This window comes from Erigeron canadensis, chromosome 8 (genome assembly GCF_010389155.1).
Source record: "Erigeron canadensis isolate Cc75 chromosome 8, C_canadensis_v1, whole genome shotgun sequence".
NCBI classification, from domain to species: Eukaryota; Viridiplantae; Streptophyta; class Magnoliopsida; order Asterales; family Asteraceae; genus Erigeron; species Erigeron canadensis.
In genome coordinates, this window is record NC_057768.1 from 6,429,776 (window position 1) to 6,489,692 (window position 59,917).

General features: G+C 32.8%; 3 protein-coding genes and 1 long non-coding RNA gene across 4 annotated transcripts in view; 1 reads left to right on the top strand and 3 right to left on the bottom strand.

Annotated features, from left to right (window-relative positions):
* Positions 1–3,125, bottom strand: part of LOC122580615 (uncharacterized protein DDB_G0275933) — a 3,916-nt gene extending 791 nt beyond the window's left edge. The window contains exons 1-2 of the mRNA XM_043752882.1: positions 2,908–3,125; positions 1,098–1,245 (exon numbers count right to left, since the gene is read on the bottom strand). Coding sequence (XP_043608817.1) covers positions 1,098–1,245; positions 2,908–2,962 — 203 coding nt within the window. The 5' untranslated portion in view covers positions 2,963–3,125. The remainder of the gene's footprint in view (positions 1–1,097; positions 1,246–2,907) is intronic.
* Positions 3,126–20,907: 17,782 nt separating this feature from the next.
* On the top strand, positions 20,908–22,820 carry LOC122609986 (2-alkenal reductase (NADP(+)-dependent)-like). Its single transcript, XM_043782951.1, has 5 exons — positions 20,908–21,327; positions 21,405–21,582; positions 21,660–21,826; positions 21,924–22,006; positions 22,305–22,820. Exons 1-5 carry the CDS (start codon positions 21,088–21,090, stop codon positions 22,681–22,683), a joined length of 1,047 nt encoding a protein of 348 aa, XP_043638886.1. The 5' UTR covers positions 20,908–21,087; the 3' UTR covers positions 22,684–22,820.
* Positions 22,821–28,694: 5,874 nt separating this feature from the next.
* Positions 28,695–32,529, bottom strand: LOC122609987. The gene is made up of 5 exons (XM_043782952.1): positions 32,262–32,529; positions 32,057–32,101; positions 31,697–31,960; positions 31,387–31,616; positions 28,695–28,943 (listed from the first exon to the last, which is right to left on the bottom strand). Exons 1-5 carry the CDS (start codon positions 32,476–32,478, stop codon positions 28,803–28,805), a joined length of 897 nt encoding a protein of 298 aa, XP_043638887.1. The 5' UTR covers positions 32,479–32,529; the 3' UTR covers positions 28,695–28,802.
* A 2,620-nt stretch (positions 32,530–35,149) lies between these two features.
* On the bottom strand, positions 35,150–35,843 carry LOC122609924. The gene is made up of 3 exons (XR_006325426.1): positions 35,626–35,843; positions 35,308–35,448; positions 35,150–35,182 (listed from the first exon to the last, which is right to left on the bottom strand). It is a non-coding gene; the product is annotated as an uncharacterized LOC122609924 (long non-coding RNA).
* Between the last annotated feature and the right edge of the window lie 24,074 nt (positions 35,844–59,917).

A 59,917-nucleotide genomic window follows, 5' to 3' on the forward strand; every position in this document is an offset into this window, starting at 1 on the left:
TAAAGAAAGAGTTTGGAAACAGCCATTGGGATACCCCGATTAGACCACGTACATCTGTGTCAAAGGCTTGTCCTTCCCAGGTAACCTGATAGGGAAAACCTCCTCCAATTACGCCTTTCTTTTACAACATCAGGCATAAAAGATGTCACAAGGTTGTACGTGCATAAAAGTTGAAAATGTTAAAGTATAGAAAATGAATTTATAATATATCAAAATTTATTCATACAAATTTATTCTCCTCATCTATATTTGTTCCTATGAGCACATGGGCGACGGGCCTGCAATTACTAATTTACTTTTAGTACAAAATAAATAGGAGTATAGGACGCATACATTTAAAGAAAAATAATAACTGCTTAAAACATGTGCCTAAGAATGTCCCTTCAACATTCAATGTTTTACACATGGATTCGTCATTTTCACTCTCTTCATCTTGAATTTGAACTAGTCATCTGTTTCAATCTCTTGTTAGGCACACTGTAGCGTTTTAGCCACAATTATCATTACAAGTACCGAAAATGTAAACTGAATTGCGCCTTGAAGTCACGATACTCAATATATGGAAGTTTAAATAAAAATCATCGTAGCTATAATTTTCTAATAGATTAGGGTCAGAACAATAAGAGTTGATGAAACATGTAACAATTTTCTGTAGGAAAACAAATTAATAAATTAACGTAAAACTTATGTACAAATTCCCTTGCTTAAATCAACTAGTCCTTCAACTAACTGATTCATCAGGTAGCAAAGTCGCGATAATCACTTTTTAAACACACATCTGGTCACCCCAATTTTTCAACCACAAAATTGGCATTTAAGCAAATTTTGAAGCTATAGTCTCTATTTGCTATTGTAGCCATTAATCGCTTATCACACTGATTTTAAATCACAAGGTTACACCTATTTTGGCGTTATATAATACTATTGCAAGGAATTCAGCCATGTCTAGATTCTTTCTATTCTTTATAATATAAAAAAAGGGTAAATAAAAAAAATATATATATATATACATACTCGATTAACCCTGAATATTTTTGGGGCAATACACATATAAGATAAAACAAAAGTCTGGTTAAAGATGTGAATATCGAACTTACTAGTCATGAAGACAAGTATTTAATTCCTTAGCTTGCTTACGGCACTTCCAAACAACTGAAAATGTTCTCCCCGTAGCGCACTCTGCATATTTAGAAGTATAATAATCGCATTCTTTTAGCGCCTTTGCCTTCATTTTGCTCCGTAAAGCTACAGTAAAAGAATGAAATAGCATAAGCTAAAGAGAAATAAGAGTAGAAAACAAGATTAATTTGACAAAAAATTATATTATCGGATTGGTATCTCGTTTCTGTATAATGTTGAAGAAACAAGATGATCAAGAAGAGGGAATAAATTTATCCATAGCTCTTGAACTTTCATTACAACTTTGTAATTTCTTTCGTAATTTATAACAACTACATATTTATCAAAATGAAAACAGAGTATGATTGCTCCATAATTCAAATAAGGAAGACAAAGTGGAAATGAAATCATTAGGACAATACCAAAGGTCTAGGAGAAATACTGGTTCATCAAGAAAAAACATCATCTAGGCAATTTTGACCTGTCCGGCAGATTTGACAATTGACACAATTCCTTTTTACCTAAATTTTTATAAATAAACCATTTAATCAAATAAAGATAAAACATCCCCCGCATCGTAACCGAATGGATCGAAATTAGTATAAACATAAGAGTGATTCAACTTTCTCAGTAGCATACTAATGTCTACAGAAGCTGTCGAGAACAGTTCTAAATCCGGTCCAAAAAGGTTACAACAGTGATTGAGGTGTTCACCTCTCAGGAAAAATGAGAAATACATAGACTAAACTAGCATTCGTCTTTAAAGCAAAACTCAACATAAACATGAGAGTAATCACGTTTTTCAATCATTTGTATATTTATACATGGCTTTTAGTTCCATGCTAATCACCATTCTTGTCAGTTACACTATAGTCTACAAAAGCAAGCAACTTTCAACAGAATATGTAGACGTAAAAAGATCCAGAAAAGAACACATTTATATAATCATACATTTATAGTTAGCTTTTGGTTCCAAACTAATAACCGTTCTTGTCAGATACTCAGATACACTATAGTCTTTATAGCAAAACTCAACATAAAAATGAGAGTAATCAAAATTTTCAATTATTATACTTGGCTTTTAGTTCCAAACTTATGACCCTTCTTGTAAAATACACTATAGTTTACAAAAGCAAACAACTTTCAACATAATATCTAAACGTATAAAAAATCCAGAGAAGTACACCGTAAGTATAAATCCTATCTACAAACACTCATCTCCTTGCATATAAAGGCATACATGAGTTGGGTTTTCACTAAAACCTTGATAAACTTCATTACAGGCTATAGCGGCATTTTCGTTATTAAGTCTCCCCCCATATAAAGCATCTATCTACTTTCTAAAGATCTATTTCAATTCTAACACAATGGTCTTAAAAACCAACCAACACAAAACAAATACTAAAAACACACCGACACATACACACATTGAGCTCTTTTGTGCTGCTGGATTACATGGGTACAAGGCTAGTCGGAAATTCGTAATATCGACAAAAGGGTGTTATCATTTCTAAATTACATTGATTCTAATACAACTCAATATATGTTTCTGATCCATATTCTTGTAGCACACACATATATATAATAAAATTGAAAATTGGGACATTCTTTTTAACATATATGTATTTCTAATATCAAATAAACAACCTTAGAAAAATCAACATTTCAATTGGGAACAAAATTTTAATTAATTTAATGTGCGAAATGAAAATATAGAAATAAATAAAAGGGATGGGAATGGGGGGTTTAGGGTTTATATATATCATATCATATAATATAAATATATACCTTCTTCAACCTTCTTCTTAACATGGTTTTCTCTAGCTTCTTGAACATAACCCATATTATTATTATTAACAAAAAACCTGTGTTTTTTTTATGATTATGTATTTGTTCAGGTTTCTTTACTGATGAATTTGTCGGGTCTAGAAAAACACATTAGTCGGACCCGGTAACCCAAATACCCAATAAATGAATGACTAAAATGGGGTGTTTGGGAAGGTTATGGTGGGCAATTGGGCATACCAATTGGAAATAATAAAATTTGGTCGTTAATTTAAATAAAAATCTTAATTAATAGTTCATTAATAGAAATAAACACCCGCGCGTTGCCGTGGGTTTTTTATAGTAACATCGCGGATAAGTGTTCATTAAGCTTAAACGTAGTAGTTGTGTATTCCACACGTTGTCGCAGATTATATCACACCTTGCAGCGGGACTCAAGTAGATTGTTTTTTTAGATGACAATGTTATTTGATAAAGTCCCTAACATACATTAATCTGACGCTCTAACAATATAGGCAAAGAATGATCAGAAATAACTTCACACCAAACACAGGTTAGGTATAAATGAAAGTTGTTTGATAGAAACATAAGAACTTATTATAGAAACGTAAAGAAGCAAAAGTTAAATATAGTTATTGACAGGCAAAAATGTAAAATATATAAAGTTTTAGGGGGTTAAAAGGTGTAGAGGTAAAAGTTTATAGCAAAAAATATAAAAGATTAAAAGTTTAGGAGTTAAAAGGTAAATAAGTGAAAATGGAAAAATTGTAAAAGATTAAAAGTTTAGAAAGTTAAAAGGGAAAGAGGTAAAAGTTATATGCATGTATGATTGTAACTTAGGCATAAAAGGTTATAAAAAGTAACTTGGTTTTTAGTATATATATAAATTTCTTAATTTGTTTATTTTATCCATTTTATTTTTCTTTCATGTTTAATGTTTAGTTTTGTAATTTGAATTTTGTATCTAATTAATCCCAGACAATAAAGATAAAGTCTTGTTAAGTATGACTTATTAGTATATGATGGTGGGCTTTATGAAAGCATTGAAACGAAGTCGTTTTTAAATGAAATACTGATTCAAGTAGTCAATTTTTTTGTGATGTCACTTTTTTTATCTTAATTTTGGATTAATTGGTGTAGTGAGAAAGATAAGTTAGGTTGGCCCCTATGCCATTTAGCCCAAAATATTTGATGTAATTCTACTTTCGGTGTCTTGTCGAAAGATTTATTAATGCAATTGTTGTTAGAAAACGTATGACATATGATACTTTAGCTTGTAAATTTTGTGAGGACTTTCAAAACTTTAGTTGTATGGTATGTAGACAAGTCAATTACAAATCGTTTTGAGAACCCAAAGCGTATCGAATCATGTTCATAAGCTAACTTATGACGTGCAAAATTTAGCTTAAAAAACTTTTATGGTATTATTGATATTCGAGTCAATTATTAAAAAAACAAGTATACAAATTTGTTAATTAATTTCACATATAAATTATAGTTAAGTTAAAAAACATACATATAAAGAGTTACATTGCTATTTTACATCACTACCCTAATTTAAATTAGGGTTTTATTAAACACAACTTTTTGTTAAAATGTATTAAAAGGTTATACAAATTCACACATAAAATATAGTTAGGTTAAAAATACACAAATAAAAAGTTATATTGCTATTTTACATCATTACCCTAATTTAAATTAGGGTTTTATTAAACATAACTCTTTGTTAAAATGCATTAAATAGTTATACAACTACAATAAAATTTAAAGTGTAAACTATTGATATAAAAGATATAACTATTTTATACACATTAAGTACAGTCTTATAGAATTTAATTTTTTTAAGTTTGTAAGGAGTGTTTCAAGAATGGGTAAGTGCATAGATAGGTTTTAGGTATGGTTTTAAATAAAAACTTAAGAAAACAAAAGATAATGAGATCCAAAGTATAACTTTCTATGCATTTTTAAGCGTAGCTTTGGGGGTCAAAATTTTTTTACATTTTCTTTTGATTAAATCAATAAGTATAACTGTTTTATTTTATTTATTTATTTATTTATATTATAATTGTGATTTGATGTTAAATATTACCTTAACAAGAATCAGGAAATATGACATATATGATATGATATGAATTTATCGTCGACAGTCGTAGTGAATGGTATGTCCATATATATGCCCAGTATAAAATTAATCTCCGTTGTAAGGCAACTCACAAAGAGTCGGAAATGAGTTCATTTTTTATTTTCTGTTAGTGTTACTGTGTTAGCAATGTAAATGTAATTGCAGGAAAAGTTTGAACCAGAAACGGTTTTTGGTTTTCTGTTATTGTTTGGGCCTTGGGACAAACAAATGAAACATTATTAAGTGGGTTTCCCCTTCACACAAAGATGGTGGTTTGGGCTACCCAACACTCACTTTGTTTCACAAATAATGGGTCTGTTTGGCAAGGGGATTTTAGGAGTTTTTAAGGGCTTAAAAGCCCTTAGCTTTTAAAAATAAGCTCCTTTAAAAATTATAGTCCTGTTTGGTAATACATAAGAAATCAAAAGCCCCAGCCCCCAAAAAACTCCTAAAAGCCCCAAAAGGTCTTTAAAATAAAAGCTCGTAGGAAGAGAGTTGAAAAAAAAGCCCCAGCCCTTAGCCCCAACCTCAAGCTCTAGCCCCAAGCCTTTAACTACAGCTCCAGCTCTAAGTTTTTGTACCAAACATACCCAATATAAAATGGTTTTTTGCAATTAGATTACCAAGATGGCTGGATTTCCTTTGAAAAAAAAAGTGTTGGGCATTGTCTTGTAATCTTTCAATTTACAGCACAATAATTGATAGCCATATGTCCTAATATGGTCCAAATTTTTCTTTCCAACCCACTTTTGAATTAGCATCATCTATCTACCAATAAATTAAAACAGGATTGACATATTCTTGAAACGACACGTGGTGTAATACTTGATCGACATGTGTCTTTTTAATCAATTTATTTTGTTAAATTAGCTTTTTTAGTTGTATAAAAATTCAATTTCCTTATTAGACTTAGACTTAAACTCCAACTCTTGACTTATTAATAAAAATGATATTATAACATCATTTGATTGATCGTTTTCTCATTAATAGATTGTCTATTTTCCTTTCTCAATTCTTCAAATACTATTATTTATATTAATTATAATAAGTTATTAATATAAAGACATCAAAAATTTGAGTTTACGATCCGAAATCACAAGGCTATTTGTCATCATCAGTTATGCTTACAAGTTCCGATTTTGATGTGGTTCTAAAAATTTAAGGTAAATCCAAAGTTCTAACTAAACATATATTATATTTATCAAAAGCTGTTCATTATAATATATCTTCAATCATCGATTTACTTTAACCACAAGTTATTTTATACTCACGAATCATGTATGAGGTATATTCGAATTTCTTTATGATACAATCTATATAGCTACCGTACATGATACGGGTATTAGGATTAGTATATAATAAACTAAAACAGGATCGAATATCTCTTAAAATTACATGTGTCATAACCTTTTAACGACACGTGTCATATTTGATCTAATTTAATAATTTGACTTAAATTAGTTAAGCTCTATATTTTATTTTAAATTAATAAAGATATAGATATATGGTAATCTTTCGGTATTAGGATATATTTATTTTAATTATTAAATTTAATATTAGGTACGTACTAAAGCTGTTTATGATGTTTATATTATAAACCCATATTTTTTTTTTATATTATTTTTGTTAATTAAAAGATGTTTCTTAATCTAATTTTGATATGAGGTAGATAAAAATTAGAGTTTGACATGCGTAACTTTTCATGGAATATTCAAATACCTACTTCTTAAAAGACTTCCATATAAGATTATTCGGAGTGGGGGATAAACACCCGTCGCCGCCCGTTTGCCGCCTGCTACACTGCCACGAGGGGCGGTAAATGCCAAAAACCATTTCACCCGATCAATATTCATCGCCCTCAAACTCACCTTTTTCAAAAAAAAATTTAGCCGTTAACGACTCTTTTGACCAAAAGTTTTTTTTTTTTTTTTAAACCTTCATATATAAATATACATACTCCTCCTTTATTTTACAAACAAAAACCAACTCTTCCTATAATTCTCTCTATATATTATACACACTTCTTGATATTTTCTACTCCAAATTCAATGGCATGAGTTTGGACCCGGTCTGAAGAAATAAGTTTGGCACGAGCTTGGGTTGAGGTGGTAAACGACCCGTTGTCCAACAATTATCAGAAGGAACGTACGTTCTGGTCGAAAGTTACCCAGCTTTTCCTCGCTTATGAAAACCAACCATCCACATATCGAGATTCATATGCGGTGGCCGCTAAATGGCACCGCATGAGCACAAACATTGCCGTATTCGATATGATGTTCATCCGTGTGAACCGTGGTCGTGACGATGAACACGATGCAATGGTTGCAAGGACTTTGGCCGAGTACAATACGGTATCTTGAAACGATTTGCATCACATGGAGGAGTGGGAATTGGTATATTAATCATTTAGTTGTGTTGTGTGTATTCTATGTTTTATTGTGTGATGTTTGTAATAATTTTTAGTTGTGTTGTTTGTTTTTTATTTGAAATAAAGTGTGTGATGTGTTTTTTATATTTTAGTATATGTTTTTTATAAATAAAACTTAAAAAAAATTAATAAAATAAGTGGAGGGTACCTTTTGACGGAAGCCCCACTCCAAGAAAAAAAAGGGCACCTTTTGAAAGGAGCCCCACGCCACGTGTCGAATGTCGCCCGCATGTAGGATGCCCCCCACTCCTAATAGTCTAAACACAAAATCACAATCCAAGGGTCCTTCCATTCGAAAGAAAAGTTATATCTTGTATTCACATGTGTTCTTTAAATAATTTTTTATTAACATATGAACCAACATTATAAAGATAAATTATCTTAAACCGTGCGGAACGCACGGATATTAAACCTAGTATAGTCATATATATATATATAGTACACTATTTATTTTTTTGTTTTCCTCATCCACATGTTCATCATCTTACAAGATTGAGTATCATCACCATCTTGTAGTTAATCTTCAACAAATAGGATGTGTTTAACGGGAGAACATACTTATTCTCATTATTTCCTCTCATAACTTAATGGACATTTGTGACTCCATTAAATCTCTCATGTGCACATGAGGGTATGTTTATCATTTTACATCTTAAAATCATCTTTACTTCTTAGCTTCTTGCTTTTCTTTTCCAGGTCTAACATCAGTCAAACAAACTCCATATCTATATATTTGTATCCATATATATATATATATATATATTCAATATCATATAATCTGATTAAATAAAAATCCACATAAATAAAAACCAAAATAATATTTCCTCCCATGTATTTTTTTTTTCATCTAAATTTCACACATCTATATTTAAATCTAAGAAAGGAGCAATAGATTTATTTTTATTTTTTATTATTATTATTTTTTAATATCCAAATAGTATACATTTCTTTCATTCAACTTAAGAATCATCATCATCAACTTGTATGTCACCATCACCAATCAAACATCATAACCATCAGGTCAGTTTTTTATAGATGATTCCGCCGAACGATTACCTCCGATTACCATGGCTAATTTTGGCGACTTTAATGATATCCTTCTCGACAGATTCATTTATAGATGAATCTGTGTTCGTCACCGGATCTAATTGAAAAGGCTAAAGAATGAGGTTCAGATCTGGTTTAGACTTGTGTTTTTTCTATTATTGTTTTCTTTTTCAAAATCCATTAAAAATGTGTATATACTTTGGATGTATACGAGTAGTAGTAATATATATTGTGGAAACTTAATTTTTGTGAATTATATATAAATATGTGTTTATTATTGGATGTTTATGGTGGTAGTGTTATGCCAATTAGGAAAACAAAACTTTTTTGTGATTGGATTTAAGGTGGTGAGAAGATTTTATTGGTGTTTTGGGTTATTAATTTGGTTTTCGGATTATGTTTTTCATTAAGTTTTTTTTGGATTTAATTGATATTGTTATATAGTATTTTGTTTGGATGTGGTGAAAAAAATGAGTTTGATCTAAGAGGAAGATGAAGATAAAAAGGATGGTGTTTTGAAAGTGAAAAAGACTAAAATGGCCTCGCACATGGGTGTTTAACGGAGCCAAGTTAACTCTATCAAGGTGAGGGGTGGCTAATGAAGCAGACCATAGGGTGATGTAATGACATAAAAGAAGCAGGGTAAAACTTGATAATCTGATATACCCTAAGGGCATGTAATGAAATTTACTTTATATGAGTAAAAGAGTAGTTAATAAAGCCTTTTCAAGTTATCTTCAAAACCATATTTATGTTCAAATATTGTCACGTAGGATTTTATTTTATATGTCATCTCTATACTTTTTTAAAATACTTTATCTTATATCTCTCTCTATATATATATAATTCTCTATCTCAAATCGATGTTGTAGCATATCTCTTTGCTCGTCACATCATTTTTTTCCTACATGGCGTCTTCATGTCACAAGCGATAGGAGCTCGACACCTCATCAACCATGTAGACATGGATGTGCCTTTACTTAAAAATATATAAAAAAAAAATACTCAAATAACTGTGAGTCCCAACTATTACCAGATGGTTACTGAATACACCTCTATGTCGATGGTGAGATTTCTTTGCAACACGTTCACAAACTGGACGTAACCAGTTGCAGTGAACAGCGTACCAAATTAACTGAAAGTTACTTATTTAGGTGACAACAATAAATAAGTAAACAAGAATGCAATGATGTAAATACAAACTCTCATAATTAAGAAAGGGAACTTAAATAGTGGGCTTTCTAGGTCTATAAGATAAAACGTACGGAAGATTAGTAAGCTAGCCCACCGTCTAAAAGTAGAGATAAAGCCCATACTTAATCTGGATTTGAAGAGGTACAAGTAGTGTATAACAAATCATATCATATTAGATTATGGTCAATTGCCAGTGTCATAAACATAAACCACTATATATTTATTCCCACAAATTCACATTATGGGTCATGATATGCTTTTGATATGCAACTGTAAACATATTTTTGGTTTTTTCATGTGGCAGACAAATGATTTGTAAGAGATTGACAAACCAAGGGAACGATTAGTGAAAATTATTTCAGGGAATAGGTGAAAAAACATCTATACGCACACCGGTGACGCACATGAGGGAGTTAACAGAAAATAAACTGCGGCACAAGTGCTGATAATAGGAAGAAACACAAGCATCATTTTTAGGAAACTAATGAAGACTGCATGAACGTTTGTGATAACAAACCTAAAGTTTAAACTCGAATAAACAAAGACATGAGGACATGTCACAAGTTGAATTTTATTAGTTTTCCATCATACATAAAGTTAATTATTTGCACTTGGCGCAGTGGGCGAAAAATACATAGTCAACATAATACGCTTTAATAAAAAAGATAATAATTATAGTTTTTAAACGATAAATAAGTTAAATTGTTGTTTAATAATCGTTTTTCACTTGGTGGGATGATGGATAAATAACTAAAACAAATTTGTTGTGGTTCAAGAAATCTGATAGTTATACATTAAAAAGTATCCATTTATAGATTGTATTTCTTCTAGTTGTTGTTGCCACTTTTGCAAGCATAAAAAAACGAGATTACTAATTTCCCCGAACATATATACCCTAGTTTTAATATCCGTACAATATACGTTATCTATATACATTATACTATAAAGAAATTCGAATATGCCCGATACATAATCGTGAGTATGAAACAAATTGCGGTTAAAGTAAACCGACGATTGAAGCTAAATTATAATAAACAATAATGATAAATATAATATATGAAAAAAAGGTAATGGAGAGAACCCTAGCCCAGGTACCACAACCCATCGAACTCATCTCGTATGAGCCATATGATGTCAGTACAATACCTCCATCTAGAGATGTGCACGGGTCGGAACACGGCCCGACCCGCGCCCCGCGAGAACATGAAAATGTATATTTTTCATAATTTTGAAGTTCTTAAGTTAGTTAACCTAAATGAATATACCACTTTTTGAAAGTATATTATAGTTTAGTGACAAATTTGAATGGTACACTAACCTAACTGATTTTAAAAAATAATAAATAATAAAAAGTGACATTTTTGAATAGTAAAGCATACTCTGCGTTTTATTAATTTGCGATTTTAATGATTTTACAAGTCATGTACCCAGTAAAATTTACAAGTAAACTAAATATAAAGATGTCAACTAGGTTGCTGTTTATGGGTTGCGATTTTACAAAAATATAGTCATAATGCACGATTTTGCAAAACTGCAAGTCATGGTGTGTGATATTCAGAAACGCAAGCCATAGCATATGAGATTATTGTGTTTGTGAAAACTCAAAAAAAGCTAGGTATTTTTCGAGTATTTTGTTTAGTTAATCCAAATATCGAGACCATTTGATAAAAGTATATTACAGTTTGGTGACAATTATTAATAGTACAATGACCTAAACGACTAAAAATAAAGTTGATTATATAAAGTGACCATTTTTTAAAATAAGTTATACTTTTTGATGAATTTTAAAATACAGTGAGCTAAATGATAAAAAAAAAAAAAATAAGTTACACATGTATATTATACTTTGGTGACTTTAACCCATTAAAGCAAAAGGTACAATTTTAAAATGCAAAAGTAAAAGACATAAATAATGCATAAGGTAAAATATTAAAATGCAAGCTATATACAATCATATGAAATTTGTAATAAAAAAGTTTTTTGTTGTGAAAATACAAGAGTAAAAGACAACAATTAAAGCATAAGGTACATATTTAAAATGCAAGAATATATACAATGATATCAAATTTGTAATAAAAAAATTTTTGCTGTGAAAATGCAAGAGTAAAAGACAGCAATTAAAGCATAAGGTACATATTTAAAAAGCAAGAATATATACAATTATATCAAATTTGTAATAAAAATTTTTTTGCTGTGAAAATGCAAGAGTAAAAGACAATAATTAAAGTATAAGGTCATATTGAAAATGCAAGAATATATACAATCATATGAAATTTGTAATAAAAAAGTTTTTTGCTGTAAAAATGCAAGAGTAAAAGACAACAATTAAAGCATAAGGTACATATTTAAAATGCAAGAATATATACAATCATATCAAATTAATAATAAAAAAGTTTTTGATTGTGATGGCTAGTTTTTACTACCCTTATCATAGACAATGGGTTTTATATTGGACGATCAATATATCAAAGGTGATATTTTGGTTCATATATGAAGGAAACATGGTCGAAGATTCGAATTACACACACGGACTACTAGCAGGATAAAGGCAACAATTTGGTTTCGTGAACAAAACGATTAGCAATTTGCCATATTTGAATAAACAATCCGTTCTATTAGATCATTTGAGGAAAAATGTCATCAATCTTAACCTATATAATTAGTTGAACGGTGGTTGAATTATGACATATTTGGCTAAACATGATCAAATATTTGTTGATTTCGTAGTAATCGTTTTTTCTGCAAAATTTTACAGCATCACACTCTGTCTCCACCTTTCTCATACCTCTATTATCATCATAATGGTAATGTCCATTTCCTTTTTCATCCTTACTATGTACCAACTTGGCCATTGACTCATATAAAAAACGATCAGAACAATAAATTAAAACATGACTGAATCATTAATTAACAACCTTGTGGACGACCTTTGTGTCACATGTGTCCCTTTTAATTTTTTAAATTAAATTTCTTAAATTTTAGTTATTTATTTATATACACTACTATAAATTTTAGACAATAGAGACCGGTCGAAAGACTAGTGACCGGTTACTCTCCAAAATAATGGTCTCTAAACATACACAAACGGTTTCACAATAATACTTAAAGTTTGTATCTAAGGCTGGTAGCTGGAATCAATAGATGATAGTTGGCTATGCAATAGATCTTGTAAACCCGTTTTTACTCCATGTTTTTACTTATTCATCAGCTCCTTGCTGGTATTTTTCTTTATGATTAATAAAATTGGAATAATGTTAAAAAAAAATAAAAATAGATGATAGTTGGAAGTTTTGTTTGTTTAAATATATATGTTTGATAAAATAGATGCATTTCAAGAATATTTACCGATAAGGCGACAATTATAAAGCTTAAAATCAAAATAGAATCGATCAGTGGGTAGATACTTTGTTTCAATAAGATTCATTACTTTCATAAAGTAGTAAAAGTTTTCTAAGTCCGACAAACCTTATAAGATTAAAATCAAGAAATCATAAACTCAAATTCTAATAAGCTTCCACGTTTGTTAATATTTTTTCTAAAGGGCAACAATTTTATTGATAATTAAAAAATATATATATAAAGGGGAGAGGAATGGTGGCTAGTTGGATGGCTGGCTGGCTAGATGAACCCGTTGGGGAACACCGTCGCTATCCCAACTGGTTTAGGGTGGGTTGGGGTTGGGCTGGTTCTTAAGCCGTCGAGGGTTGGGAGAGTTAACCCCATTTTTTGACCGTTAGAGCGTGTGTGGTGTACGTGACACCCCTCTTTTTTTTTACCGTTAACCCCACTAAAAAAAAAAATCCCCCGAATTTCTATCTATAAATACACTTTTATTTTAACCAAACAAATTACAAAACAAATCTATATCTCACACACTTTCAACAAAAAACATCACTTTTACCCCAAGAAATGGATTCCTCATCCTCATCTTTTTTATATTGTGTGCCGCCTGAGATATCCGACTCGTCTACGGGGAGTACTTTTGAGTTTTTTTCAAAAAGTGTTCGACGAGATTGAAGGCACTGACACCTTTTTCGACACTCGTAGGTATATAGATCGAGATTGAGAAGAAGCTCACGCGACACTAATGCATGACTACTTCGTCTTCAACTCAAATTTTGACAAACCCTTTTTCCGTCATCGTTTTCCCATGATCCAAATGTTGTTTTTGAAGATTGTTAGTGATATCGAAGCTAGATTCGAGTACTTCAAGAGGGGACACACAGGGGAAAAGTTGCACGGCTCTTCAAATGCACATTGGCTCTTCAAAAAAAAAGTTGCATGGCTCCGATATGATTTGACGACACATATATCGGGTCTAGACTTATCATACCTTGATGACTCAGTAATATTGCCACCATCAATTGGGAGTTTGATTTAGGTGTCTTTATTATCATGTAGAGTTTAAATTTCTAATATGTTGTTATGTATTTTTTAAATATGTTTATGTAATGTTTAATTTAATTTAATGAAATGTTTAAGTTTTTAATTTAATGAAATGTTTAATTAAATTAAATGAAAAAGTAAAATTTTTTTTGGGAGGGTTAAGAAAGTAATGAATGACAAAGAAAATGGTTGGGTGGGATGGTTAGGGTTCAAAAAGTAAAATGAATTTGAAGATGTGATTGGTGGGATTTGGAAGAATTGAAATTTTTGGCTAGATGACTCCTCCCCTCCTAATTTTGCCTCAAATATATGAGCATTTTATACCTAAATTTAGGTACCTAACAACTTTATGTAACCATCATCATATATAGATATCATGGGTATAAATCACCTCCTTATACGTCAAATTAATTAATCCTAAAAGAAACTAAAAAGTTGTGAAAGATCGATATGTCTGTCAAGAGAGATTAATTAATAATATCATAGTACCCACGCAATGTAAAGGTAATGATAGCGACGACGGTCTAATGGTGACAGCGATTGGTAGTGATAGTGGTGACGATGGTGGCGATGTCGAATGATGTAGACTGATTTAAATGTAATTTATGTAAAAGTGGTAGTGGAAATATTTTAGAAGATAAAAGATTGAATGCATAATATTAGTTCATTAAGGGCAATTAAGTAATTTGTTATTAGTAGTAAAGAAAGAGTCATTAAGGGTAAATTGATCATTTCTAAACTTTTCTTTTTATAACTTTCAACATGATGACATAATTTTTATAATGCAGTAAAGGTTAGGAGGCGGAAGGAAACCTTCTAGGTCGGGCAGCTTAACTACATACATATGATTAGAGAATAGTTGATTAAAGGGTGGACGTTATCATACTCTTTAGAAACTAACGTTGTACAAGAAAAATAGGCGTTGCTTGATAAATAAATGTTTTTTCTTGGTATATAAACGACTAGCTTCTAGGCAGATTGCAAAGGACATATATTAAAAAGAGGTTTTAGGTATGAAGTATCATATATGGAAGTGATAATCGAAATGAAGATTGATTGGAAATTAGTTCATTGACATAAGGAGAACACGTCTAGTATGTTGTAGAGTACTCACTTGAAATTGTGTACAATGATCTCTATCTCTTTTAAATGTTCTTTCCTTTTTCAAAGAAAGGAACGGAAAAAAGTTGAAGACTTTTGCCATTAAGGGCAACATGTAGTAGTGTCATTTTTAAAAGACACGAGTATAATAATGATATACTCCGTATTTATTCTTATTATTTTTTTTAATAAAAAAGAAACTTGTTCTAATTTCTTATACAATCTAATTCTAAGTGGTGATGATAAATTATTGTTCATGACTATATATATATATATATATATATATGCATCATTGGGTCCGCATAGGGAACAAATCGTGTGTTTAATTATCGATGATCATCAATTTGCATGTATGTCCCTCCGAAAGTACCTCAAGTTCTTTTCTACAGGCCTTTTGATGATTCGGATAGATTAACTAAGTACAAGAAGATATGATTAATCGTTAAAACACTATTTATTTCAATAATTGTGCACGAGTTATAACTTCGTAAAGATTTATTCATCATCATTTTCGTTCTGTAATATGGATCTATATATGACTGTATGTTCAAGGATTTATAATATCCAAGAAATTTTGGAGAAATGGGGTGATTCACAAAACACATTCTGTAAATCTAATACGAGTATAACCAGGTTTGAAAAACCTAACGTGTTGGTTACTCGGCTTCAAGTAGTGTATATGTATGTTCAATAGTTAAGTTCTAAGGATTTGTAAGTTGCAACATTAGAAAAATTTTGGAACAAAAACCAACAGGAATATGACTTGCACCAAACTACTTGTCTTCTTTCTCTCGTCATTTTTTCCTGTAGTATTAAGTAGTCCCAAATTATTAAAAAAACAAAAAACAAACATTATTAAAAAAACAAAAAAACAAACATTACTTTTTATTGTTTATCTAACTACACTTTTTGTGTGGGTAATGGGGCTCCGTGTATTAACGCGTTATTAGTACGAGTGTGTTATTCTTACTATTATTTGTATTATGATTTGATTTGGCTTGGTTTCTTTTGTATTTTGTGAACTTAATATAAAGGAGGGTCCGTAATTTTTATTGAAATGACAAAAAGAAAAAAAGAAAATGATATTGATTGAATTGTATTAAGGGTTTTGTTAATGACAGCCCTTAGGGTTGTCAGTAAAAACTAATTGGGTGCATTAAAATTTGTACCTTATTATTAGAAAAATCAGGGGACGGTTTTTGATATATAATGTACAAGTTTTTAAGAATGTAATATGTTGTTAGTGACAACCCTAAGACTGTCATTATCATTTGTATTAATAATTAATCATTTGTTGTTATGATTGGTAGACAAATGGATTTCCAAACATCACACACTAACATTGCAAGTTTGCAACTTTGCAAGTGAGGGATCCGAATTAGACGTCAGCGAAAAGGACACAAAAAGATGTTCCCAATTCCCAAACAAAAATTACAAAAAAGTGCTTGCTTTTCTTCCCCCATCTACGCCCTGATCTATTGTAGTTCTACATATTCAACCCATTATTATTCTCGTTTTTCTTTAATTTATTTTTTCCCTTTTTTTTAGTGTCTCTCTTACATACTTTTCCAATGGGAAGTGATATTAGTACCACTTATTTTAATAGATTTACCACAACTGTGCAATATTGATTTACCACTTATTTCCAATTTGTTCACTTCTTACACCTTTGGTGTCTCCACCGCTATCATTGGTGGTATGGGATCGGTGCACTGATCGCAATTGTTGGGAGAGTTGATATGTACATTTGATTCTTTTGCATCTCGATGTCATTGGACTCAGTGGCGGAGCCAAGATTTTTAAACTGGGCTCATCGAACAGTTTTCATGATACTAATAAGTGTAAAGTTAAACTACAAATTTCAATTACTCTAGTATGGGGACAGGGGTTGCCAATTACCACTGATTAAATACTTAGAGATACTATTAGAAATATAGAATTTTATAGATTTTGTGAGGTTGCCATGACCACCTGTGACCACCACACAGCTCCTCTACTGATTGGCCTCAATATCATTATATACCATCATGTTGTTGTTGTTGTCGTCGTCATCGTTGTTTCTTGAAGTAGCTTCGATGGGGTCGAGTATTTCAACCAACTCTTTCTCTTGGAATTCCTTATATATTTTTCCACAGAACCGGGTATAGTCTCATCACTACCAATATTGCGCCCATCACACTGTAAAACGGTTCACAAATCACATCATTTGAAAAGTTGTACCGATGGTAAAACGTGAAAAACTACACTTACCCTCCCATGTAAGGGAATGGATTCCTTCATTTCATAAATAACTTGATGGGTCAAGTTAGAGCAATGTTGACCCTTGATTTAAAATCAAGAGTTAAGATTAAAAGATTATCTTTTAATCTTAACCATCTTTAAATTTTAACCCTTTATTTTAAAAGAGTCAAGATTTACCCAACTTGAGTCAAGTTGAATAACTTGAAGGAATCCCCACCTGTTGGAGTGTGATCATTTTATTATAAATCGCATGTCCGGGAATAATTTAAGCCTACTGGGTCACACGAAATGACACGGTAACTCGATAATATTAATTGATATATTAAAGTAATATATTAATTAGTTTGATCACGAAATAATTAATTAAACATAATTAAAGGGTTAATTATATTTAATTAGTTAAAAAGGAGGATTAAAATGTGAAAATTGGAAAATGGATTTGGGCCCTAAATCTAAAGGGGCCGGCCATGACAAAGGCCTTGTAAGCCTTTGTCTAACTTGTTTTTCAAGATTGTTCAACCCAATTAACCCCTATATATAGAGGGCTTAATTCTATATTTTGGTGGTTAGATATACTTTTTCACATAAGCAAATTCTCTCCTTTTTCTTCCTTGCTTTGAAGTGGCCGAAATTCCTTCTTCTAAGAGGGGTTTCGACTTTGAAGTTGAAGGTTCAAGCAAAAGGTTTGTTTGGTTTGTGATCGAGTACTAGCATACGTTATTCGGGGTGTATAGTGTGTGATCGTAGAGGGGTTTTGCTTTAAACCCTAAGCATTAATAATAATCTTATTATTATTATCTTTATTGGAGCTTTGCATAAGGTACACAACTCAATTATATTCTTTGTTAATTAATTTGATTGCATATTTGTTTCGATTTCTTCCATTGCGCTTACTCGTGATTATGGTGATTTTTTGTGTTCATATTCTAACACCACCCCATGTAAATTTTTTCACCAACGATAAAAGAACCCATGATTGCAACAATGATCATCATTATAGGACTAAAAGCAGTCACAAAAACTACCCTTTCTTTTTCATCACTAGTCATTGCATATAATTTTTTTTTTTTTTGTATGCAATGCTTGACAACACAATTCCCTATAAAATATAAACTACTTTACCTAAATGCAAATTCAGATATAATGAACACATCCATTAAACAAAATAATCTAACATTGTTTCAAAATCATCAATTCCCGTCAATAAAACCCACTTACTTTACTTATCCTAAATCTATGAACAGAGTCTGACATATTGTTAAATAAAAAAATACTGCTTGTTCAGATCAAATTTATAGTTAAAAACGATCATCCACCTTTGATATCATCAAAAAAAGATCGATTTGCATACAGAAAATCAAAAATACAGACACATGAATGTAATCAAATTAAGGGCGACTTTGTAGCTTTTCAAGATTTCTAGTTATTCAGATCAAGCTTACAACAAACTGCCATCAACCGCTTCAACCTCCGCACAAGGATTGAACCAAAGAATAGTAAAAGAACTTAAAGCTTAGACATCCATTGAACCAAAAATTAGTAAAGAGAATAAATGTGTAGTGTGCTGTCATTATTGACCACTGCTTTAGGTAATTAGTTAAGCTCTTTCATTTTGACGGTCGTGGCATGCAGAGGCGGTACAAGGAAAAAATTCCAAAGGGGGCAAACTTAGAAAACTTATGAAAAATAAATCTTAAAGGGGGCAAAATGTTAAAAACCTATTGAAAATTTTTTAAAAATTTATGAAAAATTTAAAAATACATGACAAAATTTAAATTTGGAAGGGGGCATTGGACCCTTTGCCCCCCAGCCCCTGGTGGCATGCATTACTGCTCTAGGAAGAAATCGCGATTCGATTCCAGATTATTGAATGAATGTCATCTGATTACTTCTTTCGGCTTTTTAAACATGTTGGTTTTCAACTCTAATATATACTGTTGTTATAACTAAGTGTGTCTTCTTGTATGTATGACAATTACGAGTTATGACAGTAAGGAAAGTTGTAAGCCAAGTTTTGATCAGATCACCTAAACAAGTTGGGTAAACAATGATGGTCAAAAGAAATTTAATAAATTTTTATAACAGGAAGCTTGACCTTTATATTGGGCTGTTCTACATTATATTATACCCTTTTTATTACTAAAAAGGTGACATTTAGATAATGAAGTTCAGATACTTTTTGAACTTTCTTTTCATAATAACAGGAATAACAGGATTAGTGACTACCTACATATATGATGGCTTTATAATTTTAATAAATCAACAGTGGCGAAACAAGAGTAACTATATCAAAATGCATTTATTTTTGTTTCAGTTTTTTTGGTTCACACTTCAATAACATTAATTTTGCAGCAGCAGCGTTCTTTTCTCAAAATATCTTAGAGCAAATTGACCATGTTGTTTTCATCCTTGGTACCACTAGACTAGATTTCAGAAGGCACCATCCCTGCTGATTTTAAGAGGCTCAAAAGCGACATTTTTTTTTTTTGAAAGGTAAGATTATTCAAAAGCACGACATACTTGTAAGTTCGACCATTCTCAAAACAAATGGACCATGTTGTTTTCGTCCTCGGTACCACTAGACTAGATTTCAGATCTTCCAGTTTGCTAGTCATTTCTTTTCCGTTCACTTGTCCATTATATTTTATATTTTTGTACATTTAGCTTCAAGTGTAAGATATATGGCCTCTGCTATGCAAAGGGTGTTCTGGCATGACTTCTTTTTCTGCCGCTGAGATCAGGGTACGTATCAAGGGATTGCGTAATAGCATAGAAGGCCTAGAGCTATCGTATTTTCAAGGTGCGATGAAAACTTTGGTGGAAGACCCGATTCTTTCTTTGGCATTAGGAGGTTAATTAATTACTGATTTTCATTTCGAAAACCTTGCAACATGTTTGTTTTATGAGCAAAGAAAATCTTCAATCTCATGTCTTAATTCTTAGACTAATTTGCAGATTTTTTACTTTAGCTCCTATTTATACAACTTAATTACCGAATGTAAAGTGTTCCGTTGCTTCTTCCTTATAATCCTTGCACTGTTGTTGTAAATTTTTCTTTACATATTGAGCATATATAACCCAAGTGAATATATCTGTGATTTAACAAGGTTGCTTGGTAACTATTTGCAACGGTCTAGGTAGGTATTATAGCAGTGACTCCATTACCCATCCTCCACTTAATGGACATTTGTGATAAATTAATGAGAGAAAATAATGAGAATTGAATAAATAGTGGACATTTGTGTGACTCCATTAATCAAATAAGTGATAAATTAATCAAATAGCCTGAGAATTGAATATATAGTGGTTAAGTATATAGAAACAAATTCTAATGCTTACCTTGTTGATGACTTGCTAGAAGATAGTTGTATTTGACATATTGCATTTGACATTACATGAACATTTTGTTAACTTTTTGTTTGTTTTCTTTTGGCTTTCAACTACACTAGCATAAATAAAAAAACAAAACTGTTTTAGACTTTTTGATCTAATGTTCTTGGATCCAACGATTTGCCGTTTGGCTTATCTAACCGGCTAACCATTTCCTGGGCATTCAAATGTATATATTTGTGTCTAGAATCTATGTAAGTACGGATTTGTAGAATTGTAGGCATATAGATCAGAATAGCTATCATCTTCTATCCACGTTCGAACTTTTAATTAGATGACAGAGGTGGCGGTTGTGAGAAATAAGCAAGTCATACTCAAGGACCACGTGGATGGATACCCGAAAGAATCTGACTTGGTGGTAAATTCTGATGCCACCATTCGTTTAGAGCTACCTAAGAACGAAGCCGGCCTCATATTAACAAAGAATCTCTATCTGTCATGTGATCCTTACATGAGAAGTCGCATGAGAAGTAAGATGGAAGGAAGTTACACATCTTCTTTCATTCCAGGCGCGGTATGTATGGATCACTCTACCATATAAGATATGTATATTTATTATATTAAGAACATAATAATTATGATTTTCTACAGCCTATATCCGGATATGGAGTTGCTAAAGTTCTGGATTCGACTCATCCTGACTTCAAGAAAGGCGACTTGATATCAGGACTCATTAACTGGGAAGAATATAGCATGATCACAAATCCACAGTTGTTGATAAAGATTCAACATACGGATATCCCTCTTTCCTACTATACTGGAATCCTCGGTATATTGGTTCACTCGTTCTATACTTAAAACTTAAGTATCTTTATGTTTTCTTGAATTTGGGAATGGTTTAATTAGGTATGGCTGGAATGACTGCGTACGCTGGTTTTTATGAAGTTTGTTCTCCAAAGAAAGGAGACACGGTGTTCGTGTCAGCAGCATCTGGGGCTGTTGGTCAGCTCGTAGGCCAATTTGCAAAACTCTATGGTTGTTATGTTGTTGGAAGTGCCGGATCCAAAGATAAGGTGATTAAAAATGGAACAAAACATTACATTAGATTTCATTAATTTGTGATCATTTAAATTGCATTGCCAATATGGAATTGTTAATATCTATGTCAAGGTTGATCTACTTACAAATAAATTTGGGTTTGATGCGGCATTTAACTACAAAGACGTGCAAGATCTCAATGCCACTTTAAAGAGGTCAGGACTTCTTCTATAGGGAAAACTATATTGTTTATCAGGGACAAAAATAAATGGAAGACGATAAAATTTATCGTTTAGAGGGTGTTTGGGATTGCACTTGAAATTAGGTTTTGCATAATAAAACCGCTTATAAAGCCAAATACTTTTTCTGATTATTGGCGTTATGAAATGCAATAATCAGATAATTCATTCAAAACACAATTCCAAGCACTTCTTAGTTAAAGTTGTTCATTGCACATTGCACCTTGGAACTGTATAAACTATTTTTAACCTTTGGTACTGTCTGTTGTTTCAGCTACTTTCCGGATGGTATTGATATTTACTTTGACAACGTTGGTGGAAAGATGCTTGATGAAGTATTGCGCAACATGAGGATTCACGGTTGCATTGCTGTATGCGGGATGATTTCACAGTACAACCTTGAACAACACCAAGGCATAGAAAACCTCATTTTCATTATCTTGAAACGTGTTCGAATGGAAGGGTTCTTGGTTCTTGATTACTATCACTTATATCCTAAATTCTTGGACACCATTTTGCCTCTCATTCGAGAAGGTAAGATAACATACGTCGAAGACACTGTAGAAGGTCTTGAGAATGCTCCAGCTGCACTCATCGGCTTGTTTTCAGGCAAAAATGTTGGGAAACAGGTTGTTGCCATAGCTCATGAGTAACCTATCTATTTTCCTTGGTGCTCATGTGACCTTTCTTTTATGTATTTCAAATAAAGATAAGAAAACATGTGTTGTATTTTTATTAGTGATTAAATCTGATATTATGTGCAGTGTTGTGTTAAAATGATTTCAAGTGATATTGATCTCTTTATAATGAAGCATATATACATATGCATAACATACATACTAATAAGTTCTTGGTTTAATGGTCCAAAGGGAAGGTAGGAGCCTTTGCCCCTCTAGAGGTCCCATGTTTATATCCAGACATTGACGTATAATTACTAATTTAAGAAAAAGTAACTATTAACAACTACTATTTGTTGTTCCAAAAATTATAATTATAACATATCCTAGCTAGAAAGGTGTTTCTCTGGTAAGTGTAAGTGCTTAAAACAGAATGAGAATATGCAATAAGTTGGGTGTGGATTTAAGCTCAAAATGTTACAAATTTACTTCATAACAAGTTATAAGTCTAGCAATATGGAAGATATATTATCTTTTTGTATGTCCCTTCTCTTGAATAGGTATTCGTGGTCACTTCACCTAAGACGTTGGGAAAAGAAAACATATCTACGGCTAGACAGAGTTGAATGCCATTCCTTTTGCTTCCGTCAAGAACCATGCCAAAGAGAAACCCAAAAAAAGAAGTGAAAAGACTTGAAAGACATAGATGAAATGGTTGACATTGTTCAACAAGATGAAAAGATTTCCAAGGATGATATTCATGTAAAAGAAGTTGAGATGATGAATATTGCTTGTGAAGCAAATGGGGCTTGTGATAACAAGGGTGATCAGAACACAAAGCCTTATGCGAATACTACAACATGTCACAATTTTAAATAGAAATGGTTACAATTAAGTTGAGGATAAATACTCCGGGCTTGTTGTTTCTCTGTCAACGGGAACTGTGTTGGTAACAATAGGTGGCATTGACATTTCCAAAATTATGGCAGTAATGTTTTAGGAAAGGTAACTTCATGCATGTTATTCTCCAATTAACAATTTTGATGCTTTAATAAGATTCTAAGAATTTACATACGCCGTCTTACTTGCATTACCTCTTTTACATGTTAGAAATGGACAGGCCAAAGTAGTTTTCAGAGAATTAGTTAAAGGGTGAAGTGCACGGTCGAAGGAAATGTTTTATGATAATTCAGTTTCGTATTCTATTGCTTGCTGTTATACAAGAGGACATTGGATCAAAGTATGCATTATGCGATTTAGTGTTGAAACAAATTTCCAAAATATACATACATATATATATATATTATTTGTCATATTGCCATCATCTTTCGGCTGTCCAACATTTTAAGCAACTCATGCGGGAGACTTTTGCTTTTATAGATTAAGAAGCTGGTGGATATGATCATTTAGACTCTTAGATGAATTGTGTTTTGGACATTAGTTATTATACTTTAGAATCTAAAGTTTTGGACAAATTGTGTTTTGGATCTGACCAATTTGACTTGTGTCAAAGGCTGCCCGATAACTAAGCAAAATATTCTACTAATCCATGAAACCAGAATAGGAAAATAAGATTGGATTGATGATTAAAATGTTCAAGCTTGCTGGACAAAAAAAGGAACCAAGATTTGTAGTTGCAAAAGATAAGTTATCGAGGAACAACCATGGACATCGGAGGGAATATTAATTCTGTCTGTGATAATGTGATTTTGTTCTAAGTTCAAATGGAGAAGCCTTGAAGGCTTGAAGCAGAACATTTCAAGAAATGGTGTTCCACTTACTGTTTGAGAACATGAATCTGCTGTTTCTGAAATCAAGATAAATTCAGCTCAATCTCATACTGAGATACTTGAACGCAAAAAAATGGTTCATATTGGTATGATTTGTCGTTCTTTTACATAGTGTGATTAATTTGAAAACAAATGTTATAACTAATTAATCTGTGATGTAGATAAAGAAAGGCCGGATGTTGTGAGAACCGGGCCAATTTTCAGGAATAACAAAGGGCATGTATATCTGAGATTAAAACTGTTATTCTGACAAATCCGAAATTCATCTTCAAGGTGATCTCTTCCTGTATTTTGAAAAAGATGCTAATTGCAAACGAACTATGCTTCTGCGTACTTATTACTACTCAACAAGTATATAAAAAGAGAAGATGGCCCATTCGAATCAAGTGAAAGGTTGTCCAAATATGTCGTTGATCAGATAACTGTGATTGACAACACATAAAAGCTAGCTTTAAGGTAATACACTAATAAAGATTATTGATAGAACGGTTTAGAAATACGACTAGAAAATCCTTGACCTATGTTTAATCGGTATCTCTTGGAATGTATGTGGAAGTTTCTTGAAGCCTTTAAAATACAATATTACTCTATCATAGCACAGATAATGAAAAATTAATGGTTTTAACATCAAAGACTCTAAGATAATAACTTCATCAATTTAGTCATACTGAGTTTTCAACACAAAGATTTAATATGTATCCATTTATGCTTCTAACTTGTGTTTCAAGCTCCTAAATTTTGATTGGTTTGAATGCGTTTTCCTCATTCTGTTGACCGCAGAGACGAAAGATTTAGGCCATGAGGATGGTGCTTGCAAGACATTTAATTTGTATGTTTGTGTCACTCTAGACATTTAATTTGGTTTGATTGGTTTGGAATTGCTTATTTGAGTGCACATTGCTAATTAATTTAATAGTATAAACAATAACAAATACTCTCAAAAGCGACTTGTGTATCAAAGAAACATATGTTTGTTATTTTCTTCTAAAAAATAAACACCTTAGAATACGGAATGCTAGACACCCATAAATTATTGACTTGACAACTTTTTAATTTGAGTGGCGACCAAAAAGAACCCTTACTTTTCAATATTAAATTAAAATATCTGCTTGTTTTGAATTTGCATGAATAAGGATCCAAATATGTGTTACATCAAAGCCTCCATAATTGGGGAGAAATCTTGTATAGATAAGATATAATCCAATTTTTTTGGAATCCAATGGTCGTGAGAAATCAACATATTTCAAACTATGCACCACCAGCACACGTAGGACCTATCGACAGGGGCCACGTATACGTTTAGACCACATATATTGGGAGGGGCAATTCATATATATATTCTCTATATCTAGTTAGTCATTGTCAAATATGTATATGTCAATTATTATGAAGGAGAGTGTGAGGGAGAAAGATGAATGGGAGGCCATGTTGTCAAATCATGAAAACATTTGGGGCCAAGCACGTGAATTAGAAAAAAAATATTTGTTTTATGCAACGTTTGATTCGGGGACATGTATAATTTGGCCAAGAAGATGTGATAATATAAAGTGGTCTGAGGTACAATGGGACATGTGCAAGTTGGATTAGAATCGATCTGTATTTGTTTTGGTTGTTTCGGTGAATGATAGCTTAGCGGTCGATGACATGATTGCGTATTAAGGAGAGAATTAGGAGTTCAATTACGCTTATATATGCATCATATATACTATATTATCGTCCAACATTTTATACTATATTATCGTCCAACATAATGATAATAACTACATTGTTATGATTTTAACGATTTGTAAGGATATTAGGCTATTTTTAAACATTTTTGGCACTTTGCTAGTTTACATTTATCACTTAGTTGCAGAACTACGTCTTTATAAACCTTATTGTCAGGATAATCTTTCTAAAGTTTAGAGTAAGTTACATAGATCGTTATCTCATATTTTTTTGACCTGTAACGTCAATAAAGAAAACATCATTTTCCAAAAAAAAATATTACAATACGAAAATATAACTAAACCGTAGCCCTGGCTACTCTATATCATATGTGCTCCCGCCCATGCCTCAAATACGCTGACGAAAAGACATTCTAATGGAAACAGTAAAGTGTGTCATATGGTTTGAATGATGCTATATATGGCGAGAAAAAATAACTAATTCGAGTGAACTCATAATCAAGCCTTGAAAGTTAGACAAATATACGAAAAGAGCAGGGGGGCTAGAGGATATTCGGCCCATCAAACTAACACAATTTCTGATATAAATTTTCATTTCAAACTTAAATCAATTTTAACATTTTTAATAGGCCCGTTTAATTAACCGGCCCTTAATGTAAGATCCTGATTCTCTCACCAAACATAAAGTGGAATTTTAAATACTCCGTAGATAAATAGACCTACTAGAGGGCGTCCTTCGCAAGTCGCAACTCATCAGCTTTTTTTTATTTTTTATTTTTTTTTTGTATTATGAATTGTATGGCTATATAAGTTGTGATAAATCCATTACATTTTTTAAGCCATTCACAAACAATAATGCATTTTGTATACAATTAGGGGCAAGGGGGCAGTCGGCAAATTTATTTGGCTCTTTTATTTGGCTTCTATCGGCTCTTCAGCTTCCTTGTAGCATGTGTATCGGCAAGCATTGACAAGTTTCATCGGCTATATAATTCGGCCACATTTGCCCGATCCTTGTGAACGTTGGAAGCGTGCTATGTGATCATTTTTTTTTGTTATTGTGCCAAAACCAATCCCCCCGGAAACATATTTTATTATTTGGAGGTTTTCGATTTTGAGGCAAATACTATGTTTTTTTGCTTCTATTGCCGGAATTCATGCCGGAAACAACTTGTCGATACTCCTAATGTACAACACCTTTCCTGGTGAGATCTGAAACCCTTTTTGGGGTTTTCCGGTGGTCGCTGGCCAGAAACGTTCACTTTTTACGACCAAATAGTTGTTTGGAAAGGGTGCAATTGGCACATTTCATTGGTCATTTGGCTACTTTTCTGGTGACCCCTTTTTGTGGTTTATGATTTAATCGGTTTTCCAGTGACTTTTTTTTTGGTTTTTGGTTTAATCGGTTTTCTGGTAACCCTTTTTTGGAGTTTATGGTTTAACCAGTTGTTGGATGTGTTCCGGTGACTCCTTTTTGGTAGTGCTGCTTTGGTTTTCCGGTAACTTCTTTTTGGGTTTTCCGGCGAGCCCTTTTTGGGTTTTCCAACTAACTGATGCTGCTTATGCTTGATTATATGTATATTTATCTTATTTACATTGCCGTTAATTGCATGTTTGTGATTAGCTTGTTAGTGTTAACTTAGCAGTAGCGTTGTCGGATTTATTACTTGGTAGTGTTGTCGTCTTTTGTTCCATTAAAGCAATAGGTAGCCGGAAAAGTAGTATTATGCCAATAATGATATCATTGGACAATTAAGTTGTCGGTGTTACGTTTAGATAGGCGATGATGATACAGAATGTTCGTAAAAATGGGACTCAGATGATCCTGAGTGTATCTTGGCGGGGTAAACTTTTGGGTTGACAGCCATGGCGTATTCAACTTCCGAATTCCCGATCCCCAAATTCGAGCCCAAGTATCATTTTTTTATAAAAACTGGTCACTATTTTTGTTTTTCCGACAACCTTTAATTTTTCCGATATTGTCATTTTGGCTAGTTTTGTTGCACTACACCATCATTTTTGGCTTGGTTTTGACTACAAATTGACAAAAAAAAAAAAGTGGCATTCTCTCATTGGTCGAAAACTTACCAAAACCATGCCAAAGAACCAAGCATCGGATCTGCACTTTTGCCCCTTATATTCAATACGATAACCGTGATCTAAATCTATTGTGATTATAAGGCATTGTAAATTTATTACTCCATCCATCTCATATTAAGTGTCCTATTTTGACTTTTTGAGTCTTTTTCCTCCAACTTTGACCGTAAATATTTTTGTTTGTGTTTTATAAAATTTGATCTAACATATATGAAATGATTGAGATTTAAATATATTTTTCATTGATATAACTTTTATCAATAATATGTAACATAAACAAAGATATTTACAATCAAAGTAGGAAGAAAAAAACTTGACCAGTCAAAGTTAGACAATTAAAATGGGACGGAGGGAGTATTATTTTATAAATCATGTATGTAGGTTTAAATCAACGGCCTAAAGGTAAAATAACAAAACTTTCTCGAAACATAATAAGACAAAAATATTACATCTTCCACAAAGCTATAGAAAATCATAATTTAACAAATAACAATGCGAAATGATGTAGGTACTGATTAGGTAAATCAAACTTACATCCATACTAATTTTTTATTGATTATTTTCTCAAGTTCAAAGTAATCCTGTTTCTAAGATAACTAATCTAACTATGTTTTTCACTTTTTCTTGGCCACAAATTTTTGAAGGAGAAACACCTACTATTTTGCTTCCACATGCAACCATACATCTTCATTTTATCATCAGCATCTTTTTTTGTTTCTTCTTTCACTTCCACATCCTCACCCTGTATATGAAAGGTACAAGTCACTTCACATTCACATGCTTTTCATTTTCACCAAAACGTTTAAGCTTTAATTATCATACAAAGTACTACTATAAGTTATTATCACAAGTTAATAAGGGAAATTGACAAACTTTATATATTGATTGATATATACTACAATTCATACAGCTGAAAATATACGCTACGTATTTTGAAAAGTTTTTCGCTAGCTGTATCTCTATTGATTTAACCCTGCAAATAACATTATACTTATTTAAAAAGTTCATATTTTTAGATTAATTATAATTTAAAGTGTTTGTACTTTAAAATCTCAAAGTTTTGACTGCTTCTGGCTTCCGTAAAAGAAAGTATAATCTGACCCGTCTACATCAGTAAATAGTGAAAACGAATAAATGTTTTTTACCCGATAATCATAGAAATTGAATAAATGAGAATGATAATGAAAAAAGGCTGGAAAGATGCCATTATTTTCAAATATCTTTCTGATTGAACCCTTGTTGTTTTATGTTTCATTGTTTTGTACTTTTTACTCAATAATAATATTTGTCATCGAAAGGTTCACTTTTTATAAAGCTGCTTACATTTAATCATCCGAATGTGGAAATCTTTTTCAAGATGGAGTACTCATATTATTTTACGAGCTCAGAATAAATAAACAAACAAACTGGTCTACGTACATATGGGCCTCTACGGGGTCGGGGTCTACATGATTTGAGATGGTCGTTACTTCGACCCGTTTGATAAAATTGGTTGTTTTTAGGCTGACTAGAATTTTTCGTTAACCTGGTTAAATTTACAATTGAAACATTAATCATATTTCTTAAAAAAAACCATAATACACGAAGACAGTTTTGACCTTGTATATTTCTTTGACTCTAGCGAATCGTGCTGGAGGCACATCTTTTTATTCTCAAATGTTCAAAAAAAAAGACCTCTTTGCTTTGTAAGGTACGGGTATCATTTAAGCTATGTTCATTTTGTAACTAATTAATGATTATCATATTAATATATAGCTCTTGTTCTTCTTCCTTCATTAACATCCAAAGAGAGTGTATTAAAGAGAGTGAAATTGAATGGTAGTTTATGTTATTCTGAAAAGATATCTGCGTTGAGGTGATCTCACTGTCCTCGTAGTGTATATATATATTATATATAAGAAATTGATTTGATTTTGTGTAATGAGTTAAGAGTGTTAAACCGCTTTTATATGAAATAAAATAGGTAATACATTGTTGTATTCTATTCATTTTTTTAAGATAGTTTGTTACTAATACCTTTTATTAAAAATTTAACGTCGTTAAAAGAAAAGAAAAATAAATGGGTAATAAGTGCCTTTAAAGTTAAAGTAAATCAAGTGATTAACCAAATTTGACTAATAGCCATCAAAATTACAATAAACTGAAAAAATCTTACGAAAAATTTTAAAATCTACAAGATTTATAAAAATCTCAATGCGATAAGGTTTATTGACTAAAAATTAGTAGTACTAACAAAACTCTGTGTTGTATGTACCACAGGTGCAAGCTAAGCAATTACGGATTACATGTGAATGTGTGATTGGGCCAGAATCTTACAATGCATGATTCCTTTGAGTTTAAAAAACTCTCACTTTTGAACCAATGGGTCCCATAAAATTCTTATTTTGTTTTTCTCTGTTGCATTTCATTTTTGTTTTACTACTAGCTACATACTCGTATTAATTATCTTGAATGTACAAGCATGGTTATAGAGATTTTGAAGCTTTCAGTATATTTTAACCAGGTCGAATTTAATTTTAATTTTTGATCTAAGATTATGAAAAGCAAGTCAACTTCTGTTAATTAACTATAGGAAATCTAAAATTTTATTGTCCAGTGTAAATTATAGAAAAATACAAACAACTATAAAGACTATAATAAACATGCATAAAAGATTCAAACTACATATGTATATTTTCATCTTTTTCATCTAGATATATATATGTTCATTATAAATTTAACTAATCACATATGGTTAATTCATAGTAAAATATTATAATAAATGATTGAAAATTACTTATAAATATGATAATCTATATGTACAACGTTTTAGTTTTAAAGTCCTAAAAAATTCTTATGTAAATTATAAAATGAATATTATCTTGTCTACCAAATTAATTATAAGAACGATTCTTTCCTACCCCAAAAAAACAAACACTTATTATACATACAAGTTACTATAATGTATTTTAAAAATATCCGAAACACAAACTAGGGTACAAATTTTGAAATGAATCATTATTACACGTTGCTATCAACTCATATATAAGTTCAAAACCATGATGGTTCTAATAAAAATCCGTAACTTTCAAAATTTTGAATTCAAACTATATTATTCATATTTCTTTCACCATTTTGAACCTTCTATCAAAATTAAAAGTTAATATCTATATAGACAGAAGATATAAATAAGTATAGTAATTTACCTTGAATTCCAACTTTGTTTGCAACTCTGATACTGACTTTGAGTCAGATTTAGAGCTCGAATTTGAAGAATCCAAGCTCATATTGAACTTGATCGGCCTTTCTTGAATAGAGGGGGTAGAAATCGGGCTAGGGCTACTTTCGCGTAGTGAACTTTGAATTCCAACGTCTCGTTTCAACATCATTATCAACGACCTCCCATCGATATTATTTTCCTTGGCCTCATTTTCATCTGTTTAATAACATGTTTAGGTATTTGAGCAAAATAAAGATAAAACAGATACAAAAAAATAAAAAATGTGTGTATGTAACCTTGAATTGGATGAATAATATTGGTAAGTTTTTGTGGTTGGACTCTTGAAGAATGATGAATTAAAGGGGCAGACATGGTCATTCTATTGGTAATGTTTCGAAATGATCGACCATTTAATAATGTTTTTGAAGACAAACATTCCTTTGGGACTTCACCCGAAAGTGGATTGCATATATATCTTTCTGCTTCATTCCATTTCGAGTTTAGAGCAAATCCTTCTGGTGACAAATACTCCCATGTGTTAATTGACCTTAATTGCAATGCTGCATTTTTTTTTTACCAATTACAAAATTAGTCCATTTCAATCATGCAAGTTCATGTTCGTTAAATTAAGTACATAATTGAGGTAAATTGTATACCTTTTAGCGCATTCGTGAATGAGTAAGTAGACGGATCAATTTCCTCTGCGTAGAGAAAATTAACTGATAAGATGTAGAACGAAATAAGATTTTGAACCACGACTGTGGTTCAAAACGGCAAACAGTTGCAATTAAATTAAATTGCAACTGGTGCTGCTAATTCTAATAAACAAGGTAGAAAAGGTTAATTGGTTATTCTACGTACCTTTGAGAGAGTAACCAGGAGAGGATGCAGTGCTAGAAATGGTGAAGTTGGACCGGAACGACTTGCAAGCATCCTCCCTGAAACTTGTAATGTGTGAAGACGAGAAACGTCTAGAGATTGTATTTTCACGACTAATCATTCGAGCTTTGACACCCCATTCTTTGAGATCATGGTCATGGTTCCTTCGAGAATCCAAAGAAGAAGAGTGTGTTTCCATGGCCACGGAAGAAGAGAAGGCAGAAATAAGGAATGGAATGTTTTTATGTGAGTTGAAATGGGAATGGGCTTCTTTTTATAGCACTGGACCAGGTGACATCTATTTTGAATGTTGGTCGGATTGTGCTAAAAAGAAAAATACATATGAATCATATGATATGATGCCCAAGTTTAATTTAATACAAGAAAAATTAAACATATTATGTTTTTTACTTTTAATTAGCTTTCAATACATTACATAAACGGTAAAGAATTCTATCTAGAGTATAAACGAGTCAAATTAAACCCGAACTTTTACAGTACTTGAGCTCAAACTTTTATTACTTAAGTACGACTTGTGATGTATTATAAAAGCACAAACTCGACTCGAGATCGACCCGCTTGTCAAAAAATACTTAATGATTACAAGCTTGACTGAGCTCCCGCTTAATAAGTTATTAAAACTAATCTCGATTATCAAAAGCTCATAAAAAAAACTCGTTAATAATATATTAACTAACATGCATATGTTATATATAATATTATATTATATATGAAAGTTCGTTTTTGCTCGCAATCTTAATCGAGTCATGTATATGAAGTTCGAGCTCGGACTCGATTACTAAATGAGTCAATAGTTAAATTCGAATTCGACTTGAGCTCTTTTAGGCTCGATTTAAAGCGAGCTTTTTACGAATCGCATTCGAATAATTCGCGAGGAAGCTTACACCCCTAGTTATAGCTTACAAAGAGCATTAGACATAATCGTCGAAGAATGCTGAATGTCGGATGCCGTATTTCCATATATCAGTATCAAACATCGTTTTCCTCTTATCGTTACACGTTACTCGATAAGTCTGATAAGGACATTTTCAATTTAAGTATATTAACTTTTAAAAGTACACATAATATTACTTTTACAAAAGTACATTACATTGTTTCAAATATATTTTTAATTTTACATTTATATTTAAATTCAAGATTTATATATTGAAGATATCTATATATATATATAGTTATAAAAAGACTATCATATATAATTCAATAGCATGATAACGACACCTACAAAATGCACAATTGGGGAATAGTTGTTTTCAGTCGTTTTAAAAATGTCTAGTGGTTGTTGAAGATGGTTGATGATTTTTGATAGAGTTCTCCAATATCAACAGTTGCCAACGATGAAGGAAATAAATAGTTATCCTGTATATATATATAATTGATCCTTCGAATAAATTTGAAGGAAAATTTAGTTGGAACTATTATTTAAACGTGTAAAAAAACAAATTATCCATGGTTAAGCATTGGCGTTAACATTAGGTGATTATATTTATAGGAGTACAAATTTGGCTATTGATAAAAAAAAAAAATATGGTTTTAAGTCTCATAGACATTTAGCCTAGCGGTATTAGGATAGCTAATCAACCTTATATTGATTGGTTGAAAGTCTCATAAGAAACATTGGCGTTAACATTAGGTGATTATAGGAGTACAAATTTAGCTATTAATCAGAAAATGCATTTCATTTCTATCACTTAACTTAATCGTTTTTATATCTACACACAATCTAAATCTTACCAAAATGATCAAAAACAGCGAGTATATAATTCTGTTGAACGATATAGAATTGTGAAAGATGGGATCCCATAATAAACGGCATGTGCAAAGCCTTGTTGAGTCTCATCACAGGGTGGGGCCCACATCATCGGATCGTAGGGTTGGGACCAAACAGAGCCATAATGAATGTCAATTTGTCTTGCTATTCGTATAATATATTGTAACTTTTGAAAAAACTTAGATAAGACTAGCACGTTCCCCGTGCAATACAACAGTAGTTGTGGCGGCGACGATATGGTGATGAGGGTGACTGTTGATGATAGATGAGGCGTCGAGTGATATAGATAATTGATGTAAGACTAAGAGGAGTGGAAGGTTAAGGGAATGTCCCTCCTCCACTCCTTGCATGACACGTGTCTACTACCAATCATAAGGGACATTCCACCCATTCCTTTGGGGTGAAATGGTGGAATGCCCTTTTAAGCATTCCTTTTATTTTTATTTTTTTTATAAATAATTGTTATATGTATTTTTATATTACATATATTATTTATATATATAATCAAGGTTAAACATTGTAAATAAAAGTTCGAATAATTAAAACGTCTTAATAAAAATTCAAATTAAAAATACAATGCAAATTTAAACTAAAAGTACTTAATAAAAACATACTAAAAGTGCTGAAATCCATATTCGGCGCGAATTCTAGCTTTTTCCTCCTCCAAAGCAACTCGGTCAGCCGGTCCGAGATGAGACAAGTCTCTAGCAAAAAAATTCATATCTTTGTTTCGGATATTTTTGGACTTCAGTCGAAGCTTTTGAAGTTCGATCTCTTGGCGTTGCTTGCCCTATTTTTGCAAATTCCGCATCTCCACCGCTATGTTATACGCCTCCTCATCCACCGTCGCCGCCTTCCCCTCCCGTGAACCCCTCGCACGTCCGAATTTTTTAGCCGTATCTCTCCCAACTGGACGGCTCAACCTAGACAGTTGAGGCTCCGGTTCCTCCTCATCATTATCATTAAGGTCGAATGCAACTTTCGCAGATGACCCCACACTTTGTTGACTCGAACTTTCTGATGTTGTCTAAGACCTTTTTGAACTCGGCTCACCCTGACTATTCATCGCCTCTCAAGTCTCTATAACCTCCCACTTCAAACTTCTCCTCAAACACTGCCATTCTTTTAAAAAATTAAAATTCAGGTATTGAGCATTATACTCGCTAAAAACATTACTAATCAAATCCTCTTAGCTTGTACCACTTTGATAACCAGAACCACTAAGCCGAGTTATAATACCATTGAACTTGGTGATGTTAACCCGAATTTTCCGCCACTTCCCCTGTAACGATCCAATGCCTCGATATGTCAATCTATTCAAGCTTTTATGATATCCTTCTTGAACCTTCAACCAAAAAGTTCGAGCCTTTTGATAATTTGCTACAAAAAACAAAAAAAATATATAATATATATATATATACAGGGTTTAAAAAAGAACAAATATATACGGTATTTATATATATAAATACATACGGTATATAAATATATACGGTATATATAAATATAAATATATACGGTCTTTATATATATATATTAGTAAAAGTAATGATGTTATACCGCATTTGGGGTCCTCGGATACATCAACTCAAGCTCGATATAACGCCAAACTTTCAGCTTCCGACCAATTGACTTGGGAGGAGTGTTTCTTCGGCTCCTCGGTTTGTTTCCTCCGATGTTTTCGTTTCTCTTTTTGCGGAGACGAAACACTAACTTCGGGTTGTGTCTCTTGAATCACCTCCACATCTTCGTAAAAGGGTCCCGTAGCTGGTGGTGTATTGATCATCCATTGTGAATCTTAAAAACAAACATATAAACATAGAACGATATATATATATATAATATAATATAACTAAAAGAGGGGATTGAGACTACACTTGGCACCCTTAATCCCCCTCCTTTAGCCAAATCCTTCATCCTTTTTAATCCTCTAATTTTTTAAAATTAATCTAAATTACTTTACACTTATTGGTTTTCCATCACCAATTTACACTTTAACCCCAATCAAAAACAATTAATTTACACTTTTTTTGTTTCCCATCACCAATTTACACTTTAACCCAATTTAAAAATAATTAACTTACACTTTTTGATTTTCCATTATCAATTTACACTTTAACCCAATTTAAAAATAATTAATTATACTTTTTGGTTTTTCATCACCAATTTACACTTAAAAATAATTAATTTACACCTTTCGGTTTTATTGGTAATTTATAATATAACTCACGTACGACAAAAAAAAAAGAAGTTATGATAAACTACAAAATTGTTTTTCTTTTTATATACTTTGCACATAATTAATCATTATTATTATTATTTTTTAACATTGAATTCTTATGTTATTGTTATTATTATTTCTTATAATTTAGTTTGTTGTCCATTATAGGTTCGTTATGACTTTTTCTTCAACAACAAAAAAAAGACCATATTAGTTCATCTTGAAGATCTTAAGCCAACCCATGTTAACCATCATTTACGACTCCGTGTTGTGCATGTATGGACTGTTTCGGAGTGGAACAACCCAAAGAAAATCAAAACGTTCAAGATGGTCTTTGTTGACGAATTCGTATGTATTTTTCAAATTATATAGTTTACACTTTTAAACTATAAGAAATTGTAAATGTTTTATTTAACTAAAGTTGAAAAAAGGGGGTAAACTGGATTCAATATTTATATGGAGTTAATTTTCGTATGTTTCTTCTTTAGCTTTCGTATTAATTAAGTTGTAATATATGACTTAACTAATTTAAATATTATATATTAAATTTTGTATTTGTAACTTATATTAACTCTTAAGATTTACGATTATATCTTTCTATAACCTTTTAGATATAAAGTCTAAATTTGCTATGTGTAGGTTTCTGATTACTTTAATATATTGACTTTGATTATTTTGATATCATTTTGAAAGTTGCTCTTTAATAGTGTATACTTAAGATTTACGATTATATCTTTCTATAAGCTTTTAAATAAAAAGTCAAATTTTGCTATGAGTAAGATTATGATTATTTTAATTTATCGACTATGATTATTTTGAATCTGTTTTGAAACTAGCTCATTATCGGTGTAATTTTTTAGCCGCTGTTATTATATAAGGGGAAAATGCAACATATTGAGATGATGTTGAATGTTTTAGTATGATTACTTAGCATGGTGGAACAATTCATCCTTTTAGTTTGTGTATGACAGATATACTTATGAAAAGCATGGTATCAATTTTAATACCTTTAGATAAAACCTTTTGATCAACGTTATGTTTCGGATTAAACACAACAAGAGATGACTTTGCAAGGTTTTTGGCTCGATTTTTTTTTAATCAAGAATTTCTTTCCCTATCTTTCTTGCATTAGCCGATAAAATCATTTGATCGACGTTTGAAATGTCCTTGGTTGGGTTCCTTTTTTAACGTGAATAATTTTCCTGGATCTGTATGCAAAGATGTTTATTTGATTCTTATAGTTATTTTGTTTGGGGTTTATTTTTTAAAATTGGATTAAATATATAGAAATACACTAAGAGAACTTACCAGTTTTTTCCACGTTTTTTTTTTACCGATGAAATGGCTATTCAACTAGCAAATTTCCAAGTTGATTTCGGTATATCATTTTTTACTATTTTCCCACGTCGTATTTGGTCATTTATAAGTGATTAAGAGTCGTTTTTATGTACATTGGGTACGGTTATCGTATCTGTTAGTGTTTTCAGGATATTAACAGACATTATGACATATTACTGAAGAAAATGACATTTGGAGACCTACAGTGTGCGTACAGATGAGCTCGTGGAAGATTTGAGGAAGAAACGAACTCATTCAAGTTTTGGCAGGTGGTCATGGCATGACCACATATGGTCATGTCGCATTTGAACCTCAGAAGAGTCTAAAGGGTCAGGTCGACAGAAAAGTCATGGCATGACCACATATGGTCATGTCGCATTTGGAAGTCAGAAGCTACTCAAACTTTTGTATTCAGAGATGGTCATGGCATGACCATATATGGTCATGTTGCATCAGGCTGTGCGACCAGAAAATGGATTTTCCACCAAGTATAAATACCCTAGCAAACACAACCCTAAGACCTCTCTCGACTTTACAAAGGTTTTTAGGGATTTTGGAGGCCATTTTCATCAGATCAAACACCTCTCAAGATAATAAAAACATCCGGATTTATTTATTCAGTTCTTTAACGATTCTAGCACTCTTTGGATTTATTTCTTCAATCGGTACATTATGTTTTCATAGTTTCTTGATTGTTTTAATTTCTTCATCATGAGTGGCTAATCACTTTAACATCCATCTTGATGGATTGAGACAATATGTACGCATTGCACAATTTTTATTAATTCAATGTTGATTTAATTTAACGTTATATCGAGATCTTAGCGTATTTATACCTTATCATTTATCTTGAATTGGTTGGTGATTTATATGTGTCTTTAATGGTAATTATTGTTCGCATATATTTTATTTCAACTGTTTGGGTACAAACGTGTTGGATCTATAACGGGTACGGTAGATAACCATTCTACGATAATAGGAGTAAATGTGTTAACAATTGGGTACAATCGGTAGATGTAATTTTAATCTTAATAACCAAAACCATTGTTGAATTAGCAAAGTTATAAAAGGCGTCTCGGGGTACCGGTTTTAATAATGGAACTAGTTTAAACAAGAGAGTCAAATGAAGTTGTTAACTTGACGGGTACGGGGTTGGCGATCAATTTGAGTCTCGATTATTTAATTAACTAAATTGGATTTGAACTTCATCAAATGTGCAATCTTAACATGTTTTCGAGCGAAATTAAGATGGATGACCTTTAAATTATTGCTTGAATCAAACCTTCTCTCTTGCGATTAATCGTATGGGATTACTAACCAATTTTTCTAACAATTGCAACGTGGCAATTCGGCCACAAAACCCCCTCTTTTTCTTGAATCACTTTATTTAAATAATTGCTTACAAAAGTCCTTGTGAATTATCACAGATTTACCAGTTACTATATTGCGTACGAACGGGTACACAACCCGTAAGTGTGTTGTAGTCAGTTCCCAGTGATTCGTGTTTTATAAATTTTATAACTAGATTTCACACATCAAGTTTTTGGCGTCACTGCCGGGGACTTGAATTAAGTAGTTGTTTAATTATGTGATTCGATCCTTCCTTGCATTCATATGTAAGGAAGTTACTTGTTTTATTAGATAGATTTTTATTTTATTTTTGTTTTTAATTTCGTTTTTTTTGTCCAGGTGCGGTTAACGTATTGTCTTGTGGTGATTGTGCAGGTTCTTAGTAGTTGATGAACACAAGAGCTTCTGGAAAACCTTCGGTCAGTCCTTAGTCTAATCCAGGAAGAGCCAGACGTCGCTTAGTGTCACTCAACAACACGGAGACCTCTACATTTAACAGGATAGAGCCAGAAACTGCAGAGCAAATCCAAGAGGACATTGATTTGGATCAACATTATTCGAAGAAACATTCACCGACAGTGATCCATTTCAGCACTAATTTCTTAGAAACAAGTGGTGTTTTAAAATCAGGTGATAGTTCAGAAGAGGAAGATAATAAGGACAAGACTTCTATACCTGGTTCAGCGGTAATTTTTCAGGTAAATCAACCAGTTCAAGCAAGAAGAATGGGTGATCAAGAACAACCAGTCAACCCCAACAACCGTCTTTACGGGGATCGAAGGAGAAACATACCGGCCAACCGTGGCAATGCTATTTGTTCTCCAGCCACCGGGGTGAATTTTAATCTTAATGGAAATCATTTGAAGAGTGTTGAGGAAGAGAAGTTTGATGGAGTGACACACAGTGATCCTTATGGCCATTTGGAAAGGTTTGAAAAGATTTGCAGGTTTTACAATTATGGCGAAGGACAGAATGATATCGTGAAACTTGAGCTCTTTCCACTTACTCTTTGTGGAGAGGCAAAAGCTTGGCTCAAGGAACAACCGGATGATTTGTACTCCACATGGGCTGAACTTCAGGAAGGTTTCATTGATGAGTTCTATTCTATGAGAACTCAAAGACAACTGGAGAATAAGATCAGGGCATTCACTCAAGATGCAGGTGAAGATGTAGTTGATGCTTGGAAACGGTACAAGGAAATGCTCAGAAACTGTCCAGGGCATAATATGAATACTGAAGCAGTGGTTGAGATCTTTTATGACGGTTTGCTTAGGAAAACTAGAAGGGAACTTGCATGTGCATTTGGGGTTAGTTTGAACAATGTTACTCCAAGTGAAGGTTACAAAATCCTCGATGACATGGCTAAGGAGTTTTATATCCGTGAAGAAACCAAGGTAGGAGATCTAGAAGTAAAACTGTGGCTAAGGTGCAGAGTGGTGAAGAGTCAAGGTCAGTTGATGAAGTAAAGGCACTCTCGAAGCAAATGAATGAAAGGTTTGACAGCCAAGATGCCAGGTTCAAGAGCATTGAGAGAGATGTGAAAGTTATAGCAGATGGTTGTGACTATTGTGGAGATTCACATTACTCGGAAGATTGTCCGGACAAGCCGGCTCGGGAAGTTAGTTTTGTTCAAAATCAGCAGCAGGGAAACTACAACCAGAACACCGGTTATCAAAACCGGCAATCAGGTACTTCTTATCCCTCTTCTTCTTTTAATACTAACGATTCTGGGTTTTGGTGGCAACAGGTTCATCAGGTTCAACAATCAGCAAAATGCAAACGCTGAATTGAGAGAAATTATAAAGGACTTGATCAGTGCTTAGAAAGCAACTAACGAGAAAGTGGAAGAACAATCCAAGAAGATGAATTATGCATGGGATTCTATGATTACTCGTCTGGACGGTTTGACTCATAAGCTGGAGCAAAGTACAAGGAGCACTCAAGCTACGTTCTAGGATATAGAAGCAAAGCTCGAAAGGCTAGGAACTTCAAATAGGCAGCCCAGTACACTACCGAGCAACACTCAGCAAAATAACCAAGGATCTGGACCGAAGTACACCCATCCGAATGCTCGTAACGAATATGTTAATGCAATCACAACTCGATTAGGTAACACTTATAACTCAGTTACTCTTTTCCCTAATAATGTTACCCCAGTTGTGCAGGTGCATGAAGAAGAGGAGTAGGTTGATGAAGAAGTAGAGATGGAGCCGAACCCAGCCGTGCAGAATCCGGCCGTTCCATCTAAACAGGCTGAAAAACCAGAAGTACATCCTTACAAGCCAAAAATTTCATTCCCTCAGAGATTTGTGAAAGAGAAGCTAAAGAAGCAAATGGAGAAGTTTGTAAGTCATCTAAGTAAGTTGCATATTAATATTCCATTTTTAGATGCAATTGTGCAGATGCCGGGATATGCAAAGTGCTTGAAGCAAATTCTGATGAACAAGAAAAATCTAGCGGGAGTAGTGACTACAGTACTTGAGGATGTTTGTTCTGCAGCAGTGACAGGTAAGTTTCCTGAGAAACGTAAGGATCCAGGTAGCTTCACTATCCCTTGTAAGATTGGTAATTTATCGGTGAAGTGGTCATTAACTTATTCAGGGGCTATCATTAACTTAATGACTTCGTCTATCTATTCTAAGCTGCATTTGGGAAAACCAAAACCTATTAATATGAAAATCCATTTAGCCGATAAATCCGAAATTAGACCAATGGGAATTCTAGAAGATGTGTTAGTTAAGGTAGGCGGTTTGGTTTTTCCAGTAGATTTTGTGATCATTGAAGCACATGAAGCATTAAATATACCTCTTATCCTAGGGAGACCTTTCCTTGCTACGGCCGATGCTAAACTTGAGGTCGGTCGTGGTAAACTTACTTTGAGAGCAAGAAATGAGTCGGTAACATTTACGAACACCTATTATGTTTCTTCCCCTAATGTTGCTAACTCTGTTGAGACTGCTTGTGTTAGCTCTTTGGATTCGCAGGTTGATGAATGGTTAGACAAGAAGCTTGAAGAAAAGGAGGTTGAGTCGAAGTCACTAGCAGTGCCAGTTTTTAACCCAATGGATGGTCCGTGTGCTAAGACCCGTAAACTTTATAGTCGTTTAAAATCTGCTGTTTCCCATGGTAATGTTAAGTTGTCTGAAGAGTTATGCTCGAATTTATCAACAAAGGAGAAAGAAGAGTTGATGATTGTGGTTGATACTTCTGGACGAGCAAATGATTGGATTCTAACAAACGTGAATGGTAATTGTTTTTTACCATTACAGGGTAGACCACCCAACACTCTAAGTGTGGGGGTGTCGGAGACCTTACCATGGTAAGTCTTTGGGTTAGGAGTCTAGCTAAAGACTCGTTAATAAATTAAGCGTTTCTCGGGAGGCAACCCGTGTCTTATATTTTGTTATTTATATTTTACTTTTGCATTTTTTTCTTTTTGTGTGTGTTTGTTTGAATAAACTCTTGATGATGGTTGGGTTTATGCTATTTGATTAGTTTTCCTGTTATGCGTTAATTGTGTGTTCATGATGATAGCAAGTGATAGTCATGAGCATATGCTGGCAGTTAGTTCTACGACATAGATTGTTGGCATCGTTCAAGCATGGAACACCGTCATACCCGACAAGTTTTTCTTGTTCTTTACTTTGCTTCTGTTTACTTTCCCTTATTTCCCATAGTCTGCCTTAGTTCATTGGACATTGAGGGCATTGTCCAACTCAAGTGAACCATCCGTTAAAACCCGTATGTTGTACTCACTTTTAGTGCAAGAAACAATAGAAAATATGTTGTCATTAGCATGTTCTTTGTTATTAAATCCACCCTAAATATTCACCTTTCCTAGCCATATCGATAGTCAAAGTTGTAACAACCGTCTTAGAAATGTTCTTATTAAGTTCTTAAAAACGTACATTTGCCATTAGAACGGCCAAACAGTTCGATTTATCTAAGTTCTTGACGTACTTTAGACCTCCATTATGTGCTTATATGAAGGTCAATTTGATCTAAAATCTTGATTTATATGACCGGTTTATGATTGTGTGCAATGAGATAATAAAGTTCGATTCATAAACGTTCATGTTCATTAAAGTTCTAGTTCAAAACGTTCGCAAATGGTCCTTGCATTTATTGGGTTCATTAAATATGGAAATGTATATTTAGAAAAAGTCACAACACTATTCATTCTCTTCTTCTCTCTACTTTCTCACACTAAAACACATAGTGCAGCCACATTTTCACACACAAAATTCATCCTTTGATTTTGGATTGTTAAATCAAAATCACTTGTACTTTTAGCATCCTTGTGATAATCTAAACGTATTTCTGGAATCAAATCTCAGGTAACAACAACAAATTATGAGTTCTTAACTAAATTAAAAATGAACTTTTTCAAGTTTATGTTCTTGATGATTTGGCCCAATTTTGATATGAAATCGTGTTAATGATTAATGGGTTTGTGTCTAAATGTGTTTAATAACATGTATGTGAATAAATTTGGGTCATAACATGCTTTAATTTACAAAACCCATTTTGGGAAAATGAAAGTAAACTTGTTCTTGAGGTTAAGTGTTGTTCATGAGTTATTTGATCTTAAAAAGCCTTGAAAGTGTTAGGGGTTAATGTTATTAGACTTATATGTGCTAGTGCTAGGTTCTAACAAGTCCCAGAATCGATCTAGATCTTTGTGCAATATTCTTGTCCTTGTTTTAGCTCGTTGGGCTGTGAAACGGTCTTGGTGGGACGATCTTGGTCCCCAAGATCGTCCTGGCTGCTCACTTGGTTCATAGTTCATGTTCATTTGATCTCGTGTGTGATGTTGTGATGTGTTGGTACGTTTAATGGGTAACCGATCCTTTGGATTGGTTTAGCTTAAGCAATTGTTCAATCAATTGATCATGTGCCTTGTTCTTATTCCTTGGATCATGAAACGATCCTGATCTAAGTCCCTTAAGACGATCTTGTGCTAAACCTAAAACGATCTTGCATTTGAACCTTGAAACGATCTCGCACCTAGTACATCTAAAACGATCTTATGCTTGGAACTTGAGACGATCCTGACCATTAGCTCCTAGGACGATCTTGGCTTGACAGAAGGACGATCTTGGCATGTCCAATGGGACTATCTTAACAACAAAACCCTAAGACAATCTTGTGTTCATCATAAAACAACACATACTTGTTCTATATCACACCACACTCAATCCTTAATCATCTATTCAGTTCATAACAACATCATTACTTGATTAAACACATCTAAGGCTGATCATTAACATCTAAGCTAGATCATGGTTCGATCTAAGATGACGTACAAAGTGCAAACCCTAATTAATTACATTTAAGACGTGTTCTACCTTGATTATCAAAGTACGAGTTCTATGAGCAATTAAATTGAGTTCTAAAGACTAAAAGTTCATTGTTAAAGACATGTTCAACTCATTAACACGAAAAGTACATAAGTGTGAGTTCAAAGATGTTCGGTTCGAGTCCAGTTCATGTACTTAAAGTTCATTTAAAACTCTTTCGAGTCAAAACGTTCAAAGATCTTCAAAGGACCAAATCATCAGTTCATCAAGGACAATTCAGTGATTGAATAATCACATGAACTAATATACATACTTATTTATGATCTATGATATGTACTTAGGCATCCATCAAGACGTGCTTTGCGATAGATATACTTATCTATCTTTGTGCTTGTTCTCTGTGCTAATACTACTCGTGCTTGTACCAGATCACTGTGAGTTCACTAATCCCCCTTTTGTACATTTGTTCAAAGTTCTTTATCGGGGACTGAAAAGCATGAAAACTATTTTCGTACTTGTACATATGTTCGTGAACTATTTTACGTACTATATTATGAGCTTGATCTTGAACTACTTATGAATTATTCTTAAACTGTTTGAAGGAGTATTTAAGTCTTGAATGGGCAGGATCTTAAATACATTTATACTACTGTACTTGATCTTTATTATGTTCTAGTTCGTACATGTACTTGTTCAGTTCTTGTTCACTGCTATCAATTCATATCCCACAGTTCAGGGAATGAACCGTAGGTAATTATCGACAGCGCTGTTTAGGGTAGGCTCACCCTCATTCTCCACAGTTTAGGAGGATGCATATTACTTGTTCTTGTTCATGTCATTGTTCTGACATAGATCTTACTTGACGTACTTGAGCTATATGAGCATACTATTACATTAAGGTTCAGTTCTGGCCAATCGGTTTAGCAGTGAAAACTTATAACTAAAGTTTATTATATGTTCTTGTTCTATTCATACTATTATAAAGTGCTTGTATTTAAAGTGCAGTTCTTGACCTAGTTTTTACTATCATAAAGTACTTATGTTCAAAGTGCAGATCTTGACCTAGTCCTTATTATTACTAAGTACATTGGTTCGACGTACAAAACTTATGATCTTGTTCTTATTATACATATCTACGTATATGTAAACTAAAAGTACATTATGTGAATCTCACCAACTATATTCGTAGTTGACCTTTTGAACTTACATGCTTTTCAGGCTAGGTTCATAGTTCTTTAGCATAGGAGTCTTCCTTTCTAAGCTCATACTTTTGGCGATTGTTCGTGCGTTCAAGTTCAGGAGCTATGAAGATCTTCCTTGCTACATCGGTTCAAGTTCTGTTCTTAAAAGACAATTGTTCTGTCTTCCAGATATTGACTATTCTAAGTTCATTTATGTTCTGTAATAACAATCGTACTTCCGTTCTTTGATTAATCTTAATGGTTGTGTTGGAACTTGTACTGTGTGCAATTGTGCTTATCTGTGCATCCCGTATATTCCGCTTTAGCGGGGTGTTACAAAAGTCCTGGTGGGTCATTGGTTGCCTATGCTAGTGGATGGTTTGGGTTTGGTTTTGTTATGTCGGGTTGAGATATTCTCATCTAATGGGGGTAGATTGATTTCGTCATGATTTTGGATCGATTCTAGATTGTTCATATTTGCAATTTATTAAATGATTTTGTCACTGTATTAATATATATTTAAAGAGAATGTCAATTAGTCAGAGTAAAAGTAGCTCACAAAAAAAAATGAATAAAAAGAATAAAAAATTTGAAAAACAGAAAAAAAAATATGAAAAGAATGAGCTTGGGCTGTCAGTTGGTGTTTCTCCTTTTTGTCAAATCATTTTTGTAAGTTGGTTCATCATAAACACCAACAAAAGCTTCATTGTTTTTATGCATTATTGAGTTAAGTTGGTACATCGTTATAACCAACAAAGTGTTCTTGAACTGATATATTTGGTTATTATGTTTAAGTTGGCATGTTCGTTTAAGCCAATATGAGTAATTTAGGAGGATGAGTTGTTTGATTGTCATACACCACAATGGTGTCGGTTTTTTATCGTTCTATTGGGGGTATTGTCGGGAGAACTTCTCAGGATTTGGACCGTTGGCAACTAATGACATGGGATTGTTTATGGACTAGACTATATGTGAAAACTTTGTTAAATGTTATGTTATTTCTTTGTTAACACCATTTGTTTAACCAAATTTCCATACACTGTTTAAATACCTTGTTTAGCCTAAATGTTCATTACACCTTTAAAGTCCTCTTCTGATAGACGTTATAGGGTGCTTGTACCTTGGCGATGAAGGAACGATTCTAGCACAAGCCTATGGTTAAAAGATTATGCATCACGACTAGGCACTGAGTGATTATTCAAATATTCAACCCCAAAAGTAAGTTAGACGGAGTAGGATAGGCGAGATATCACTGATTCAATTCTTTTGTGCTTAGTCGTGTTATTAAGGCTTGTGAATCAGTCAAATAATGTCAAACGTTCCAGTTTTCATTAAAGATTAAAACTGCTTAACCATTTCTTATAATTCTCACTTATAGTTTAGTTTCTTTTTGATTACTGACATGTTATTCCCATGTATGTGCCAAGGTAATTAAAGTTTTGAAGTTTGGAATTACTTGAGGACAAACAAAGCTTAAGTGTGGGGGGATTTGATATGCCTCATTTTATACTATTTTCCCACGTCGTATTTGGTCATTTATAAGTTATTAAGAGTCGTTTTTATGTACATTGGGTGCGTTTATGGTATATGTTAGTGTTTTCAGGATATTAACAGACATTATGACATATTACTGAAGAAAACGACATTTGGAGACCTAAAGTGTGCTTACGAATGAGCTCGTGGAAGATTTGAGGAAGAAACGAACTCATTCAAGTTTTGGCAGGTGGTCATGGCATGACCACATATGGTCATGTCGCATTTGAACCTCAGAAGAGTCTAAAGGGTCAGGTCGACAGAAAATTCATGGCATGACCACATATGGTCATGTCGCATCTGGAAGTCAGAAGCTACTCAAACTTTTGTATTCAGAGATGGTCATGGCATGACCATCTATGGTCATGTCGCATCAGGCTGTGCGACCAGAATAGGGATTTTCCACCAAGTATAAATACCCTAGCAAACACAACCCTAAGACCTCTCTCGACTTTACAGAGGTTTTTAGGGATTTTGGAGGCCATTTTCATCAGATCAAACACCTCTCAAGATAATAAAAACATCCGGATTTATTTATTCAATTCTTTAACGATTCTAGCACTCTTTGGATTTATTTCTTCAATCGGTACATTATGTTTTCATTGTTTATTAATTGTTTTATTTTTTTCATCATGAGTGGCTAATCACTTTGCCATCCATCTTGATGGAGTGAGACAATATGTACGGATTGCAAAATTTTTATTAATTCAATGTTGATTTAATTTAACGTTATATCGAGATCTTAGCGTATTTATTCCTTATCATTTATCTTGAATTGGTTGGTGATTTATATCTGTCTTTAATGGTAATTATTGTTCGCATATATTTTATTTCAATTGTTTGAGTACAAACGTGTTGGATCTATGACGGGTACGGTAGATAACCATTCTACGATAATAGGAGTAAATGTGTTAACGGTTGGGTACAATCGGTAGATGTAATTGTTATCTTAATAACCAAAACCATTGTTAAATTAACAAAGTTATAAAAGGCGTTTCAGGGTACTAGTCTTAATATTGGAACTAGTTTAAACAAGAGAGTCAAATGAAGTTGTTAACTTGACGGGTACGTGGTTGGCGATCAATTCGAGTCTCGGTTATTTAATTAACTAAATTGGATTTGAACTTCATCAAATGTGCAATCTTAACATGTTGTCGAGCGAAAGCAAGATGGATGACCTTTAAATTATTGTTTGAATCAAACCCTCACTCTTGCGATTAATCCTACGGGATTACTAACCAGTTTTACTAACAATTGCAACATGGCAATTCGGCCACAAAACCCCATCTTTCATATATATAAAGGAGGAACAAAAATGACAACCTTTGTCTACCGATACCAGTCTCCCTTTGGGAGAGATTAACTATTTTGAGTTTCTATAACCCTGGACTGGGCCTCATGAATTACTCTGCCAAAGGCCAGACACGATGACTACTATATATTGTATAATGTAGTTCTAATGCATTTACCTTTTGATACCTTGGCGAATGAGGAGAGTGCTTCTGTTACTTCCCGAGTCTAGACATGCTTGCGAGTCAAAAAATGTCTCCTCCTTACTTCATGCAATCATTAAACAGATATACAATAAGATTCCAAATGCAACAACCTCAAAGGTATCTAATCTAATTGAATCTAATTTGATGATTTTCTTACTATTATTTTTCATATTATTTCCATCATAGGGCCATTGTTTTTATGCTTATACATAGTGCTGCCACCGATTTTAACTGTTATTTACCTATTATAATGTTTGTAAATCTAAATTACTTTGCTTACTTATGGGCTATCAGGCTATGATGAACTTTATGCCCTAACCCGTTCTCTGTTTAATGTCTGTGTTATTGTAACTCGACCAACCCAAACGTGGTGGAGTTGTTTTTATAAAATGGAGCATTTTAACTCCACCCCGTCACTTGCCCCATCCATTATGTCAGATCTTATGAATGTTGGCAGTCTATAGAATGTAGTAATGTAACGGATGATTTATGCGCAGTGACTCGGATATAAATCTTTTTAATAGCCCAACCCATTTAGACTCATTACCCAACCCACCCATTTTGCCACATCTCTAGATACACAATGCATCAAAGCTTAATAAACAGAGGCATTAATCTAAAAATATTTTTTTCTAAAGTAGTGTTTCTGTCATAAATAAAACGGTGAAGTAAGCATATGCATTTGAAAACAGGTATCAGCATAGACTAAAATGGACATACTAACTCATTTTGGGCTTTTGGCTGTCCTCCAACTTGTTTGAGCCTCCCATTTTGCCACCTCTAACATCCACCTTATCTCAGCATGCTCATTGACATGCTTCTTTAGGCACATCCGTATAGGATTGCTTCATCAATAATATCGGTTGTCGCTGCACAAACCTAAAAATCATATTACGGTAACACTATGTATCAAACATATTATCGTAACCTTTCAAAAATCTGATTACAGTAACCTTTCAAAAAATATGTGACAAGTGCTAGCCCTTGAAGCTTTCAAACTTAAGTGCCACCTCTGAAACTTATCACTCACACCTTTGAAGCTTCTAAAAATACTTTTAATCACTCAACCTTAATCGTCAACTATTTATAACTGAAAAATAAATCCTACCAAAGACATAAGTAATCATCATCATCTCGTACTGTGACTTGCAAAAGACCTTGATTTTAGCATATTTCTCCTGTTAGGAACAAAGTGAGAACAATTGAAGTCAATTTAGAAAAATAACTTGATGATAACTATAATCATGTTAGTAGAATTATGGCCAGCAATAAAATTGTTAATCTGGACAGCATAGTCATCCCACATAATGCATTTGAGAACAGTCTAATTACTTTCAAGAACGAAAATACTGGAGGAGCAAGAGGGAAGAAGGGGGAAGAGGGAAAAGGGGTGGGGGTGGGGGGTGGGGTGGGGTGTAATTATTTGGTTGGTTTAGCATAAAATGCATGGGGGGGGGGTTAGGTAGTGGGTGCATAAATAAGAAGGTTACCTTCTCACTGGCCATTCAAACACAACTTCATCTTTATATTGTTTCTGCAATGATAATGTCATAAAGATATATGTTGTTAGTTTATATTCCATCGTTGACTATGCAATAGCTATAGCCTATAAGTTGCGAAAGTGTGCAAGAACAAATTAGCTTTTGTAACTATTCTTTGCACCCGTTTCTTTTCCGCTATAACTCTTTAAATGACGAGTTTTGTACCAATATTTTTCATCTTGATAACTATATCGATTAGTGACAACAAAAAGAAGCAACATGAAATACAAGTTCTTTTGGATATTTTATCAAACGAAACATATAATCAAACCGTTTATGTACATTAATATACAACCAAACAATTTAAAGAATTTAACTTAAAACAAAACTCACCATATAATCAATGTCTTCATAGCTTTCAACTATGTGTCCTTCGCTTTCCACGTTCTCCCGTCAATACGTGTCAACCCCTTGTAATTCTTTGACCAGTTACCTTTTTAACCAGACACTTCTAGTTGACCCATTTAACCTATTTGACATTAAACAAAATCCAAATTTAGCCAAATTAGTTCGCAACCAACTTACTTCTTCATGATACAAAATTATATAGTATATATACACATACATATATTGAATAGATAAAACAAATGACAGAACTTTCAAGGATTATGCAAAACAAAGCAAGGCTGATCTACTTTAGAAACTCATCTACTTTAGATCCTAACTTCATACAAGACATATTTACTACTCAAAACCTAAAGCTCAAATCAGGTTTATGTATTATTCAATTTCCCTTCAAAACAGTTTATCACTTGCAGAACAATAAATTATGAAAGATCAAATTCAAACAAAAACACATGTACATGAATTCAAAAAGAGAATATCACTAAAGACATAATGCAATTATGTTTATCTGACCTTGTCAATAAAAATTAATTCTATTATTTATTTCAAGCAAAAAAAAAAAACATACATCAAAGAATTTGAAGGTCATTCTTTAAACATATCATTAAACACCTAGAAAGCAACAATAAAACTATTAATTTCGAAAACAATCAAAGAACACATACCTCATGCCTAAAAATCGCTACTCAACTACTATGACATAACATCAAATAAATGGTGTTTATCCTTGTAAAACATCTAGTAAGTTACCACCTGCTTTCTTTTTGTTTCCTACTCAAAAGTTGTATCACTGACATATTTGACAGAAACACAAATTCAAATGATAAATCCAGAAATTATAACTCCAAAATAGAAACATAAATCGAAACTTACACATGAAATACAAGTTCGGTTAGATTATCATCAACGGTTTCTTCAATTATCATGTTATCAGGATATAAAAGCATAATGAAAGAAAAAGATATAGATAAAAGAAAGTGAAAGTGGAAGAAGCAGATAAAAAAAGCATGTATATACCCTAAACCTATTTCTCTCTCTATTTCCTTTTCATCTTTCCTCACACCCTGTTTTTTTTTTAACTTTCAAAAGGCCCGCCCAAATATTTACATATATATTTAACATTAATTTCTATACACGTATCAAATACACCATGAAAAACACACTATTTTCATCATCCATTACATCACAATTATGTACGGATTAGCATAATAGCTTGACACTTAAGCTAATCTTATGTCACGTTGTTTCTTCCTTTAGGAAGAATAGGAAGATTACGAAATCCAATTTTTAAGTCATTCACTCATTTGCATAGTGATACAAATAGACGATGTCAAATAGTTTACTACAAAGATCAATTTATAGCTTTAATTGATTGATATGCATATCGTTATTATTGAATTCTTGCAACCTAAATGGATAAGATTATCAATGGATGATTTGATTAAGGCAAATTCTTGCATAGAAATGGATTGATTGATCTAAGTTCATACAATTTATTATTTATTAAGGTTTTAGGTAAAAATAAAACTACTATTTTAGTAAAACAAATAAAACAATACTGAAAATCGTTGTGCATCATGATAATCATCATGCATTAATTGTTTCATGAATCTTCGTGCATCAATCTAACCATGATCTAAGGTTCAAGATGTTGTCCTAATTGTTTTACTTTAATACTTTGTTGGAACCACGTTAGTATGACTATCACTGATCATGTATCATTCCTGATATGATAATTGACTATAACTGAAATCCCTATATCTACTAAATATATAGTGGGCTTATTTACTCTTAAAGACATATATAGGGTTTCTCATTAAGTGATTGTAATTAAGAGGACTAAAGGTGCACACATTAAACACCAAAGGGGGTTTAAAGTATAAATATTCTGCTTACGTATAGAGATTCATTAAACCTAAGTTAAGGTTAATCCCTACACACATAATACCCTAATTTTCGTGTGTCTCTCCTCTCTAAATTCGTGCATCAAGTTCCAGCCGAATTACTCATCCCATTATTACTCAATCACCTTGTTATGGAAACCCGAAATCAATAGCAATTATGTTTTATGCTCTTACAGGTTACACATGACGATTGAGAATGTTTTATCACTCGAATCGAATCATGTTTATTCCAACATACTTGTTTTACAATACTAAACCCCTGTTTATTATAGAGCATTTAAGTTATCGTCTTAACTTCAGAATTTTTAACAAACAAAGAGGTGATAGACAAGCTTATGGTCAAACGGCCTAATACTGTATGTGTGTAACGTGTGAGTCAGTGAGTGTACCTGTGGCAAAGCTTTTAATGAGTTTTGAGTAATAGCCCAATGGGCCAATATTCATTATGTCAACTCAATATTAATTCGAAAATTGGTCCAAGAAAATAGATTCATATTTCCCCACTTTTTTATTTCTATTTTAGAAACACTACCATTATTATTTTTTAACGGTAAACTACTCAAACGTAGGATTGTAGGAAATGGAACTCAAAACAGTGGAAAACCCAGAACCAAAAGTGTCCGGTAGCACAAATTTTTTTCCACTAACAATTTATCAGCATAAAGTAACGATAACAACTAAATTGTTATGATTTTTAGCATTTTTTAACAAATTTTTGGCTAGTTTTTAATAAATTCTAAGAAATTTTGACATTTTTAGTAGTTTTTTTTATGATTTAGTTGTAAATATACATCTTTATAAGTTTATTGGTAAAAAATATTTCAAAAGTTTAAAGTTGGTTACAAGACCAGTATCCCATATTTATTTGACCCGTAGCACTAATAAAAAATATATCATTTTTCAAAAAAATTTAACTACATGAATTTAGCAGACCCGTAACCCTGTCTACCCATTTAATCAATGTAGTTCAATCAGTGTAGTTCCGCCCCTGACTCAAAACTAAGAATTCTATGAGGCCAAAAACTTTACCAATAAATTAGTTGAATAATGACTTTATAAAAAAAAAGTTATATAGAAAACCTATCTTATAAACAATTTGGGCCGGTTGTGGGCGAGGAGGGATTCAAACCCCCGACACCGTGGTTTATAACCTATCTTATAAACTAATAGAAATTCTGAACTTATTTAAAAGATCTCACTTTGAAAAAAAAGAAAACGATAAAAATAAAAAAGACAACTATATATACTCCCTTATAAGAATTATAGGGGTGGTGTACATGAAAAATTACCAACTTATCTTTCTCTTTAAAACAAAATACAAATATCCTCATTCTCTTTCTCTGCCAAAACAACACACACACACACACACAATATTCTTTCTTTCTATATACCAATACAATACGCAACCCTTTTATTTCCATCAATAACCACCGCCATCGTCCATTATCACCAACACCCCGGTCATCGCCGTTCATGATATCTGCCACAATATGCGGGTACCATGCTCGTTACTACTTATCCAAAATATCCACTCTTTCTTCCCCATCTCATATAAGGTTGAAATTCAAAGCGTGCTAATATGGTTACCCTATCAGCTAAACATGCAACAACTGAATGCACATGGTATTAATTAGTTTTACAAAACAAGTCGAAATAGATAGGTTTTTTTTAAGGTGGATTTTGTTTGAAGCTTCGTGTTGAGATTCGACAGCGGGGTCTAGCATACATTGTATTAACCGAGTCCGCGCTAAAGAGTTCTCTCGAAATATAAATAATTATTTTAAATACCCGGTAGGGAAAAAAACCCCTACTAATTTGCCCGAAAGCACGATGATTAATAGATTTAAATTCTACCCCTCAAACTTGAACTCGGGTATACCAAAATTAAGCACTCAAAGAGGGACTTCTTGTGTCCATCCGAAAACTTGAATATAAGAACTCTTGGAGGATATTCGTTTAACTAATCTAAGGCTCAAAGATATATGGAAATCTACGTTAGCAGATATATAGATATATATTGCTTTTGGATGCGTTAGTGAATACAATTTCATTAATTAATCCTGCCTTTATTTAAGTTTGTGATATTACTATATTAGCTTGAAGACAATCTTTGTGGGATGGAGGAAGTATGTTTAACATCATGTGAGTATGTGACCGACAAATATCCAAACCTGCACACAAGATTTGACGCTAATAACACTGGATTTGAATTAATAAGAACTAATGTTGTAGTGAATTAGTGATCGATAGCCTCACTAAACTGAAAATTAGTAATTAGCGCACTTAATAAGACCAAAATGTTACTTCTTTGTGTTATCAATTTATCATCATAACTTTGTTACATGCAAGAATTGAATAAAAAGTCCATTACTAGCTAGCTAGGATAGGTTTATAAAAGCTTTAAGGGCTAAGTGCGTCAGAATGCAGTCAACTAATCACCAAAAGTTATTGTGTGCACGAACTTTAGATCGGCTTTATTGTATTCAGGAAACTTGAAATTATGTTTATTGTGAACATAAAACCGATGTGGGACAGGTTACTTCACATAAAACTTGTTTATTTTCATATAATTTTTTATTGTGTGCATGAACTAATCCCAAAAAGTTATTGTGTGCATAGTCAACGGGTCAACGTGAAAGTGGTGACCGACTAACTTTTTACCCGGTAACTTTTGTTTACTATGAGACTCTTGAACAAGTTTCCAGAATACAATAAAGTCGACCTAGAGTTCGTGCACACAATAACTTTTCAGGATTAATTAACTGCATTCTGGCGCACTTAGCCCAAGCTTTAATAAAAACCTATTTCTAATCGGATTAACGGATTTCGTATAGAGCCTGGTCTTACGACTTGCACTGATTCATCTCACATTCTGCTTCTAAACTACTTCTACAAATTGTATTTTTCACCATCTATAAAACATTTGAATATTTAAGTGCCTTGCGTTTAGTACTCTACTAAATTTAGTTCAAAGTCATTTGTAACATAATGCCTCTCTCTCTCTCACTTACTTAACTATCACGGACACCAAATGTCGTAAAATTCGACCTTTTTAGTATTTGTCATTGCTAAACAAATTAAAATACATTCAATTGTCGTGCATTGAAAATGTTTAGGGAAAATTTAAGTTTGACAAATTCTTAAGTGTGTTTAATTACGACACTCTCATGCATGGTTAATTTATTATAAATATATAGGTCACATTAAACATGATTTATATTTTTGGTAAATATATGTAATCTAACTTTTATATTTACCAATTATCACTACCCTTTTACATCAATAGAACTAACATTATTCATGCTATCGCTGCCTTCATCGCAGTTGTATCACACGCGGTCATTCATATAGTAACTGCAAATGTACCTTGTTTCAATTGAATATTAAACTAAAATAATACTAGTATTATTATGAAGATCATGTGATCGGGTCCTAAAAAATCAAATAATATCACAGTGATGAGTGATCCTATATAAGATAAAAGAGTTAAGTACTTTTTTCGTTTTAGTGGTTTCTTGTTTGTTCACTTTTCGTTATCGCCGTTATTTTTTGGCTAAAATTATCCCTGTAGTTGTCTTTTCATCCCTGCCATTATAACTTTGCCGTTAACCCCTCACATGCAAGTCACGTGACGGACTTTTTTGTCTTTTCACCCATTTAAGTGCAAAATTTGTCCATGTGGTTTGTCGCTTTTGCATTTTGCGTCCTCATCATCCACACTTTTCATGTTAAGAAATTTCTTCTTTCCAAATTCACGGTCCTCTGCAGGACTTCCCAACTGTTTGATATTCATTACGCAAATAAAACACAATTACACTATATACATGGGCATCTTTGGGCTGATTATACCATTAAAGATAATAGTTAATAGATTACCAACGTCACGATGCATCTGCAAAAGTCTGTTAGATGTTTACTCGGTTTCGTATGTGATTTCACATGTAATTGTAAGGAAAACAACAAAAACTAAGTAGTATTGCAAACCAAAATTGTTTTCATGTTATGGTGAATAACTCAAGTATCAACTGATCAAGAATTTCCAACTCAAGACTCGCACCAATCTCTTCATGATCTTCACCTTTCCATCTTTCTCTTTGCAGTCTACTCGAATCCATCATATCTTTTTCTGCCATTATGCAAATTTCTTCCCACATTTCCTTAAAATCCCCAATCCCGAAACTACTAATCTTTGGTACAACATACTGTTTACCATTTTTATTTGATTCGACGCCATCATCCACTAAATTGCAGTGAACTATTGGAGATGAAGATGGTGCATTTTTGTCAAGATCTGCTCTCAATTTTCTTCTCGAATTCATATTCTTCAAATTTGAGTCTTCTTTTCCTGCAAAATAATTTATGCCCACTTCATTAAACATCATAAAGGCTACTAAATTAAAAAATCAAAACAAAAATATATTCAGAAATCAAACCCGAATGTGAACCATGTTGATGATCTTGGAATCCAAAAACAGAAACAGGACTTGACTTTTCAGAATCACTCTCCAACTCATCTTTCTCAACCTTTTTCTTCACTGATTTCACACTTTTAACACACTTTTTATCGAGCAATTTTTCTTCACTGATTTCACACTTTCACCATCATTCACTATACTGTGACAAATGGGCTTTTCTTGATTTTTTGATTTCTCCTTATTTTCAATCACACTCTTTCGGGTTTTTGAACAATTTAACAACTCCAATTCTTTATCTTTTCCACCTCCTTCACAGCTAAGAATGATAAATTTATCGTTTTCGAGCTCAATAAAGCTCGGTGCTTTATGAACATTCCTACCCTTTTTCTTAAACCCCAATTCGGATGGCATCGAATCCAAACCCCACAATTTGAACAACAAACATCATATAAACGTTCAATGTTTGAATTCGAATTTGATATCAAATCGCCATCTGCTTCTGATTTTGCAATTAAACCCTAAAAAAAAAAATCAAATCTTTTCAAACATCAGGAAAAAAAATCCAACTTTAAACCACAGGGACAATTAGAATGAAATTGGGGGAAAATCGGGGGTGGGTGGGTTTTTATATGTCGTTGCACGTGATTTGCACGAGGAAAGACAGGCGGCAAAAGACATAATCACCCCTCATGTGACTTGCCCGTGGGGGGTTAACGGACCAAAGGACGAAAAGACAATCACATGGATGATTTTAGCCAAAAGATAACGACGAGGACGAAAAGTGAACAAACAAGAAACCACAGGGACGAAAAAGTTACTTAACTCAAGAAAAAATAGTCAAATATGAGTTGTTGTATATCAGGTTATGATTATGTGATGGTCTTTTCATGGATATTTTAAATTTGATTTTTAAACAAATAAAAGGATTAAATGAAAATTGAAATTCATAAAAAAGATAATTACAGAAAATTATAAAACAAATAATTCTTAATGAATTATTAAATTTAGTGAGAACATTTGGACGTCTTCTCTCTATCTGTTACAAGTATAATCGTGATTCATAAGTTGCGCAATATGTTAGAAACATTGACTTCATTAAGATAATATTACACCTTTTTTAGTTACATGTTGAAGATTAATACGATATGATTAACATTTAGATTCATTTGGAATTTGTGATTTTATTTCTTGTATTTTTTATACTAGCACGATACTCGCGCAATGCGGTGGTGTTTGTGGCGGCGGTGTGGTGGTGGGGGATAACTGTAGGTGGTGGATGCGGCGTGATGTAAAGGGTTAATTAAGATTTTTAAAAAATAAAAGACTGATAATGCAATTTAATTATTAAAGGTATTTTAGACATTTTCTTTATATAACATTCAACATGAGGGCTATTCTTTTATAAGATAACTAGCACGGTGCCCGCACAATGCGGCGATGGTGGTCGTGACGGCGGTCAGTGGTGTCGGTGAGAGGTGGTGATAGCACGATGTGTTGTAGGTTGATGTAAATGTAATTGATGTTAGAGGTAATTGATCTAAAGGGGGTAGTTGGGATGTTTTAGAAAATTAAGGACTAATGGTATAAACTATTTAATTAAGAGTATAATGGTCATTTTGCATCTCTCTCTTTTTTACATTTTCAACAAAGGTGTATAATTTTTATATAGTAGTATAGATAAAGAAGTTTAAATCTGATAAGGTGTTTGTCACAACATTAGTCTGATTAGGTTGCATGTGATTACGTTGTTGGTTTTCGTTTACAACAAGTGATTATGAGAACTAATTTAAGAAGTGGAGTTGGAAATCCAGGCCGGATCTTAGCTAAATTGATCGACGGGTTTACGGCAATGTTTTGCATTCTGATTTTCCGACCCTATATTTATACCATGTGTACAGTTAAACTTTACTAACAATTTCAAGTTTTGGAAAAAAGAAAATGATAAATCTTTATAAAAATTGGTCTAAAAATCCTCCTAAAACATTGAGAAGATGACATGTGGTATCTATTAACACTAAATTGGTGTTCGCACAATGCAACAGTGATAGTGTGGTTATTAAAGTAAAAATAATTTCATTGCAGTCGACGATATGATAAGTTTTTGCGATGGGATGTAAAAGGGGGGAGAAGAAACGAATTGTGAATTAAGGTTTTTTTCTATTTGTTTATACGTGAGGGAAAAATAGAGGTTAAAGGCATTTTAGTCACAATTTATAAAATATAAATAACAATGTATTAAGATGGAGGGTAAAATTAAACATATCATGTTTTTAAATTTAAGGGAGGGGGTTGAGTTTGTTTTAGGGCTTTTTACTTGGAAGGTACCTCAACTTGTCATTTTTTACTTTATTGAGGTCAAAACAAAATTCCGTCCTATCTAGGGGAAAAAAACCCGGCTAAACCAATTACATTGGGTCTACCATCAAGTAGCCAGTCATTTTTCATTTTTAATTTCATTTTAATTTATTTTATAATTTATAAGTCTCTCTCATGCTTCTCTCTCTTGACACTCTCTCTCTCTTTACTACTTTGTCACTTTTTCGATGACCATTATACACTTGATCGAATTTCCGGCTACCCCCACCGGGAATACTCTCTCCTGAAATCAAACACACCACCAACCCCACCGCACCAAACTAGATCGAACTGGCCAAGATCTTGTCCATTGGAATCTTTTAAGGACCATGAATCATTATTCTGTAACCATTCCAAACTCCCAACCGTGACCCAAACTTACTTTCAATACCTGATCCAGCAAGAAAGTTGGACATCATTCTAAGCGAAGTCCACGACTTACAATTTAACAAAAAATTTCAGTACCATAGAACGAGAGTTTACATGTATATTCTGGCCACCTGCAAATATTCCGGCCACCTGCAACTATGTGCTTGTTTTTTCCAGCAATCATCAAGATCTGGTTATTAGAGTAACAATTGATAATATATTGAAAACTGATCACTTCATTGATAACATAGACTGCCTTATATAGGCTACAATGCATAACGTAAACAAAGACTCATACCAAAAAAACAGGAAACAAAATCACAACTGAAAGATAATGCTACTAAAGACTCGGTAAACAAACTACCCACTAAACCCACTAAAGTGACTTATTCAATTGAAAAATAAATTCTTCACACGTGTGTATATGAGCACGTGTATTACTCCAACAATCCCTCCCTCAAACTAGACTGGATGTCTAGTTTGTCTTTCGCAGAACACACCCCT

What these genes read in the sequence shown, in the direction of transcription:
- LOC122609986 (XM_043782951.1), top strand. Translation starts at nt 21,088, where the DNA reads ATGACAGAGGTGGCGGTTGTGAGAAATAAGCAAGTCATACTCAAGGAC. An exon ending in CTTCTTTCATTCCAGGCGCG is followed by an intron (nt 21,328 to 21,404) that starts GTATGTATGGAT and finishes GATTTTCTACAG; the next exon opens with CCTATATCCGGATATGGAGT. An exon ending in CTACTATACTGGAATCCTCG is followed by an intron (nt 21,583 to 21,659) that starts GTATATTGGTTC and finishes TGGTTTAATTAG; the next exon opens with GTATGGCTGGAATGACTGCG.
- LOC122609987 (XM_043782952.1), bottom strand. Translation starts at nt 32,478, where the DNA reads ATGGAAACACACTCTTCTTCTTTGGATTCTCGAAGGAACCATGACCAT. An exon ending in TCCTGGTTACTCTCTCAAAG is followed by an intron (nt 32,102 to 32,261) that starts GTACGTAGAATA and finishes TTCTCTACGCAG; the next exon opens with AGGAAATTGATCCGTCTACT. An exon ending in AAACAAAGTTGGAATTCAAG is followed by an intron (nt 28,944 to 31,386) that starts GTAAATTACTAT and finishes TTTCATATACAG; the next exon opens with GGTGAGGATGTGGAAGTGAA.